The following is a 71,383-nucleotide window of genomic DNA, read 5'->3' on the forward strand; positions in this document are numbered from 1 at the left end:
ACTTCCATAAACATAGGAAATATATTGACATTGATTATCATGTTGTGCGAGAAAAACTCCAATATCATTTATTTCACTTTCAACATATCTATTCAGTAAGGCACTTGATTGAGGAATTCATAGTTAAGAAAATTATTTCTAAGCTGAAGATGTTGAATATTTATTCTTCAGCTTGAAGAGGGTCTTGTGTTTTGTAATTTTTCATTATGGACATGAGCCTTAAATTTACATATTTGCTTGTGTAAAAATAAAAGTCATCATATTGTTAATTTCGTGGTCTCTTTTGCGACTTTTCAACAACCACCTTTCTCTTCTATGTTTCATGACAAAATCCAAGTGTAAATAATACACATTATAAATGTGATGGAAGGAGGAGAGGTGTTTGGATCTAATACGGGTCATTTCTTCAACGAAGAGGTTATTTATAATATTTAGGTTTGCTTCTTGTATTTATGACAATGATGTCAAAGGTTCTTTCTAGGTAATATTAGTTTCTATAGTTTTATGTTTAGTAGTTTAACCTTTTTAATATAATCTTAAGTTATGATGTATAGGTGACTTTCTATTCATTGTTGAGTGGATCCATATTCATAATTTCATTTTTCACTCAAGAAACATATTCTAGTTCTTCTATAAATTATTAATTATAAATAATTTATCCTATATTAGTTTTATACTTTTTTTACCTTAATACTTCAATATTTTATAATTATAAATATTAAATCATGAATATATATTAAAATCAAGAATATTATTACAAAATATTCTAACTAAAAGCTAAATGGTTAGAAGAAAATGAGAAGTAAAAATGTATACAATATTTACAAAAACAAAAATATGACAAGTTTAGTTTTCATAGCTTTTAGATATTTAAATGTTTTATTTGAAATTCCTCTTTCTTCCTTTTAGATTTATTGGAAAATGGAATGTAAAACTTTGAAATTCTATTTTGTGGAAATATATAGTTTTCCAATTTAGTGGCCTCACTAATTCTAAGTCCTCTAATACAATAATGTGTAAAATATAAGGATTGGTTATACATCGCTGTTTGAAGTAGAATTTGTTTACCAGCTATTTGGTGGCATCAAAATTAAAAAACTTTTTTTCACACTGCAACTACAATTTTTAGTCAATAGTCACTGTTCTTGTTAGTTTTTTTTTTTGTTTTCCTTTCTGAGAGATTAATTTATCTATTGACTTTGGTTGGTGTTTCTTGAAAAGAATGCAAGAAAGCAAAGAAATATAAAATGTTTAGCTAAAGACAAAATCAGATTCAGAACTACCATGATTTTGAAAAGAAAAAAAACAATCACTACAAGAAAAAATGGTTTTAACGAGGATTTATCCGTAAAATAAAAACCCAAGCACCCACAATTAATATTGCAAAGAAAGCGCATCAGCGCGGATTCGAACCCAAGTCCTTCCAGAAATTAGGAAAAGGTTAACCACTGGACCAGAGAAGTTCTTTAATCATTTTTATTTTACTTATAATTATTAACATAATTTATACATATTAATATTATATTAACATTATTATTAATATTAATATTATATTAACATTATTATTAATATTAATATTATATTAACATTATTATTAATATTAATATTATATTAACATTATTATTAATATTAATATTATATTAACATTATTATTAATATTAATATTATATTAACATTATTATTAATATTAATATTATATTAACATTATTATTAATATTAATATTATATTAACATTATTATTAATATTAATATTATATTAACATTATTATTAATATTAATATTATATTAACATTATTATTAATATTATATTATATTATTATTATTATTATTAATATTATTATAATATTATTATAAATATTATTATTAATATTATTATAAATATTATTATTAATATTAGTATAAATATTATTATAAATATTATTATTATTATAAATATTATTATTAATATTATTATAAATATTATTATTAATATTATTATAAATATTATTATTAATATTATTATAAATATTATTATTAATATTATTATTAATATTATTATAATGAATAGTTTCCAGTGTCTGATTCTTCCAAATTTGATACTGCAAACGTAACCAAAAAATAAATTATGATGATGTATATATGTGATAAGTTAATGTCACTTCACAAACAACTTATTTTTACTTACTGAAATTTATAAAAACAATCTTTAAGAATTGAATAATAATTTCAATTAATGAAGTGCCTTCTAACTTCAATTAATGAATCAACCTCTAAGACCTAAGTTCAAAGCATATTTAAATATATATAGCAGTTTAGGCTAAACTCACTAAAAAATTTAATTATATCTATTTATTAAGAATTGAGAAAATATAAAATATAAAATATTTTATTGATGTTTTACAATAAACTTTTGACACTTAAAAAAATTAAAAAACTCTATTATTTTGATGAGATTTTAGAATAAATATTTAGAATTTAACGAAGGTTTTAAAATAAACCTTTGGAAATTAACGAAGGTTAAAAAAATCTTTGTTATTTTATGGAGGTTTTAAAATAAACCTTTGTAAATTAACAAAGGTTAAAAAAACCTTCGTTATTTTGTGGAGGTTTTAAAATAAACCTTTGGAAATTAACGAAGGTTAAAAAAACCTTCGTTATTTGGCGGAGGTTTTAAAATAAACCTTTGGAAATTAATAAAGGTTAAAAAAACCTCTGTTATTTTACTGAGGTTTTAGAATAAACCTTTGGAATTTAGCTAAGGTTAAAAAACCTCCGTTATTTTGTTGAGGTTTTAGAAAAAACCTCCATTAATTAAATCAATTCCTAAGGTTATATTAACCTCCACTAAATAACCTCTATTAAAACCTTTTTTTCTTGTAGTGAATATAAACTCTGTAATTTTCTTCTAAAAGCTAATTTTAATTTATTTATTTATTTTTAGAAGGACTCAAATTTTCATATTACTTCTTGCATTAACTTCTGGATCTTATATCAAGAAGAACTGATAACCAATAAATTATTTTACAACATATCACTATAATAAAATTTAATTTAAAATAATATTTCTAGAAAATCATTAAAAACTAATCATTAACTAGAAACTAAGTTTAGAGATTAAAAATAATTAATTCTTATATTGATTAAATTAGATATTATTTTAAAGATAAAAATTATTAATATTTAAAATAATTTTTGTTATTCATAAATGTTGACACACCCTTTTGGACATCTGGAGAACATAATTTCATTCACACTTTAAAACTTTAAACATTGATTCTTTGTTTGTAATCATGAATAAATTCACTCTTTTAATAATTGGATTTATTTTGGTCTTAACTATTATTTTTGCTAATTTTGTAATTTAGTCATAATAGACGATCTAATAGAAGCGACTTACTAGATGGTCTGAATGAAGCGTCTACCACTGTCAATGGATCGAATCACGTGAAAGTCCAAGTTGCTTCTTTGAATTAAAATGGGAAACGAAATCCGAGTTAAAGAATTAGAAAATAAAATCTGTAATATCTCAAAAACATAATTGGAAGCAAATCTTCTGCAGGGATATTATCTTGATTTTTAAATTAAAAATCTCCTATTAAACGCACCAAAAATAGAACAAATATCCTTCAAAGACATTGTTCAAGTAAATCTTCTGCAAATATCCACAACAACACTGAGTTTAATTATAAATCACTCCACAAATCTGAATCGGGTTTAGAAACAAAATATTTGGAAGAGAAGCGAGAAAAAATATGAAATTGATCGGGAAAAAATATATCTACTTGATAGTTTGAGATAGAGAAAGAAAAAAATTGATAATTGTAAAACAATATCCTGAGTAAAATTTTGAATTTCATTTTGTGCAAAGAAAAGAAGATTATAAAAGTGACTTCTAAGAAAGAACAAGGACGTGGAGTTTCATAACCTTATAGCAATCTTAAACCTAAATTTATTTTTCCTTGGTAATTCTTTCATTTTGCATCTTGATGGAAGGATAAACTCCTTTAGGTTGATTCTCTTGTGATTTCGCAATGAATTTTAAGGTTTTTGTTCAATAAAGTTTTATTCTTAAAATTCTTTATAGTAATTTGTGTTAGAAAGTTTGATATTTTTTATTTCTGATTTTTGTTAATGAATTGTATTTTAACCCTTGTTGAGAATTCAGTTATCTTCTTTAATTAGAATTCCTAATTAGTTTGCTTAGTTTTAATCAATCTCTTATTCACTTAGTTCAAGAGGTAAAAGATAAACATCTCATGAGTAGACGCTTGGAGACGAGTGAGATATTGAATACAACATATATGCTTGTTTTGCTGATAAAATTATGTTGAATTTGATTAACGCTTGTTTGATTAAGTTTGGCATATGTGTGAGAATTGAAAGGGTGAAAATCTTAAGATAATTACTGAAGAAATCACTGCTGAATGAACTTGAAAGTCAACATGTTTTCTTTATTTTTTTATAATCATCTATCTTAATTTTCTGCATAATAATCTCAATCCCTTTTATTTTTATTTCTAACATCTTTCTTGTAGATAAATTTTGAACATTGATTGATTGAGGTTATCTAACATTAGCTATATTATTATTTTTTTTGTGTTAAATGATCTATATTAATTACACTGTCTATGGTGAAGTCATTTTAATTTGACTAGCAAACAATAGTTATCAACCACACCAATGTAGATTTTCCCTTCCTCCCTATCTCCACCCCCTTATCATCCAATACTTTGCCACCATCAGTGTCTCTCCCCCTCCATTCAGCCTTTCTTCCATCATCACAAGATCCTGTCAAGCCCACCCTTTCCTCTCAACCTGACTTTTCTCACCCGTTTTTCAAAGCCCTTGTCGAGTGTAACTCCCTCATAAAATCCAAAATGGAATAAGCCGTGGAATCTTTGAACCGCCTAATAAAATTTGTATTCCAAAAATTGCATTCAATGTGTGACCTTATACTTTTGCCAAGGCAAAACCTTATCTTCATTGCTTCTAAGGATATTTCACCTAAACATTGTCATAGATAAGCCTCTTTGTTGCTTTTGCACTTAAGCAATACTATTGTAGAACCCTAGCTCTACAATTGAACTTTTGGGTTGAGTCAAATATCACTTTGTTGTTGTAACCCCTTTTTTTTAATTACATTTAATATTAGGGATGACAATGCAGGCTGCGAGTTATACGAGATGGGCCTAAACGGATCAGTGGACTAGATTAATGAGTCCGTCCCGTGATTTTTTTTAGCGGGCTATGTACCGGTCCGTCCCGCATTGTCATTTCTATTTAATACCTTATATTTTCTTTTTACTATTATTGTTAAGTATTTATTATAATTATATTTCTTATCTTCTAAGTCTAATATATTGTGTAAAAGCACCAATACATTAAGGGAAGAATTATTATCTTTTAAAAGTATTATAGTTGTTTTAAAATTCTTTCCTTATCTACAATTCAACTTGTGATCCCTCCAACATCTAGCCATTGTGTATTTTAGGTACAATGATAGGTTTGTGTTCACAAGTGAATTTTCACTTTTATTAAATTATGCTTAATCAAACATCATAGAAGAATTAAACCATAAGAAATCTTACATCCGATTTTTTTCTTCAGTGCTCAATATTTGCAAAGAAGAGAATTCATTTTTCCTTGATTTACAGTTCAGTACAATCTAAAAAAATTGTAGTATGGTTACAAAGTAGCCTTTGATGTTGCCCAAAGAAAGAAAGAATTGGTAATTTGGCTTATGCACAATTCCCTCTTTAATCATAACTTCTTTAACTTGCAATACTTTGATCCACTGCGACAAAAACACTTGCAGTCACAGCCTCATCTGTTTCAATCACAACACGATTCTGAGACACATTTCTGAGAACATGATTTGGGAAGCTGTTGCCATTGGCAATCAAAGAATACACAACATGCTTGATAAGGTTAGGAAAAAGCAAAAGTTTGCTAAAATCAGCTGCCCATGAGGTTCCATTCCCTTGCATAGACATCTTTGCAACTGTGGCCTTTAAATTCATACCCTTCACAACATTTCTAGCCACAAAAACTTGATCAATTTGATTAAAGGGGCTGTTTGATTGGTCCAACTTGACCATATCAACCCCATGATTTAAGCCAGAGAACATGTTATCAACAATATTGAGACCATTCACAACTCCTTTTACTGATTTTAACACAATATTGGCATCACCAAGGAAGAAACTGCTAGAGATATGGAGTTGAACGGGGTCTTCAGCAACAATATTTGTGTAATCCATGTAAGAATTCACAATCCTAGTTTGTGTCAAACCAGGAAGTTTCAAATAAATTCCGGTGCCTCCAAAGCCAGAGGCCTTGTTATAGCAATGTACTCCAGAAATGGTGTTGGCTTGACCAGTGACCATTATTCCTATGGCAGCAGAGAAAATCACAACATCTGTGATTGCATTGTCATTTCCCTGAAGGCTTATTCCAGTGCCTGAGAAGTCCCTTTCATGTTTGTCCCCCCCAGCAGTTATGTGCTGCCCAAGGAAGGAGTTTCTGATGTAGGTTTCATGGCCACCTTGGACTAAAATTCCAGTGCTGGTGAAATGTGTGATGTAACAATTGTCTATGTTGATTCTGAGTGAGTTTTTGATAGAAATGCCCCCTCCCCTGAAGTTTGAATCCAGCAATAGGTCCTTGAGAGTTATGTACTCATAACTGTAGGCATTTCTTTCTCCTGAGGTGGACATGTCTATGAGATATCCATCTGGTGGAAAATTATTTGAGGCCCTTATACTTCCCCCATGTATCTGTTAACATCCAGTTAGAAATAAAATCAAACTAAGGTATCAAATTTGAGATCTCTTGCAATAACTAAACTTCAGTTTGATTTGCTGAAGCCCTGTGTCTAAGAATTCTTTTACTGAGAAAAGAACAATATAACACATTGACAGAAAAGGAGAAAAGATTGGAAAAGGACTTTCTTCCTTTTAAATATTAAATAGTTAGTCATTCCTAAAACCATTTTTCTATATCAAGTTTGACCAAAGGCAAGCTTTAAAGAGTAGATATTTTTCATGTTCTAGATTAATGCTTTAATGAATTAGAAATCAAGATCAACATTAATACAACTTTCAATATAAATTAATAAACTTATTATACTTTATCAGTTTGTAGCTCAAATGACTAAAATAAAAACCATTTTAAACTGTTGAACTTTTCATGAAAATTATGCTTTTCTTACCATGAAGTTTCCAACACCGGGCAGTGGCAATTGCAGTGGTTTGCTAATCATGTACTTTCCCCCCTCTAGATTAATCTGAGCACCTCCAAGATCTTTGATGTCCTTCATTAAAAACCCTTCACTTGGACCTTTGGCTGCATCTGCTATGGCTGCAAGAAAAGCATCACTGCTGTCTGAACTTCCTGTTGGATCTGCACCATAAGATGTCACAAAGTACACGTGTGGTTTCTTGAGATCCTTCATCGACCAAAAAAGAACTCTATCAAACATTTGCTATTTTCCCATAGAAAATGCATAGACTAAGGCCATGAGTGCCTTTCATTAAGGGGTTTCAAACTTCAATAGTAACTTAGAAAGGAAGCAAAAGAGTATCCATTCATGACTGAATTACCTGTGATGGAAGAGGAGAAGGAGTAGGAGAGGGTGGATATGAAGGTACTGTTGAAGCAAGGGAGTCCCTAGTTAAGGAGGCCTTCAATGCCTTAAGTCCAAACATTGCTTCTTCATGAGTGACACCAGAAAGAGTCCTTAGAGGCATGTTCTCCACATAAGCATGAGTGACAAAGAAACATGTTATCTCTAGAAGAATGAACCACATGGGAGACATTGTTGCCATTGTTGTTTCTAGAGGTGAGTTTGTTTTACAGCAAATCAGGTTAGGGAGAAGCAGTTATGAAAAGGGCATTGGTTGAGAGTGGATATAAATAAGGAGGGAAGGGAAAGACCTCATATGAAGCATTGTGTGACATTTTCATAGTGGATCATAGTCATCATATACATAACACACACGTTATTTGGATATGATGTAAGTGTTAGTTTGAAGGTTTCTCTTTTTAAACTTCTTCTGTAAAATTTTATTTTTGCTTTATGGGACAAAAAGTAAGCAGTTAATTAATCTAGGGAGTTTTACAAGTTTGACATGGTGAAGAAAAGTTTGTTCTTGACAATAAATTTTGGTGCGTTAGGTATAAAGAAGTCACCAACTTCATGACATGTCTCAGTGAACGTTGGTTGAGTGAGTTATTGACAAATAGTTCATCAACGACATTCTCGTTTGACAGAAAAATGTAATAAGGTTTTTGGAATAGGAAGAGAAATAGCATTTTGATGAACAAGAATCATATAATGACATTATTCAGCAGAAGGGTCCACCATTTATGTTAAATTTATTTGATGGCGAAGTTAGTGCTAGATACCATGATATATCTTCGAGATGAAGATATATTAAGTCAACATGGATCTATATTAAGGCTCCAATTGGATATACTATGGTTATTTTTTAAATAATTAAAAAATAATTGATGAAAAATTTGTTTATATTGAATAAATATATTATTAAAAAAATTACTAAATATAAATCAATTTTAGAGATAAAAAATAAATAATTTTTATATTGATTAAATTAAATATACTAAAAAAATATTAATATCTAAATAATTTATATTATTAATAAATAATTTTTAGATTAATATTTAATTAGTTATAAAAAATTTAGTTACCAAGTTAAAATCTAAATAATTGATAGCTACAATATTTGTAGTTAGTTAGATAATAATTTAAAAAATATTTATCAATAAAAACTAATTTAAATATTAATAATTTTTATATTCTTTAAAATAATATTTAATTTAGTTAATGTAATAATTAATTATTTTTTATTTTTAAAAAAAATAATTTTTATTCAATAATTTTGTAATAGCGTAGGTATAGGAGAAACAATTTTGTTTGAATAATTAAGTAAAATCATTTTTAAAATGTTTGCATGTTCAGGAAAGTTAAATATCAAAAAACAGTAAAAACAAGTTAGGATTCTATCATAAAGTTAATAAAAATAATATTTCTGTCAAATAAATCAAATTGTAGAATTAATTTTGACCAAAAGATAAATTTTCAACAATCTGATTTGGTTTAAAGTAGAATTAAATTTAAGAATCCAAAAGTCTAAGAAAAAATGAACACCTTGTTTGATCAATGTGTTATTCTTTTGTTGATTATGGATGAAAACAAAAGACAGTAAATAGAATTGTAAATGAGTCAAAGATGCCATGTTTGATGTTGATAAGGTTGAACAGGAAATTTCAGTCTTTTAATTCTCCATGGAAAATTGTTTTCTTAAGCATGTGTTTAACATCTCAATTTAATTAGTAAAACTATAAAGAGGTTACATATTGATTGTAAATCTGAAATATAATTTATGCATTCAAATATATTTATCTACTATAAATTTTAATTATAATATAATTTGTAAATTAAAAGGTATTTTTAATTCGTTTTAAATTTGTATTATATAAAATTAAACGTTTTACCCTCTATAATTAATTGATTATATAAAATTTATTATCCTCGTTGTGCATAAAAATTAAACTCTTAAAGATCTTTCACATTTGAATTAGGTTACAAAAAATAAAAAATTTACAAAGTAAATTACATATCTAATATTTGAATTCTAAAAATAGTAATTAAATTAAAACAATCTTACGCGTGGAAATTTTCTCAATATTACTAAGGAATTTTTCATTTCAACTTTCAACCATGTTTGTTACGCTTTTTGCTGTGTTTTATGCGTCAAGTTGTTAACTATTCTATTCTAAATTTTTGTGTCATTTTATTTGTACAATTTTTTATTATTGAATTTTGAATTTTATTGTGTGATATTTATATAAACATGTTGGCTCTTTTACAAAATTAATATTATAATTTTATATCAAACCAAGTATATATACATTGTTTCTTGATTTGATTTCACTATCGGCGTATTTAATGGTCATAGAACGAAAAATGCTATAGAATTTCCTGAGTAATGCTCTTTCTGAACTTTCAAAATATTCTGAAAATCGGATTTGAACCCTGAGAATAAGGTCGTGGATGTGAGTCAAACTAAAATTAGTATAATTTTATTTTATTTCGGATAAAAACTTGTATTTAATTTATTTTGGAATTGTAGAACAAATAACATGATTTTTTAATATATTCACTATTAAATGCAAATTTAATTTTTAGAGTTAATCAAATATAAAACTTGTATATAAGTGTAGAATACATAAGAACATGAATTAAGTAATACAGCACAAGAAAAAAAATAAAACAAGAATCTTAGAAGTTTGTCATTAAATACAAGTTCAATTCATAAAATTATATAATTATGAAAAATTACTTTTAAGAAGAAGCATAAAAAAATGCATACAACATAAAGAAGGAAATTACAAGGAGAAAGAACAAGATGAATGGGGTATTTCAAATATTATAAATGATAAAATAGTAATGAGAAACATGTGAAAATGTAGAAGTCATGTTACAGGGAGGTTCAAAATAAATGTTGAACGGACTTATCACTTGATGTAAAATAAAAGATAAGATTCAAAGAAAAAGATTATTCTCTTCTTTCAAATAACTCAAAAAATTCTTTGAAAAATCTCTCTTAGTTTTCATATATTCAAAAGTTTTTTCCAAAGGAAATGGGGAGATATTTATTACTAGTTTCCTAAGTTATATGAAATGTAAATGCACCTACATTCAAATGTGAAATGTAAAACCTAATGGTCAAAAATTAATCATGGAGAAATTTGAAATTCAAAATTCAAAAATACAATGATGAAAATCAAGGGAGTTGGCTAAAACTCTTGAAGCATGTTCCTGCTTGAACACATTTTTCATGTTTCATTTACACTTGTCTTGCCTTGCTTCTCTTTTAACTTTTCTTTCTTATGACTTGCATGCTTTGGTTGAATTTTTAATGAGCTGAAAACATAAACACTACAATAAAATCATCAAACTACAACTTATTGTCTTAAGGTTTTGGACTATGGTGTTATGATCTCTTGTATAAGTTTGCTCATGTCTCCTTGAAATTTCTCCCTTAAAAAGATCACAACAATGATAAAAAAAACCTTTCAAAGATAGTTTTCATAAATCTCGCATTCCAAGATTAGTTACATATTAATAACATGTAATGTAAAAAGAATAAAATATTATACAAAATTTACACGAGGTATTTTTACAGTGGTTCATCTGATAAATCGAGACTACGTCCAATTCTTGATTAACACAATCAAGATTCACTAAAGTAGACTATTTTTGCAAGATACAAGTATTATTTTGACTCAATCATTTTTAACTAAACAAGTATTCTTTGGACACAATCCATTTCATATACAAAGTTCTTGAGTATTGTTTAGAACAAAGCTACTCTTGGCTAAACTTTAGTATTCTTTGGACCTGTCCACCCTTGGCTAAAATTGAGTATATTTTTGAATGAAACCACTTATGGCTAAAGCACCAAGTATTGTTTGAACAACAACCACTCCTAGTTAAAATCTGGGTATTATTTTGATCGCAATCACTCCTAGTTAAAACACTTTGATTGCAATGGTTGTGATCTCAAAAACATGAGTTTCACTCACTAAAAGAGATAAAGATAGAGTTCACTTTTTTAGGTTGCTAATGAACATAAACAATGTTCATTACAAAGCTTTAGTGCAGAGAAATACTTTTGCTTAGAGCTTTGTTATCATACATTGTTGTTGTTCTTAACCTTTCTTCATCTTGAAATCTTTTATAAATAGTGCCTTGAAAAAAATAGTCATTGCAAATCCTTTCTACCCATTTGTGTATGTCCATACATAAACTTAGAAATGCATTAATTACTTTAAATGCATTATTAAATGTATATCTCTTCTTCAAGTAACATTTTGATAGCTAGTTCAACTTATCAGGCCGAGGTCATTGAGCTTTTACTCAAGCTGGAGTAAAACATAGGATCTTATAATCTTTCTATAGTTGATATAGAGGTGTGTTCAAATGATTGTTGGCACGAAACAACTTTAGCACATCTTTTAAGAGATTGTTGATGTAAATATCAGTTTTACAAGATTTTTTGGTAATGTTAAAATAAAAATATTATCTACAAAATAATAAAATAAACATATAGAAATATTTCAAATTATACAACATTATTAATATTATGTTCTTATCATTTGATAAAGACTTCACTTATTATTACAAAGTGGACTTTAAGCCTAACTCAACCCCATAAAACCGGCTCATAAGGTTGAGGTTTGCACCCACTTATATACAATGAAATGCTCTAATCTCTAGTCGATGTGGGATCTCCAACACACCCACTCGTGCGTGGGACTATATATTATGGGTGGTCCGATAGCGGGTGGCACGATAGGCCCAACACAAACACTCGCTAGGATAGGCTCGAAATGGCTTTGATACCATATTACAAAGTGGACTTTAAGCCTAACTCAACCCCATAAAACCGGCTCATAAGGTTGAGGTTTGCACCCACTTATATACAATGAAATGCTCTAATCTCTAGTCGATGTGGGATCTCCAACACTTATTAGAGGAAGCAAAATCCAAAAGATGATATTGCATTGGACAAAACACTTATGTCTTATGATAACGAAACATATTCATTATTTATATTTTCTTCTAAAAGCACCTAATTAAAATTAACATTTGAAATTTACTTTTTGTAAGTGAGTATTTAATTACTTTTACAAGTAAATATGTCTTTTAATAATTAAATATTTATTTTTAAAATCTAAAAGCTTACAAATACATAATAATATTATAAAAAAATAGTTTTCGTTATTCAATACTTCAATATATTTTATATTCTTTTATGAAAGATCTTGTCGTTATTCAATACTCTGATATACTTTGTATTTTTTTTATAAAAGAATCTCAGTTATTTAAACTTAAAAGCTTAAATACATGTCTAAGATCACCAAGTGATTCCCATTCTTTTCATAAATATTAATTATTACTTATTTCATCTTTAAAAACACCACCACAAGATTAAGTTCAATATATTAATCAAGTCAATGACTTGTCAACGTATTTTAGGTTATATAAGAATACTCTTCTTTATTTATTGTTATTATTAAAGAATATGAATATTTATCCTTTATATTTTTCATAACTTAAATAATAGATTTTAAGTTAATACTTCCTTTCTCCCCTTTATAATATCATCTTAAAAAATAATTGTTTCTTTTATAAAAACCCTTTGTAATTGTATGATAAAAATAAAAAATAAAAACTAATCTTTCATGGTAGGGTAGAAACCCATATATTATATTATTTAATGGTTTTTTCTTCATTCATAATTTTTCTTTAATTTTAAGAAAAAACAATTAACTTTTCAAAACATGAAACACATTGTAAGAAGTTTTGGGGGAATGAATGTATCAACTATCAGTGTCGGCTACCAATGGAAAATTAATTAATGTAACTAAATATAAATACCAACACAATGGTTCCTGTCTTGCAGTTTTACGCGACTTGTGTGTGCTTTTTCTAAGTCTATGTTCAATTTAAATCTCACTCAAAACAATATAAGAAGCTCCCCAAAACCAAAACTATTGACTTTAACTCCCTTTTTCTATTACTTTTTTCCTCTAATAATAATTCAAATTTTGAAAAACACTTGCCAAATATTAATAGTTTGTTGGACATATATATGAATTCAGCATAATAAATATTCCATCTAGCATGAAGTAACAAATATGGACTAGTCTTCATCCCAATATGGTAAGTGCTTTGCCACAAGGCATTATTGAGAATCATAATTGCAACTTTCATTATTTCAAGGTGCAAATTGTAGATTAAGTAATTGAAATGAAAAACACTTGAATGCCAAATTATGAAAGCAGTGGCAGAATAAAAAAAAGCACTCAATTTGTGGAAGAAAAGCTCACAATAAGCGAAGATTTTATGATGGTTCCTGCGTTGCTGCGTCATCTTGAAGACAAACTCTCCACATTTGCTTATATTTGACACCAACTTGCCAATAAAACAAGAGAAGAACTATAAATAAAATGAGCCAACATGGATCGGGGAATAGTCGTTTTATTGTATAATGCTTATTTGATATTTAAAAAATTAATTGATAATAATTTTGTAATTTAAATCATTAAGATAAAACTTCTTTCTGTTTCTTAAAATTAGCTGGGAATTAAAAAAAAAGTGAATCTTTAGACGACAAAATTATTAAACTTTTAAAACGGTTAGGATTAAGTTGTAATATATTCATATGCATAGTCTCAATAACTTTCAAATAATTCAGCCTAAACAAATTATAAGTTTGTAAACAAATTATGGGTTTTCTAAAAAAGGGAAAAAAAATGCTTTCATGGGCTAAACCAAATACATTCGCAATAACATACACCATTGGAGATGGAATAAAAAGTCTACTAATATCCAAGATAATTAGTATTACATACTGTTAGGAGTTATTGTTAAATGTCAAAAGCTAAGTGTTAGCATTAGGTTATTGAGCTTTCATTGTTTCTTCACATATAAGTGTTAGCATTAGGTTATTGAGCTTTTCATGTTTAGCCACAGATACTAATTGGGTTATGTTTCGATAATTTCAATATAGTCTTACATCACTTAGGAGTCAAGGTCAAAGATAATTTATATACATCTTCCTCTCTTAACTCACCGAGAGGTCTTTTAAAGACAAAATTTTGACAGAGCTCCGAGCTCCAAAGCAGACAATACCTCGAATTTAGTGATTGACCTTAGTACACCAATATACATCGCTTAGGAGTTGAGACCAATGACAATTTATATACATCTTCCTCTCTCCTAAACCCTAAACCCTAAACCCTAAACTCAAACCTTGTGCAAGACTCTTAGAGCTTTATATTGAATGGAAAATGAAATTTCAGGCTCCTCGACTATGGAAAATACCCCACGAATTAGACCTGAATTATCTGGGTTCTCACACAATCCTCTTCTAAATAAAAAAATCCAAGCATCTTAATGTTGTTTCTTTTACATGTGAAGTTCTTTCTCGATTGAGAAACAAAAGAAGAAAGTCCACCTAAACCCTAAATTTTTTAAGATACATTGCAACAAGAAGGAGCCCACTCTTCTAGATGGGTTTCCCTGGACCAAGAAGCCTAACTTCCAGAATGTTCGGTGCTTGGAAGACATGTCTCAACATGATCAGGAGGTCTGTCACTTCCTTTCCAGCTTAAAGGTGGTCTTTGACATGGTCACTCTCATAAGCCAAGAGTTCTTCCCAAGGAGGCTAAAAGCGTACATTGGTACCTTTCATTCTTTTACTCTTAATGATGTTGACTTTATCATTGTTAAATTTTTCTTGTCTTCTTTGCAGACAACATGCTAGTCCAGATTAACAAGAAGGATCTGGCAGAAAGGGCTAAGAAGATGAGAGCAGTTGCTCAAGCACCCCCAACCTAGGATCTCAAACTCAAAGTTGTTGCCACTACAGCTCCAACCCCTATTGAAGACGACGAGGAGACCTATTCTGGACCATTCTTTAGAAGGAGAAGGAAGACAACAACTGCCCCTTCCGCGTTCTCCACCTTAGATGGGCGTGTTCCCTCTCACCATGCTCCTCCACCAAGCCCATCCCCTCCACGCGACATGGTAGTGGTGCGAGAAGACGAGGGTACGAGCGTCCAGGAAGAAGGACTATGGGACCAAAACTTGGACACTCCCTCTTTTCTCGAGAAGGCCCTCTTACCCAACAAGTCCAAGGAGAAGTTGATGGGCCTCGAGGAGGATCGCTTGGTTGGGGATACCATGAGGCAACTAGAGCAAGCACTAGCTACAAGTTGTTTGGTCGTCTCCAAGCTGAAGGAGTGGAGAGGGTCAACTGAGAAGAAGTCCCATGAGGTTGTTGAGCTCCATCATCAAATAGGAAACCTTCAAGGGGAGCTTTAGCTAAAAACGGCGAAGCTTCATGAGGAACTCCAGCAGTTAAGACGATCACAACAAGAAGCCAAGGCCCTCCTGACTGAGAAGTCCCGGGAAGCCTTAGGCCTATCTGAGGAGAAGGTAAAACTCTTGGCTGAGGTGGAGAGGCTCAAGGAAGAATTGGCGCAGAAGGATGAAGAGTTAGCTAAGGAGAAGGAAGTCTTCACCAATGACGTTGCCAACTCATATCTGGTGGGTTTTGAAGATGTCGTTTCACAAGCCTCAGGGATTTATCCCAAGGTGGAATTTTCTCAGCTTGGCCCTGGCAAGACTGTGGTAGACAGACAACTTGTGGAAAAGTAGCGCTTTTTGTATAACTTACCACCTTCTGTAGTACTTTGAATAGTTTTAACTTATTAACCCCCCTCATTTATGTACGCTAGCTATAGCCTTTCTTCTGCTGATTTAACTTTTATCTTTGACAAATTTCGACTAGTGCCATTAATTCATGCTTAGTGAAACGTAATTAGCATAAACTTAATCCCTAAGGGTAACATACCAATTCACCCTTATGCTAATCCATTTAAGCTAAAAGGACAACAAACTTAAAACTTCCATCAAGCACGAAAAATCACCATGCTTTAGAAATTTAATCTTGGGATGATCCATACTCTTGGGCTGCAAAGAACCTCTTGATTCGTGTGAGTGCTCTTCAACTGCTTGAAATGATACAAAAAAATACCACAAAGGTAATAAATCACTTACCAAATATAATAATGTTAGTTTTTTATGCAAGGAAAAAGGAAGACACCAAAAAATATAACTGGAATGATAGCTAATAAGATTTTACCTTTAGAATGACAAACTAAACCACATCCATGTATACTCAACCGACATCGAAGATGATGTCCAGATCAACCAAGTCCAACACTGGAAAAAAGAGTGAAGAGGGGAGGGAAAATAAGTGAAATTGATATGGAGTTACCAATTTTAGGTTCTCAAGCAAGTTCAACCAAGGTCTTTCACCAAAACATGTGAAAAATTATTGGGAGTTGTAATGTTTATTGGAGTCATGGACCTACATGGCCATTTCTGAACTTTTTGGCTTGCCAACTAAAAATGACAAATGAAACCGTCCTCATGGGTATTCTCCAAGCTCGTCCCAGTTTTGATGGAAAATATTGACTTGGTACAGGTATGGATATGGGTAATACCCATTTTTTTAAATTGGATATATGAGAATGTACATATATCTGTCTCATCCTTGTCCTCATACCTGACTTAATACTCATCATCGTCCTCGTTTTAAATTATTAAAACACCTTTAATTAATTAGGTAACTTATATTAACTTTTCTTTAGTCCTGAGTTTCATAACTTATTTTTAGGTCATACATTTGATATTTTTACTATTTTCTATAATCATTTGACATTTATACAATTGTTATTTGATACTTTCATTTAATATTTATACAATTATATGTTTTTTTTTATATTTCACATTAGAAAAAAAATGTGTATCATTTTAACATTAAATACTTGATAATATCATGTTTTCTTTATTGTTGTGATTTTATTTTTCATAACATATTTAATTAACATTTTGAATAGTCTCCAACGAGACGAGTATAATAAGTATATTCACTCTCTAATAAGGATTGGGATGAAATAAAAAAATTCACCCTTGTTGAGTATGTAGATGAATTCTTACTCCAATAATAAGCATGAAATAATCAAATTCGCAGCACACACCTGGTGCCATCCGTATTAACAGCTAGTTAATCAATAGTTAATTTTGAAGAGTTTTTTTTTTATGTACTTTTGTTATGTTATATTTAAAGTTCCATCAACTTTTGCTTTTATTTTAACAGAAAAATAATAGACAACTTGAATTACTTCATTATGGAGAAATTTCATATTAATTTGAAATTTCTTTATTTAGAACTAATCTTACTTATTCAAATATATTACCTAATACAACCTCAGTTAAAACGTGGACTGAAAATGTAATATCATAAAAGAAAACTTGTACTTATATGGAAAAAATAAGTACCAAAAACATTAACTTTTCAAATACTCTTTTACTAAACACAACTATTTCAATATACAGTTTTTGCACAATATACAGTTTTTGCACTTAAAAAGAGAAAACATCAGATACTAATTATTACAATTTCTCTTTAGCACAAATTCGTTTTTCCCAATTTTCTATCAGACGTTAAGTTATACTTCATTAGCATGATTTTTTAAGAGTGTTTTTTTTTAGGATGCGAAAATTAATTTAAGAGTTAGTTTTTTTAGAATTGAGAATTAAATGTGTTATTATTGTAAAATGCATAAATTGAATAAAGTACAGAAACAAATTAGAACTTTTAGAACAATATTATTATCATTAAATCTGATAATATGAAAATTGTTACAATAATTAAGGACGCAATGCTTGAAATTGGCTTACTTTGGACCTGTCTTCATTGAGAAGAGACAGAAGCAATGTACAGAGACAGTTGAAGGTAACTAAAACACATAAATGGTGTGAGCTTTAGGAGGAGTGGTTGATTCTCCTCAACGTGGCTTTGGGTCAACAATTTCAGAGAAAACAGTTCCAGACATCATTCTATCACTCTCTTTGTACTCTCCGCTACTGCTGCTAACACTCACCACACTCGTTCCACTACTCTTGTTAAAATCAGAAACCTGGCCCACACTCGTTCCACTGCTAAACAAATCCTCCATACCTTCATCTCTTCTTTCATTCACCCTTTCGCCACCCACAACGTTAGCATTTTCCCTCTGTTCTGCACTCTCTTGTAGCTGCAAGGCAAACTCCAGCATCCAAACGACGTCGTTCATCGACGGCCTCTGCGTTCCGTCGTCCAACAAGCAACTCACCCCAATTTCGCAGAACTTCTTCAAGCACTCAGCTGCGATCCTACCCTTCAATGCCGGGTCAACAATCTGTGCAATGGTACCGTTTTGGTAACAGTGTCTTGCCCATTCAGCCAGTAACACCTGTTTTTTCTCCGCCGTTCGGATCAGAGGCGGACGGGCGCAGAGTAACTCGAACAGCACCACACCGAAAGAGTACACGTCAGACTTTTCCGTCAAACGCTGTCGTTTGTAATACTCTGGGTCTAGGTATCCCATGCTGCCCTTCACCACGGTGCTGACATGAGCCTTGTCCATACCCGTTGGTCCGATTCTGGAAAGTCCGAAGTCCGACACCTTGGCCACCCACTTATCATCCAACAAGATGTTCGTGGTTTTCACGTCGCGGTGGATGATCGTGTGCTTCGCGCCAGTGTGGAGGTAGTGGAGTCCACGCGCGGCGCCGATGCAGATCTGCAACCGCTGCTTCCACGGGATGGCGGGGTTGTCCGTGTTGTAGAGATGGTCGCGTAGGGTGCCACGCGCCATGAAGTCGTACACCAGGATCATCTCGTTCATCTCGTTGCAGAATCCGATTAGGGACACGAGATGAAGATGGCGGAGCTGCGAGAGCATCTCGATCTCGTTCATGAACTCGTGCGCACCCTGCTGCGAACCCGGTTTCAGACGCTTGATGGCCACCGGAGTGGAACCGCCGTCGGTGTAGCCCTTGTACACGTGGCCGAATCCCCCGACTCCGATGATGAAGACTTCGTCGAAGTTGTTGGTGGCGGCTTTGATCTCCGCGAGGGAGAAGTGGCGGCAGAGATCGGACGGTAGAGAGGAGTTTGTGTTGGTTGACTTGGTCGTTGCGAAGGAGAGTGGACCCCACTTGGAAGTCCCGGAAGACTTTGAATTTTTGTAATCTTTTGGCTGTGTGGTTCTCTTGCGTCGGAAACACACGACAAGGAAAAAGATCAGCGAGATCAAAACGACGCCAGACACCACCCCTGCTACTATGCCAATTATCGTCGTTGCACTTCTGCTGCTCGACTTTCCTTTTTGGACGGGATTGTTGTTCTGTGGAGTCTGAACCGGGTCCGGGTTAGGTCCGGCGAGGTTGTTTGAACCGGCTTCGCTGATTTTGAAGATCTCGAGACCGTTCAGGAAGGCGTCGCTGTAATCCGTATCCACACTGCTTTCGTAAGGATGCATTTGAAGCGAGAGATTAAACTTTTTCTGAGTACCATTCATGGGAATCATTACGGCGTAGTTTCTGTGCACAGCTAGGCCTTTTCGTTTCGCACTCCATTTCATTACGTCTGCACGATCTTGAGCCAACTGGCTATTTATGTAAATGAAGAATTGTCTGTCACCGATGTCATTGATAAGAGGATCAAGCTCGCAAAAGTGGAGTCTGAGAACGTAAGTGAAGCCACAATCAACGGGGAACACCCAAGTCAGGTTGCTCATTTGGTTCAGAGTGCCGTTTGTGCCCTGGTTACGCGCTGTTCTGAACAGTTCCTTCGGTGCCACGTAATCAGGATTCACGGTTATGTTCATCTTCCCATCGATGTCAGCTGATAGATCATTATTCTGTGGATTTTCTTTAATAAAAAAAGCTTCTTCGTGAGCCCAATCCCTGAGCAAACCGGTGTCGTTTTGTGGCGGGATTTCTTGGCCCCCAGATTTGATTCTATACTCAGTCTGGAGCGCGAAGCTGGTTAGAACGTTGAATTGCGTACCATGTCCCACTAGCTTGACTCCTGTATCATCTTGTGGAGTGTAATATAAATCGGTTGGCATGGAAAGCACCTCGATTCCATTGATGAAAGCGTAGGAGTTTGAATTGGAGGGAGTGAAGGTGAGGATAAGCCCCTCACCGTCGTTGACGTTGACCACGTATTCTCGGAAGATAGTCTCAGTGGCTTGAGCGTCGGCGTTAAGAGAGGCGTTGAAAGCGTGGAGGAGAGTGAATTGGTTGGATTGAACGGTGAAAGAAGCTTGGTTCCGGGGAAAGTTAGGGTAGTCGGCAGGGTAGAAGAAGAGGCGAAGGAATTTGGGGCCTGGGGAGACGGGGAAGGAGTAGTTGAATTGGGAACGGGACAAGCGTGCAGTGGAATAGGGGATTTGATTGGTGGAAGGAGACTGTGTTGTTGCCTTCTCTGAAACGGAGCCGTCTTTGAAAGATAAGTACTTTGTGTCTTCGTCGCCGGTCCACCTTCTTTGACCGTCGGAGGACTTCCCGGTGGTGCCGCAACTGATGGTGAAAATTTCCTCCGGGGTGTAGGCGTGGAGGTGTAGGGAGAAGTGTAGAAGGAAGAAGAAGAGTGTTAAGGAGAAAGTGAATGTGGAGATGGTCATGGTTTGCATAGAGAGAAAAAAAGTGAATGAAAGTATGAAGATTTAGTAGTTATTACATTAATTGGTGAGTGAGGTAGTTGCTATGAAACACGGGAGATAGTGTTGGTAGTGGAAGACTCTTGAGACGACTGCTCTGGCGAAATAGGATTCTTGCTTTGGTCCCTCTGTCATCTCTTTTTGACTCCTTCAACTTTGATACACAAAGTTTCACGGTTTTGTTATACAACATTTTTTTTTTTGAACGAGGAAATTAAAACAAAGATTAGTCTTTGATAATTTCAGCTTTGTCTTGTCTATACAATTACCAAGCTTTTGTTCACATTCTAAAAGAATAATCCCTTACTTTCTACATTTTCTTTTGGATTTTTGCAATCAGTTTCATTTCAAAATTAAAAATATCATTGAAAATCATGAAAAAATAATTTAAAAAATGTCCAAGACGCGCTTTTATACATATTTTTAACAGGACAATTATAAATATTTTTTGTATAAATTACGTGAAAGTGAAGTTCTTATTTATTACTACCACTCCTAAATTAAATTAAAGATACATTCCAACTTCTACAATGCATTAGTCAAATTATCCCATTTTCTATTTTTTATAATTTTTTAATCTGATAAAATATTGTTTAGAAGAACAGTAACATTTTACGTTCTTTCATGCAGATGTTTTTCTACATCACTCGTGCACATGTGATTCATAATCATTCTAGACGATAGCGCATTTTGTCCATGTTCATTAATTATATCCGGTTTATTTCTGTCAAAAAAAATTTATTAGGTTGATGGTAAGTGAATCTTTTTGACAAAATTTATCACTAAAAATACTATGAGATATTATTTATACGGTGTACAATGTTTTTTTTTTAATATTAGGAATACGATGAAGAAAAAAAGTATTTTAAATATCAAAATACATTACAAGTTGAGCTAGTTACATTACAAAAATAAATTAAATACTTGTATTAGTAATTTCAACATAGAAATAAACGATTTATTTATGGAATTATCAATTGATTACATTTACATTTAGCTAAAAAATTTAGAAATTAAAATTGAGATTGCAAATAAACAAGTATGTGTGGTAACATCATCATTTTGTCTTGTAACTAATACTTATCTTGTGATGCCTAAGTGAAGGGTTGATATCTTTTGGACAGTGTTGTACTCTAGTGGTAGTGGCACTAATAAAAATCATACAATAATTGAGTGTTCTATTGAAACATGGACTTTTCCCACTTGGTGTTCTTCACAAGACTCCATGGTGGAATTCATTTTCTTCATCATGTTACTTTTCAAATATTTTTAAAACCTTAGTTTTCCACACAAAAAAATTCAGATATGAATGTTTCTAAGTCCACCATGCATGTCGAAGAAGTAACCATGACTAAATAATCTATTAAAAGGGACACTAATTGTTGACTTGACCATTGCAAATAGAAGTTAGTTTTTTTAGGCTAATTTTTTTGAAGTAGATTTGTATTGTTTTAATAAAAAGAAGTTAGGTTTTAAAACGCGGTTTTGTTTTTGTTATTCATTTTATTTAATTACTTGTTTAGTTTCTTGTTTAAATTTTACTTTTTATTTCAATATTTAAAAAATATTCACTTTATTTCAACAACATATGTTATTTGAATTTATTTTAGTGATTGTTTTATCAAAATAATATTATTTCTATATTTAATATCCCAAATAGATGCAAGGAAGGAATAATCCCCCAAATAACATTATAACTCAAACCTTAAGAAAAGAAATATGTTTTGAATTTATAAAATCTTCTAGAACCAGAGAATTAAATCTATTAAGAGAATCCTCAATATCTCCTATAAAAAGTAAGTAAAAACAGATAAATATATTAAATAAAGAAATCAGATTTAGAAGAATAGAGGAGCAACTAAAAACACCTAATCTTAAAAATCTTATTAAAAATTACGAAAAATAAAATAAAAAAGGAAATATGTAAAACAAATCTCACAGCCTTTTGGCACAGAAAAATATATACCATCTCATTACCATATAATTTTGATGCAAAACAAATACCAACAAATGCTTACAAATGAACCCACAACATTTGGAATATTGTAAAAAAAAAAAAAAAAAATATCTAAATAAAGGATTAATAAGGACCTCAAAATCACCTTGGAGTTGTGCGGAGTTTTATGTGATGAAAACCTTAAAAATAGAAAGAGGAGCACCAAAGTTAGTAATTAATTATAAAACATTAAATAAAGTATTAAAATGGATTAGATATCTATTACCAATAAAAATACCTAATGAAAGGAATACATGATGCTACATATTCTCAAATTTTGATTTAAAATCAAGATACTATAAAATCTCTATAGAGAAAAAAGATAAATATAAATATGCTTTTGTAGTACGTTTTGGACATTACGAATGGAATATAATGTCTCAAGGATTAAAAAATGCTCTTAGTGAACTTCAAAATATTATGAATAATAGATTTTTATTCTTATATGAGATTTTCTATAATATATTTAGACGATGTTTTAATATTTTCTAAAAATATTAATGAACATAAAAAAATCTCGAAGAATTTGTAAAAATAATTAAAGAAAATGGATTGGTAGTTTCAGAAAAGAAGATAAAAATATTTCAAACAAAGATTAGTTTTTTAGATATGAGATATATGAAGGAAATATGGCACCTATACGAAGATCATTAGAATTTACCAATAAATTTCCAGAAGAAATAAAAGAAAAACAACAGCTGCAGAGATTTTTAGGATGTGTAAATTATATAACAGATTTACACATATTTTTCGCGAAGGGAATGTGTGTGTTAATAAGTTGGTTAATTTATGATTTATTCATAGAGAATCATTTCATTGGTATAATAGGCTTTCATCTAGTTTGTTCTTAGAATTCTTTATAAATAGATATAGTCTACCTATGTATCGCTTTTGTTAACATATGGGGTTTTGGTCTAATCTTCCCATATTTTTTTTTGTATTTTTATTTTAATAATATTTTTTTCATGTGATGGCAGATGATTGTTGTTACTTGAGGTGTCAGCCTAACTGAAATGTCAAGTTGTTTAGTAATGCATAACATGAAAAGTTTTATATATAAAAAATATTATATAGCATATTGTATCCCAGTATTAGAATAATTTGCGCCCCTTTATATGCAATATTAAGAAAAAATCCTCCAAGCCTGGAATGATGATATGACCAAAGCCATAAAAAAATAAAAGAAATAGTTAGAAAGCTACCCTATCTAGGAATACCTGACCCCGAAGTCTTTCTTTTTTGTAGAAATAGATCCCTCTGATTTAGGATATGGGGGAATTTTAAAACAAAAGCTTTCAAGAAAATCAAATGAGTAAGTAGTCAGATATCATTCCGGTATCTGCATTCTTCTCAACAAAAATATTTTACTATTAAAAAATAAATACTTTCAATAGTATTGTGTTTACAAAATTTTCAAGACGATTTATTTAATAAAAATTTAATTTGTATTGGTTGTAAAGCAACTCCAAGTGTTTTAACTAAAGATTTTCAAAATCTGGTTTCTAAACATATTTTTGCAAGAAGGCAAGCTTTATTATCTTGTTTTGATTTTGAAATAGAACATATTAAAGGAAAAGATAATTCTGTGCCAGATTTTTTAATAAGAGAATTTTTACAGGCTTCAATATGAGTGTCAAGCCAATAGGAAAGATGATTATGGTCCCCCACTGGGATCAAATAAAGCATCTAGTTCAATAAATAAAACTCAATATGGTTCCCCACACTGGGATCAAATAAAGTCTCTTCATCAATATCATTAAGACCAGCCTCTTCATTATCTTTAAGACTAGCAACACTCACAAAACCAACCTTTACCTTAGTAGAAATTATAAAAACTCCTCCTCGATCATCGGACCCCTTAATAACTTAAAATAGATTTACTCCACTGTATTACCAAAATGTATTAATAAGCCTAAAGAACTTTACCGGTAGAACTCTTATCCCAACATACTTTCCAAAATCAATACCTTCAAATGAATATTTAGAAAAACTCAAAAGTATGCCAATACTAATATTAGAAAAAGCGTGGATAATTCCAAACCCAAGACAAATAGCTGAAAACCTATTTCCCCAAGACTTCCATTATTTGCCAATAGATGTATGCAAAACCAGAACTTTTTATGAATTTATATTGGTGGATACAGAATCCATAGAAGTATCTCATCATAAGGATGATGAAGGAAATATCCAGTTCTCCAAAATAAAAATCCTGCAAGTCCAAACCCCTCAAGAGTGGAACCAACCTCTCCATAATAAAAATCGTTTTCAAGAATATTTGATCCACAAAAATATAGTTATTATGATTATATGGATACATGGACCAACATATTATTTGTTAAACCAGAGAAGCATTCTTAGTTTATCTGGTTCAAAAGGGAATATCTTTAAAATTCCCAAGGTGGTTTATAAAATGGTTTGTCAACTTTGGATCATTACCTTCAATATTTCCAACAGAAATAAATGAAGTATAGTCATATTTTCGACAAAATTCTACATTTGTACCAGGATATAGGGTTATATATTTCATAGTCTCTCAAACTATTACTTGGATCGTAGTATGAGATTATACTTTGGTATAACCATATGAAGGAGTTGAATTCAAAATATTATCAAGACAGATAAAGATAAAATGGTGGAAAAAGTTCAATAATAAATTAGTGTGCAAGAACAAAATTCAAGAATGGATAAAACATAATTCAAGAAGCAAAGATAAATCTGCACTCAAACAAGATGCATTATTCTTAAGAGAGAAACAACAATTAATGACAGCCTTAACATCAACAACCTCAAAAGAAGAGTTTGAAAGAACTCTTCAAAAAGTTACTTCTTCAAAAGGCTCAAACAAAGCCAATACTGATGATGGATCATCACAGTCCAATCCTTATATCTACAATGAAGACATGTATTATTGAAAAGTTTATTAACCGTAATGTGCCAAGACATTTTCTGACATCAAGACAAAGTAAAAGAAATCAAAGAACAGTAGTTGGAGCATCTAGCAATAGTGGACACGACAAGAAGCAAAAGATTTTTCAACATAATAAAAAAAGCCAGAAGATTTTTCAAGATAACAATAATTTGGAATCTGAATAATAATGTAGACTTGCCTGAACAATAATGTAAATCTACTTGTCGTAAGCAATATAACATATTTATATAAAGAAGCTCTTCCAGATAAGAAGGACAAAGTGGAGTAGAAAGTTCACTAAGAAGCTTGTATGAAAGCTCTATGAAATAAACTATTTTCATCTTGAGCAACTATCTTCCATGATTTTGTAATTTAAAAAAAAAAGGTAAAGATACTTTCTACTGTAAATAAAATTCAAAATATTTATGGTTTTTAATTCATAAAATTATCCTTTCAAATTTTATGATTTTATATTTTATAAATTCTCTTAAATTTAAATTACATAAATTCTAATAATAGTTTTTTTTTAAAAAAAAGACTTACATTATAACAAAATCTTTTAAAATTTATATGATTTTTTTTATGTATTTTTTTTAAAAAGTCAATTAAAAACATCTCTTAAACAAAAGTATGTCTGAGTCCACAGTTTTTTTTTACAGTATTCATTCATTGTTGGAGTGAAGATAATTAAAAAAAAATAACTGGTGTTGATTCGTAGAAGAACGCACAGTGGTAGTAGCCATAACGCGCCGCGAAAATGGGTTCTTTGGGTCGGAGGAGCATGTCCACGGTGGCGAAAGCGGTGGCAGAAATCACAGGCACCGGCAACACCAAGATCCGCAAATCTTCTAGTGAACTCTGCACCTTCCTCGGAATCCCTCGCCACTCTCGTTCCGAAATTGCCCTCATTCTCTCCAAGTTCATCAAGCTCTACAATTTCCGGGTTCTCTCCCCTTACCTCACTCATCCATCCCCAATCTTATTTTTGCACTTGATTATATAACTGTGATTATATAACGGTGATTCCTAGTTCGTAAGGTTACATTTAGGGTATTATTGATTTGTTATGTTTGGTGTGCAGAGTCCTGGTATTAAGAAGGACAAGATTTGGGAGCAGAATTTGCAAACATTGTTGCGTGGAAGAAACACTGTTGGTTTTCCTGAGATTGCTAAGATACTGTCTTCGGAGTTCAGCCAGGGTGCCATTAATGTTAAGGACAATAACATGGATTCTTCAGTGGATAGCACAAAGGGGAAAGGTTCTCAAAAGAAAGGGAAGCCTTCTAAGAAGTAGGTCTTCCACATGCTTATCCTTTTAAGGACCCAACTTAGATTTTTGATGGTCGAAATTTTGTGTTAGCTCATGAGTAAGTTTGTGTGACAACCTGTTGAGATGGGTTTGGTTATTTTGTTGTTGTCCTTTGATATAGTTTGATTTCTCTCCCTATTCCCTTTTAGCAAATTCATGACTTACATGATATACTTGTTCTTTGGTTCAAGGAACGACAAAATCTGTTTTTATTTGTTGCTGTGTCAGATAAACAATTCAGATATTATGTCCATCAGTGAATGAAAAAAAAAAATGTTAGGTTCTCAATTTTGCAGTGTTTGATTGCTTTCTTCTAACCTCCATTCATTGTATGAACTACTGATATGAGGCATAGACAGTAATCGAAAATGTTGTAGAAGTTCTCTGGTTGTATTTTTTATAGGTATAGATGCTAGTTTTTACAAAAGATCTGATAATTTCCACTCGATTAGAAAAAAGAGTAAATAAATAGTGTATGCACTGAGTGTAAAGAGTTTTTACACCGTCATTCATTCACAGACTGCCTTGTATGATAAGTGTGTTGATTTTTACAATAACTATATTTAGATCATACTTAGGAAGATTTTTTATTGATTGGCGCATAAATTTTGTTTACTCTGACAATATGTATAAATTAGACAAAATTCTTCGTTGAGAGAGGAAACAACAAAGTTGTGGTTTCAAAGGCCTAACGATGACCATAATTGTGTTTTAGGGAACGGTTCTGAGCATTCAGCCTTAAACTTCCAGATGCTGATTAGAATGCATAGTGTTATTTCCCTTGCTTCTTATCATGTGGCATACATAAACATATATCCTTTGCATTGAGGTAGTTGAATTTATGTTGAAGAAAAAACATAGTTAGTATTCATTAATCTATTAAAATATGTCTTGTAGATCTAACCCGGTTAGGGAGAGTTGATAAACTTTCATAACATGAGTTCCATCGAAAGTCTACTATTTTAGCAGTATTCCTCAGTTGACTTCTATGAAAGTTCTTCAAGTTCTCGTGCTGTGTGTATGGGCGCTCCGTCATAATTTTGATCTAACTATTTCTATGCGGTACTAAATAAGCAACTAGTCGATAACCCACCAACACCTGGGCCATAATGCACACATCAAACCACAAGTGATTCAAGCCCATTGATTTGATAGGAGGAAAATGTGCAACTTTGCACAGCTCCCCCTATGAGCATTCACAATAGTCATTTTCATTATACTGGACACCTAAAAGCAGCTTGTAACTGTAGTAGTTGTAGCTCAAATACTTGAACCATACAATGAACGGAGCTTGTTGTATATAGTATCCCAAGCAATGAGAAACACAAGTGTTGTTTGTCACAGAAGCTAGAGTAGTTGCCTGTTTAATCTTCAAAATAGCACCAAATGCTAAGCCAAGGCTTTGAGAGACAACAAAAGTCACAGGATCAGGTTTGAGCCCTTCCATCCAATAGATTATGAAAACAAAAATGCAGTTGGAAGTGCAAGCTACAGTGGCGAGTCTCTTATTGTTCTCATCTATGGGACCATAATCAGCTATGAAATTTAAGAAATTGTATGTTGTTAGCTTGGTAATTATGGGAAGTTAAAACTATTAACTTCATCTAGTTATCTGTATTTTTGGATGAATGATTGAGCATGATCACTATTTTTAATTTGAAATTTAAGACGTTAGGAGAATTAAGAAATTTGAATGAGAAAGTAAAATATTTCATAGAATTAGTTAGAATTTTAGAAAATTGTATGCTGCTGCGAGGATTATAGCAATAACTTTATTGAATTATCCTTAACTTTAGGTAAATAATTAGACTTATTTATTATTTTTACTTGGCAACTTGACATTATAAAATTAATTAGAAATTGAAATCTCTCAGATTTTTTTTAAAAGAACAAACAGTGAATTTTTACTGTTCACTGTTACTTGGTGAAAACTGTTGTGGACATAATTGACTTGTATATGGTTTAGCATCAACTTATGATTGATAAATTAGAGTGGAAGTTTTATTATTATTTTTCAATGACATAATATTAGGATTAAATGGCCACTAAATTCATATAATATTTTGGTAACTAGTGTAACACAATTGTAATCAATCTCATCTGGTAACGCTGGCATACAATAATACCTTTAAGAGACTCAAAACATTACAAGAAACTTGTAGCTACTTGCTATGCTTTCTGGGCTGAAAATGAAAAAGAATCAAAATTCAATTGTGGTGTAGTCATGTACTAACTTTTGTGTTCTAGAAAGAAAGAATGAAAATTTCTTTACCACACAGGCATGGACATCATCACAACCACACAATAGCTTCCCATTCAGAGTGTCCACAGCTTTAAAGGATCCTCCTCCTTCACTTCTCTGCACAATGATCCCAAATTGTAACTAATAATGCATGAATGAGTCCAAGAGTTTCAGCTTCAGCAGCAACAAAATTAGTAGTAAAAAAGAAAATATGCCAAAGTGTTCTACCTTGTAATAGTCCACAGCAACATAATTAGCCCACCTGTTGCCAGCAGCATCATGACAGGTTTGCAGCATGTCAATGAGACCTCCAGAGTTATCTTCACATGTGATTGGCTTAAGTGGAAAAGTGCGAAAGTAGTTTATCAACACTAAGGACCTGCTCTTGTCATCAAGAGCAGATGATTCTTTTCTATGTAGACACCTTCCAGCTTTTCTTCCTCCATCCCCATCTGTGGAAATTAAGATCACCAAAATGGAAAACTAACAAAGGAATAAAAATGTTTGTGTGAAGAACAAGAAAAACTTAATGGTTGGTGATATCTTAATCTTACACTGATTTTCAACCATGTAATTCCACTGGTAAGCAATACCTTCACTTTGTTGTTTAGAACTTATTGAAGTGAACACTAGTAGTCTTTGATTTTTAGCAACCATATCACTCACAAGTGGCCAGTCTCCTCCCTTTTTTGTCATTCTCATCACAGGAAACCAAAACTTCATCAAACCAGCTTCGGTAAAGACTTTTTTCAATGCTTTTGGCGTTTCAACATAATCGTCCAGTATGAGTGTGACAATTTCCTTTGGGTTGGCAGATAGAAAAGCTGCAATTTCCTTCAGTGTATCAATGGCCGGTTCCTACTTGTTGAATACAAAGTTAGGGTGTATCGAACTCGTTAGTCATAAATGTTTGTTCTTTTAGAGAAAAGAGTCAGGGCCAAAAGACAACACTAGTGGGAAGATGAATTTTACATACAAAAGCTGTGAAATCATGGCAGTGGCCTCGAAATGAATGGCACAACCACACATCTCCATCAAAATCATATGTATCTAGCATTAGTCCCCGAACTCCATTCTACAGATGAAACATTGATGGAAGAAAATAGAGATCCTTAAACATCCTAGCAAGTAGTAGAAACAGAATATCATAAAAGTTAACAGAAGATAAGCCTAGTAGTAATGAATATAATACTTTTAGCTGCTGGGTTACGCTGTCTTCTTGATTAGTGATGGTAACTCGAGGAACTCCTGTGTTAGATGGTTCTCCATGAATAGCAAAAGAATTGTGCGTTGTCAAAAATGCATATTTGTTGAATGGAAGAGAATTATTCTATACCAAGACAAAACAAGCAGTTAAAAATTTGATTAAGATGAAACACCCCAAATGTCCTTTCCCCCCCCTTTTCCCTCTAAGAGAATGTGTGTGTGTGTCTATATATATATTCAGATCATTTAAAATGATGGAACTAGTTTCTACCAGAACCAGAACCATGCCAAGTGTTCTACTACTCTAAATTATGTCACTCAATGATGGCATTTCAAAAAGCTTGACACATACAACTTGGGTGGGCTGTTATCTCCATGTCTGTGTTGTGACAGTTTCTTGTGAAATAAGGCAAATACCAAGGAGAAATGGGAATCTTACTATGAGCTTGAATGGATCTGTGACAGAAGATCTAACACACCTAGAGCCTGAAAACCCAAGTGGACATGAGAAACAATAGAGCCCGGGTCCACAATCACCATTAGACGAGCACTCATCATTTAGCTGATCAAAGATTGCAAACAAATATAATACTAATTTCAAAACTGAAAAGTTAAAGACATGATTCATATAAGAGGTGGTAGGGTATACAAACCTTGCATTTTCCATTAGAGCAAGCAGCATCGACACAACAACACAAGGCAAGAATAATGACCGAAAGCAAGCAGGGAAGATAACCCATTTGTTATGTGACGAAGTTGAATTAGTGAGGTGTCCAAAAGGAAGTGATAAGGAAAAGAGAATCACAAAAGATCTAATATATGTTAAAAATGAAACGGTGGAAGGGACTCATGGCTTTCTCAATTTTCATGAACAGCCGAAGGGTAAGAGGTTATGTATTTATGTTGCATTAATTATTGAAACAAAGGCAACTCAAAATAGTATTTCACTAGCGAGAATCTGAAAGTTTTTCCAACTTTTCATAGTTATCTTCTACTTTAAAGAACAACACCAACAGTTGAAGTGCTGTTTTGGATTTTTATTTGAGTGCTAGGTCTTGGTTTTTACAATACAAGATTGTGGTTCATCAACTACTATTGATGCTGTTATATACTTAATTCCGTGGGAAAGTGTGTTATGAGGGTAGAACAAAATATATAACTTTTCCCTGTACATTTATGTTAAAAACAGAAATGCAGGAAAGATTATCTTTATAATCAAATAAACTCGTAAATAAAATGTACATGCATATTGAAACCCGCCTCAAGGTGAGGGAGTCGCTTAGTGTAACACCGAGTGATAGACTCAAAGATTAGTTTGAATTGACCCCCTCACAGATTCTAGGCTCATTACACTCCTTCACACATCTGCTCTCTCTGCAACAGAAATGCATTTTCAAGAACCATCGTCACTTCACCCATTGTTGGCCTCTCTTCAACTGAAGCCAAACATCTCTGAACAATCTCAATGAACACTTCCCAACAAGCAGGTGCTATTTTTCCAATAAGAGATGGATCAACAATCTTCTCAAAAACCCCCTTCCTTTCATCATCAAATGCCCACTTAACAAGGTACTCACAATCTCCACTTGGGGTTAAAAAACATGCTTTCTTCCTACACAAAATCTCTAACATTACCACCCCAAAAGAGTACACATCAGATTTGTCTGATAACCTTGCAGTCATAAAATACTCCGGCTCCAAGTATTCCAAACTAACCTCCAAGTTCTCCCTCAACTCAACTCTTGGTGGCTTTGGCCTTGACTCCTCTTGGGGGTGCTTCTTGCAAAGTCCAAAATCTGCCACTTTAGGCACCAAATTATGGTCCAAAAGAACATTGCTTGATTTCACAGCACGGTGCATGATAGGTATCTTGGTTTCGAAGTAAATGTAGTGCAGTCCACGAGCCACCCCGATGCAGATGTTAAGTCTTTGTATCCATGACAAGGGAACACCACCATTATTGTTGGTGCCATGCAAGCAATCGTAGAGGCTTCCATTGGAGACATAATCATACACAACAAACTTGTCATTTTTGTGCTCACAGAAACCAACCAAAGGAACAATATTTGGGTGGTGTAGTTGGCACAGAATCTTGACTTCGACCCTGAATTCTATATCGTAAGCTGGGCTTCTAGTCTTGAAGTGCTTGATGGCTACGTCTCCATGGCCTTTGAGGTGGCCTTTGTAGACCTGACATTGACCTTCTTCACTGACGATTAAACTGGGCTTGAACCCATTTGTGGCTGCTTGAAGCTCAGCAAGAGAGAAGCGGTGACAGAATTGTTCTATTGGGATACAGTTGCTTGTGGTTTTGGATTTTGTGGTGGTGAAAAATGGAAGACAGGGAAAAGGAGCCATTTTGGGGTGGAATGGAATATTGCGTGTGAAGCATATATAAGTCAATGCTAGTTACAAGATTCATGGTTCTTGCTGCTATGGATGGCTTGATTCGAACCGTGTGGTCAAATTTGTGGGCTTGACTTGAAAACTTGTGATCAGACTGTGATTGCCATCGATTGCTGCAATTTGTCATCCCCTTGTGAGAATTATCATGCACAAACAAAGTCAACTTTTGTTATTATTTCCACTACATAGAAATAGCTAGGTTTCTATATAAATTATTAGAATGGAAGTTCTATAAACTAATTTCAATTTTTTATTAGATTTATTTTATTTTATTTTATATATTGGATATGGCCTAATACTCCTCGATCCATGTATCTTGGATGTAATTGCATAGTTAAACATGATTAGTTCATCATGTCGTATTAATACAAATATTTAATCATGATATTCATGTTAATAGGATCCAACTTCAATTATAAGTAACTTGATCTCACTCAAATCAAAATATACATGTAATAATATTTATTATTTTAATTAATTAATTTAAATTTGTTAGAGATCAAAGACAATAAACACCTAAGAAGTCGATTAATATCCGCATCGAGAAGACAATAGCTCCCGATTCTTGTAAGAACCTTTTATTTTCTTCTATTACAAGAATTTAGATTTTTTTTATCCAAACATATTCTTAAACTTAATCATTATTCACCATCACTGTTGGTTTCATGGAATTATGAAAATCCAAAATGGTTCACGTTACTTTTCAAAAGTATCTTTTTATTTAGAAAATTCATTTGGGTCATTCATTTATAGAAAATGAATACAGTTGTCCTATACATATCAATGAATAATGAATTAATTGAGTCATTAACGAAAATATTTGTTGTTTTGAGAAGCACTTGCTAATAAATGTATTTGGATAATTTTCATTATTGGTTTTCGTGTGAAAAAAGTAATTACCTGTTGAATGTAAAAGGAGAATACAGATGTTATGTATGGTGGCCATGTCTTGAAGCCTAATCTATAAATAGCCGAAAGTTGAAAAGGGACGACACATTATATCAACTAAATTGTCTATTTAGAAGTTGGATGGATGTGTGGCTTGTTTTTATTGTTTTTTCCCCTATATTCTATAATATCTTGAATGAGTTGGAGCTAGTCTATGAATTAGTGGAGTGAAAGAAGTTCAAGTCTTGTCTTTAATCTTACAAATATTTTAGTATATATTAATTAGTGGAGATAAGTTATAAATTTTACCCTATACAAATAGGATGAATCCTATATGCATGATATATTTATTACTTTGTTTCAATTCCTTCTCTCTCATGTAAATAAGGATTATTTTAAAAAATCTTTGTAAAGTATATTTTAAAAAATAAATATGAAAAATTAAAGCAAACTTATTTATAAAATTTAAAATAAGATTTAAATAAATTATATTTACAAAATAGTTTTTGTATTTATTTATAGTAAAATGTATTTCATTTTTTATTTTAAAAAATTATTTAAAGATAAAATTATTTTATATTTATGCCTACACACTAATGTTCAACAAAAATGCAAAGAGTTTTTACATAGAAAACTAGGTGAAATGTAAATTTACGTCATTAACCTATATGTCGAATTGTTAATGGTCATAAATAACTTAAATAAGTCATTTTTTTACCAATGTACTCACACACGTTAAGAATTCAACATATAGGTTAATTACGTAAATTTACATTTCACCTAGTTTTCTCTATAAGAATTTTGAATTTATGAATTAATACACCAAGTGACCAAGTGTAAATATGAAACAAAACAAAAGGAACAATTCAAATTTGCGTCGGCTCAACCCAGGATCCAAAGTAGATTTTATACAAAATTGAATTGGTTTTGACTTTAAATCAAAATCTGAAAATTTCCAATAAGCATTATGTATAATAAAAATGTTAATAATATTGTTGAAGATGGATGAAGCTCGTCACTACCTAACCTTAGTGTGTTTGATGTAGATGTTAGCTAGTTTGCTTTGTAGGTTGCAATGTGTCTTAGATGATCTTGTACTTTAGGATTGTGTGTATTCAAGGTTGCCTTTTGCTACATGACATATCCTAGATGCCTAACCAAGCATAGATCAAGCACTTGAAGTGGTTAAAAGTTTTTCCAAAAGCTTTTTAAAGTTCTCTCCAAAAAATTAGGATACTGCACAAAAATAAATTTGTTTCTCTATAAAAGAATAGGTTTACTTTTGGTGTACTGAAAGGATTTTCGAAAGTTGGTTAGGGCATCAAAGGTACAACTCAATCAGTTATTTCAGTTAGCTGAGTTGGCGGTTTTCCTAAAATAAATCTGTTTAGTTTAAACTCTGTTGTTTTCATAACAGCTTTTCAACTATTTTTTGAAAAGTAGTTAGAAACTGTTTTCTATATAAAGAAAAGCTTTTCTCACATGAAAGGTGGTTGAGAAATCACGGTTTTGACAGAGATTAAACACTTTCTATGTGAGAAGAAGGATTGAAAAGAATTTTTGAAAGGTTTTCCAAAGGGATCTTCAAGTGTGCTTGTTCTAAGAAAACTTTAATCTTGGTGAAGGTGCTGGTGCAGTTCTGCAGCAATTGAACTACTAGTTTTGAGTTCTTGCATCTTCTTTTCAGGTGTTATCTTTCCTTTATTCTTGTTTGTAAAGGTGTAAGTGTTAGTCACTCCTTGATAGGGTTTCTTGGAGTGCAAGGTGTGCTGAAATAGGGTTTTTCAGCATTGGTTGTATTGTTCTTGTAGTGTTCAAGAACTGTAGTGTTTGTAAGTGATTGAAACTGGTTTTAGTGGATTCCACATTGGAGTAAGGTGAAACTGGATGTAGCTCTGTATGAGTGAACCAGTATAAAAGTTTGCTTGTACTTTTCTTCTCATCCCTGCACTCGTTTATGGTTTTTATTTAATTCTGTCAAGAACGAAATCTGTTCATTTGAAATCAAATCTGTTAAATCTGGGTTTAATAAAAAGTTGTTCTTCCTGATTTGTTAAAGTTCTCTAATCACTAACACAGTACTTGTATATGAGGTTCTCAATGATTTAAGGACAAATAGTCTTATTCATTAAATCCTGACAAAGAATCATTTCCTTTGAAACCTTGTGTTGAATGAACTTGATTGATTTCTTGGCATAATTTGTATTCTTCAAACTGGTAAAATTTAACCAATCTGATTCTGTTATACCTCTCTGTTGATTGCAATTTTAATCTGAACAAGTTCAAATTGTGTTAGACTGTTATGAAGAATCAATCTGTTTCTTTTAAAAACAATTTGTTCTTTTTCCTCTGATATACTGAAAACTGTTTGTATTTGCGAAAATTTTATATGTTCAATTCACCCCTCCCCTCTTGAACTTAGACACTAATAGACCCACCAATTATTATTGTTATCAATAATATTATTAATATTTTTATTATTATTAATTTTATTATTGTTAATAATAATATAAAAATAATAATATGAAAAATAATAATAATAATGTAATTAATAATAATAATTATTAGTGATAATAATAATATTAATAATTTGGATTTTAATTTTAGAACTTGGGTTGGATTTCAATTTGTAAACTAGTGGAGGCTTGTGATTTAGATTTTAGAACATGTTTGGAGAATGGAAAGGAAAACAAAAGATATTGTACATTTGGAATCCAAAAGCATAATTTAATTGTAGTTTAAAATATCTACAAAAATCTTGACTAAAGTAACCACATTTTATTAAGTATGGTCTATATTAAAGGCAACTTTAATTAAATTTGATTTAAAATATTCACACTTAAATGTCACATTTTTATAATTTTAGGCCACACTTTTTAATATGGTTTATTCCTTTTTAAAGATTAATGTCACAAAATCGTGGCTTAAACATCCATGATACGTAAAACATGTTCTATAGTTATTTATAACTCATTTGTAAAAATATTAGCTTTTTCACTTTTAGGTCACATTTATACCCGTGGTCACTTTTAAGCCACAATTTTATTGTTTAGTCCACACATTCTACAGGAAACGCTTAAAAAATGTGGTATATATAATCAATGTCTTTTCTATGTTTAGGTAATTGTTATATATGTATGACCTAGTTTAGTATTACCTGAAGTAAAAAAAAAGTTATAGTGATTGTTGTATGTATTAAAAGATGTTTTCCACTTAACATGTTTGATGGAGATCAAGAAGAAGAAGAGAATGAGGTTGAAGTTCAAGATGCTCAAAGACATATTAGCTCATCATCCTTTTTACCTCAAAGGATTACAAGGAGCAAAGCTAAAGAGTTAGGTAGTAGGCTTCAAATGTTTTCTCTTTTTATAGTTTCTTTTGTATAAAATTTAAAAATACACATAGTAGTGTTTAGGAAGGTGCTAAAGAGGGAAACCCAGACACCTCCTTTGTATAGCATCTATAGGCGTTAGTTTTAGGAAAAATCTAGAAGGTGCCTCTTCACTCTCCATTTAGGCGCTAGAATAGGAAGGGTTAAGAAGGCTACCTTGCAAAGCTTCTCTTGTAAGCTTCCTTTGTAATAGTGACCGGTCCTCCTCCCTATAAAAGGAAGGCTTAGGTCTTTGAAATAATAAGATTGATTTTGTGAGTAAAGAACCTCTCCCAAATTGGTGAGTGAATTGAGAGAGACTTGTGTCTTCTTCTCTTATAGTCTTATCTTGAGTGAATTCTTGGTCTCTCAAGTGGCAGCAACTACACTCATCTTGAAGCCAATCATCCTTCAAGTGGCGTGCAAATTTCCAAGAGCTCCAACCACATAAGTTTCCTTGTTCTTTCCATCTCCTTCTTCCATTTCCATTCCAAAACAAACTCTAAAACATGTCTTTGATGTTTCTTGATGTTTCAATCGGTAGAACTTGTTTGTCTTGTGTTTTTATTCGGTAGTTTCATTGTAGTTGTTGTTCTAGTGGTTTTAATTGTGTTTCCTTGAGTTTTAATTGGTTCATTTGTGTTGTTTCTTGTTTTAATCGGTTCATATGACAAAATATGAGTTTCTATGTGAGTTTGACTTGGTTACTAGAGTTTTGGTGAGTTCTTGAATGATAAGAACATTGATCCAATTCTTAAAAAGTGCCTAATCATATTCCAACTCTTGTTGAATCCATAACATGTTCATATCATATCTCTATCATGTTATTGGAATCACGTCAATGTTTGTGTCACTCACAACTCTAATTAAAGTAAAAACATATGTTAGTCTAAATATAATTATACATGTTCAATGTAATGAAAAATGTAAAATTTACCTTATCATCTTTACCATTCCTAAATTTTAAATTTCAATTTTAAACATCTAATTAGCTTTTATCTATTGTATTAAATTAATTTTAACAATTAATTTCAATATTCAAATTTTAACATTTAAACATCTAAATAGCACAGTTTCAATGTAAAAGGGTTAGCAACGATAATCCAATGGAAACATCCATGTATTGTCATGATTGAGATCCTAAAAAACAACCTATGTATCAATTTCAAAAACAAAAGGGAGGTTTAGATAACTAACCTTAATGAGGAACTTTAACTCAATCCAATCGAACAAAAACATCCACCACACCAAACTACTCACAAAGAACAAAGAAAATTAGCTCTAGGTCACCAATGGAGCCATAAACTCACTCTCCGCCATTGAAGAGAACAAAAAAAAATCATTTATGCGAAGAAGAAAGTGGGGAAGAATAACCAGTGATAATTGTCGTTTAACAATCAAATTAAAATGATTTTAGTGGAAATTGTCTAACACAATGTTAGATCATCTAACACCAAAGAGATGATAGTATAATTGTGGTCAAATGATCCAAGTCATCTTCCAACGAATCTAATAGTGAATAAAAGAAATCAGTATTCATAACCTATCTGCAAGTAGTAAAAATTAGCAATAACAATAAAGTAAAGAGGGGTTCGTGATTGTTTAGCAAGAAAATATAATATACGTTATAAGATAAATGAAAAACAGATGACTCCCAAGTTCTTTCACCAATGAATTCTTCACAAGTTATCTAAAGATTATAATCCTTCAATTCTCATACATGATTAAACTAAACCAAACATGTGTTAATCCAATTCAATTGAATCTTATCATAAAACATGTGTCTACTAATGTACCCCACTTGTATCCATCTGTCTACTTATGGGAGGAATTGCAGGGTGAGATTCAACTTCCTGCGTTATATGTTGTTGTAAGTGTTGCTCAAACTGGTGGGTCGCTCAATCCTGCTAGAGCGTAGCGATTTGTTGATGAAGGGTTAGTATATCATTGTGATGTTGTTTTCATAGGGTTTGCATCTCATTGAGTTGTTTCGTATAAATTTCATGTCCTTGTCTAATTTGAGTTGCATTCCAATGATCATCTATTGCACAACTATTTCATTATCCTTTGAGTCATAACCCACGGTCGAATAAGTGTTAATCCTATTTGTTATCTCTTTAATCAAGATTAGTGTTCTTACCCGTTGATGTGACGTAAAAAATCGTCAAGTCGCCTAGGTGGTCGCCCATTTGACAATCCAGTTTCGTGACATAACAATATATATTAATAATATATTAAATTATAAAAAAAAGAATTAAAGTAATAATATATTGAGTTATAAAATGAAAGAATATTTTCGGGGATCTTTATTTAGTTACTAGGTAGGGAGCAGTTTTTTTTTTTTGGAAAGATACCAACACTCTAATTTTATATCATATATGGTATATAATACATAATAAAATATGTAATTTTATTACTACTGTATATAAGATCTTTTTTTTATCAGCAAACTGTATATAAGATCTAATAGTTATTTTATGGAAAATGATATTTGAAAATCCATCAAGTTATATACAATGAATAAAAAAATATACACCATTCATATAATTCTATACTATTCTTCTTATGTAATGAGTTTAAAAATAAATATATATATTAAAAATTAAATTAAATAATATAAAAAAATATTAAAATAATAATATTAAGAATTGTAATGTAATTATATAAAAAATTTGGATTGTTAATATATCATAATAAAAATAAATTTAAAATTAAATAATATAAAAAATATTAATATTAAAAATTATGATTGGTTTGTATAGAAAATGTCACTTCTCAATATATCAATATTCTTATTTTATTTTGAAAAATGATACTTTCACAAGCCTTAAAATTATATACTCTTGATGGAATATGTTTAAAAGTAAATATATAAAATAAAAAATAAATTTAAAATTAAATAATATAAAAAATATTAAAATAATAATATTAAAGATTATAATATAGTTATATATAAAAAAGAATAGTTATCAATATATCCTAACCGTTTTATTTCACACGCAGCAGGCAAGGTAGTAAAAGTCGTCTTTGACTGTAAACGTTGTTTCTGGCGGCCTTCCTAGCGACTGCAACCTAAAGATGATAAGAAGTGTTGGCTCCATCACTCTCACTGCAAACCATGACCTTCAACGCTGTCATCTTCCTCCTTCTCCACCTCTTGCCACACCTCCAAGGCTACACCCCACTCGACAATTTCACCATCACTTGCGGTTCCTCTGGAACATCCTACGACGGCCAAAGGACATGGACCGGGGACACAGAATCTGTGCTCTTAACAAACGAAGACGCCACCGTTTCAGCTAAACCCACAACGCTATCTCCTTCCACCAACCATGTCCCCTACGCCACTGCTCGCCTTTCTCCTTCCCAGTTCAGTTACTCCTTCTATTTCAACACAGCGGGCCCAAAATTCCTTCGCCTCTTCTTCTTCCCTGCTTCTTACCCTTCCTTTCCTCGCACCCTCTCATCCTTCTCCGTTCACTCCAACCAATTCATTCTCCTCCAAGATTTCAACGCCTCTCTCAACGCCGACGCTGAAAACAAGGAAATCATATTCAAAGAATACATCGTCTACGTGGAGGAGGATCAGGCTCTTATCCTCATCTTCACTCCCTCGCAGTCTAACTCCTACGCTTTCATCAACGGAATCGAGGTACTTTCCATGCCAAGCGATTTATATTACACTTCAGAAAATGACACGGGCTTCACGAATGTGGGAAGTACCAACCCCTTCGTCGTTGGAAAACGCTTTGCAATGGAGACTGGGTACAGAATCAAAGTGGGAGAACAAGAAATATCGCCACAAAACGACACCGGTTTGTTCAGAAAATGGGCCGGTGACGAAGAACGTTATTTCATTAAACAAAATACCGGTGTATCAGAGACGTACGGTAAGATGAACATAACAGTGAATCCTGACTACGTGGCACCCGAGGAACTGTACAGAACAGCGCGTAACCAGGGCACAAACGGCACTCTGAACAAAATCAGCAACCTCACTTGGGTGTTCCCCGTTGACTGTGGCTTCACTTACGTTCTCAGGCTCCACTTTTGTGAGCTTGATCCTCATATCAATGACATCGGTGACAGACAATTCTTCATTTACATAAATAGCAAGTTGGCTGAGGAACATGCAGATGTAATGAAATGGAGTGAGAAACAAAAAGGTCTAGCTGTGCACAGAAACTACGCCGTTATGATTCCCAAGAATGATACTCAGAAAAAGTTTAATCTCTCGCTTCAAATGCACCCTTACCAAAGCAGTGTGGATACGACTTACAGCGACGCCTTCATAAACGGTCTCGAGATCTTTAAAATGAGCGACACAAGGTCTAACAGCCTCGCCGGACCTAACCCGGACCAGATTAAGACACCACAGCAAAAGGGAAGTAACAGAAGGCGGATGATTGGTATCACGGCGGGGATAGTATCCGGTGTCGTTTTCATCTCGCTTGTCGTTTTCTTTGTCCTGTTCTCCACCACTTCCAAGTGGACTCCGCTGTTGTTCCCAACGACCAAGTCAACCAACGATCACAATTTTTCTCTGCCATCTGATCAATGCCGTCGGTTTTCCCTGGTGGAGATCAAAGCCGCCACCAAAAACTTCGACAACACCTTCATCGTCGGCGACGGGGGATTTGGCCACGTGTACAAGGGCTTCATCGAGGACGGTTCAATCCCCGTTGCAATCAAGCGCCTTAGACAGGGTTCCCAGCAGGGGGCTTGCGAGTTCGTGAACGAGATCCAGATGCTCTCGCAGCTCCGCCACCGCCATCTGGTCTCACTCATCGGTTACTGCTGCGATAACAAAGAGATGATCATCGTTTACGACTTCATGGGACGCGGAAACCTCCGCGACCATCTCTACGGCACCGACAATCCCTCTCTCTCGTGGAAGGAGCGCTTGAAGATTTGCATTGGCGCCGCGCGCGGTCTACGCTATCTTCACAGTGGCGCGAAGCACGTGATCATTCATCGGGACGTGAAAACGACGAACATCTTGTTGGATGAGAAGTGGGTGGCGAAGGTTTCGGACTTCGGGCTATCCAAAATTGGGCCGAATGAGATGTCGAAGGCCCATGTGAGCACCGCCGTGAAAGGCAGCTTTGGATATTTGGATCCGGAGTATTTTATTCGGCAGCGGCTGACGGAGAAGTCTGACGTGTATTCTTTGGGGGTGGTGTTGTTTGAGGTACTCTGTGCTCGTTCTCCTCTGATCCATACGGAAGAAATCGAACAGGTTTCACTAGCTAAATTGGGCCAGATATTGCTACCAAAACGGGACAGTGGCGGAGATTGTGGACCCCATATTAAAGGGGAAGATCGCTCCAAAGTGTTTCGCCATGTTTTGTGAGATTGGAGTGAGTTGTTTATTACAGGAAGGGACGCAGAGACCGTCCATGAACGATGTCGTTTTGATTCTGGAGTCTGCATTGAAACTGCAAGAGAGTGCCGACGAAAGCGAAGAGGAAGTTCGTGAAGATGTGTTTGATATAGAAGAGCACCACATTAGTTCGAAGGACAATGATAAGTTGATGCTTGAGTTGTTTTCCGAGATTGTCGACCCAAAGCCACGTTGAAGTAACCCAATAATGTTCACCAAATGCTTGTTCAACAATTACATTTCAAGAACTAATTAATACAATCTAGATGCTCCAGATTTATGTGTTTAGTTTCGTGATTGTAATGTGAAAGTTTCTCTTCGCAAAGACGACACGTGCAAGGTTTCTTGCTAAATTTACCTATTCTCCCCCGAATACATGATCTACTTTTTTTTTTTATCAATTTAACTACCAATTATTTAAATTTTAAATTTGGTAGAAAAAATCTTAATTATTAGCTAATTAGATATTAATTTTAAAATTATTTATCAATAATAAAAATTAATTTAGAAATCAATAATTTTTTTAGTCTCTAAATTAGTATTTATTGAAAACAAACCTTTAATGCCTCCAAATCCATAAAGATTGCTTGAAGACTTTGCTGTTGTGTTTAGGGTTTTGTTCTAGGTTGTTTAGAATTTGCTAGATCCACTCTTAATAAAATTCACAACTGAATCAATCTGGTTTTAAAAAGAAAAAAGGTTTTCAAAGCTAAGTGAAAAACAACCTGTTGTTTTCTAACCTGTGTGAAGGGTTTTTGAACTGTCTTGGTTTTGGTTGGCTTAATCGTCAAACTTCATTGATCTGTAAATCATCATTAATCTTCATTTTTAGCCAGTATTTGCGAAAAAATTTCCTTAAACAATTCACTCCCCTCTTGTTAAGGTCATTAATTCCTACAAGGCATCAAGAGCTAGGTTCTTGAAATTTTCTCAAGTTATGTTTTTCAAATCTGTTTTAATGGCTGACAAGTTACCTTTTGAGGAGGGAGGTTCTATCAATAAACCACATTTATTCTATGGTGTGAATTATCAATTCTGGAAAGTTAGAATAAATTTTTTTATTCAATCTATAGATGAAGGAATTTGGGAAGCTATAGGGAATGGACCTTTTATTCCACAAGAAAAAAAAAAGATGATGTGTTTGTTGATAAGCCTTGATCTGAATGGACTAAGACATATATAAGAAAGCTAAGTTTGACTGGATTGCAAAGAATATAATAACTTATGCATTGAGTTGTGATGAATTTTTCAGGATATCCCAGTGTGCAACTGCAAAAAAAATGTGGGACATTCTTGAAGTCACACATGAGGGGACAAATGATGTCAAGAGGGCAAGGAAGCATGCTCTCATTCAAGAGTATGAAATGTTCACGATGCAGAAGGGAGAATCAATATCTGAAGTGCAAAAAAGATGCTCTCCCTTTATGAATCATCTTATGGGCCTTGGGAAGACCTTTGAGAAAGAGGAACTAAATATAAATATTCTCATATGTCTGGACAGAACATGACATCTAAATGTTATTGCCATATCAGAATCAAAAGATCTAACTTCAATGTTTACAACCTCTTTGTTTGGTTGCACTCTAACGCTCCGACGCACCTGCGATTTCACTCCGACGCTCAAGTCAGTGCTAGTGTTTAGTTTAGTCTCTATGATATTATAAAAAAATCTACCTTTCCCCCTTTCAGAAGTTCCTTTTGTAGGTTGACTTGGGCTTTGGCTCGTGTGGGCCAAGTAACCGATTGCTAAAGACATGCATAATGGTCTTTGGGTCGTGTGTAGTGGTTCCCTGATATTAAGAGAGTACTTTTCTGTTAAGGGTACCCATGTGTTACCCTGTGTATAAATTACTTCTTTATCAACACATTGTAATACACATCAGTTAATATCATAACCTTTCATTTTCTCTCTCTGAGTTACAATAACATGGTATCATGAGCTAGAGAGTTTTTTTTTCCGTTTTTCTTTCATGGCTTCCGATCCTTCTTCCTCCTCTTCTTCTACATCATCATCTTCGTCCACCCAGGTTATCTCCACCAAGAGTTCCTCCTCTGTCTCCCTACATCACCTTACCACTCCTATTCCGCTCAAACTGGATGACGAAAATTTTCTGTTGTGGAAACAACAGGTTCTAGCCACCGTTGATGGGTTGCTGCTCTCCTCGTTTCTTGACGGAACTAACGTTCCTCCGCGTTGTCTTTCTGCGGCCGATGGAACCCTCACCCCCAATCTTGCATTCATCTCTTACAAGCAACAAGATAATTTGCTGGTTGCGTGGCTTCTGGCGTCCATGACCACTCCGATTTTAACCCAAATGGTGGGTCTTACCTCTGCAACACAGATTTGGCAAACGCTAAACACATATTTTTCCTCTCACACTCGAGCCCAGATCAAGAAATTGAAACTCCTCTTAAAGAATCCAAAGAAAGATCGTTTTATCTCAGCATATGTTTTGGATATCAAACGCGCAGTGGATGCGCTGGCTGCCGTTGGTGCCCCAATCTCTGTTGAAGATCACATCGAAACCATTCTTGATGGTCTTCCTCCTGATTTTGATCCCTTTGTTGCTTCCATTCTGTCTAGAACTAATCCTTACAAGGTTGCAGAGATTGAAGCTCTGCTTCTGGTACAAGAAGAACGTCTTGAACGCCATCATCAACTCGATCCTCTCAGTTTTTCGGCCACTGCCGCTCTCTCAACTTGGACGCCTTCGAATCCCACCAATGACAGAGCCAATTTCAAGTTCCATAACAATCGTGGTGGTCGTGGGTTTTCTCGCTCCCAAAATTTTGCACGTGGTTCTCGCTTTTCCCGTTCTCCAGCTCGTGGTTCTTGGACCTCTTCCAAACCAACGTGTCAAGTTTGTGGCAAATATGGTCATGCGACTCTCCAGTGTTGGCAATGGTATGACCACAAACCCAATCCACCTCCTCGTGCTAATTTTTCTCAAGTTTCGATCTCAGACCCTGAACCCAGCGATGCGTCTCTTCTGGGCATTCATTCCACCACTGAGGATCCACTTTGGTACCCTGACAGTGGTGCTACACATCATGTAACGAAAGATCCCACTGTCTACACAACCAAGCAACCTTACAACGGCACTGAAACTGTTAAAATGGGTAATGGCTCAGGTTTGTTTATTGCTAATACTGGGTCTGCAATTTTTTGTTCTTCTCTCACGGATAAACCCTTATTATTGCGCAATCTATTACATGTTCCGCTGATAACCAAGAACTTACTTAGTGTTTCTCAGTTTGCTCGTGACAATCATGTGTATTTTCAATTCCATGCTAACCATTGTTGTGTTGTTGATCAGGCTACGAACAAAGTTCTTCTTCGCGGCATTCTTAAGGATGGTCTCTACACCTTTCCAACCATGCACACTCCTCATATGTCCTCTGTTTTTCATACTTCTTTTGTAGATAATAAACTCACCGCCAATATCTGGCATGAACGTTTTGGTCATTGTCATTATGGCACATTAAAACAAATTTTACAGCATTGTAATATACGTTGTTCTTCTGATATCAAATTTTGCTCTGCTTGTATGCTTGGTAAAAATAAACAGCTTCCTTTTACTTCTTCTATTACCATTTATTCTCGCCCTTTGGAACTTGTGTTTGCTGATGTTTGGGGTCCTGCTCCTATACCTGCTTCCAATGGTGCAAGGTATTACATCTCTTTCCTTGATGCTTACACCAAATATACATGGATATATGTTCTGCATACTAAATCTCAGGTTTTCTCTGTGTTTAAAAAATTCAAAAGTTTTGCTGAAAACCAAACAAATTCTAAACTTTGCTCTATTCAAACTGATAATGCCAAAGAATTTCTTTGTCTTAAACCTTTCCTTGAACATTGTGGCATTCACCATAGACTTACATGTCCCTGCACCCATGAACAAAATGGATCTGTTGAACGAAAGCACAGACATATTGTTGATATGGGCCTAACGCTTCTTGCCACTGCCTCTTTGCCACGTCGTTTTTGGGCTGAAGCCTTCATCACTTCCACCCACATTATCAATGCTCTTCCCACCCCTGTGTTGAATGGTGATAACCCTTATACTAGGTTGTTTAAACACCAACCTGATTATAATGTTTTCAAAGTGTTTGGTTGTGCTTGTTATCCAAATTTACGTCCCTATAATAATAATAAGTTTGATTTTAGATCACAGTGTTCTCTCTTTCTTGGATACAGTCCAACTAATAGAGGTTATATCTGTCTCCTTCCCACTGGTAAGACTATTGTTTCTCGTCATGTTCGTTTTGATGAAACTACTTTTCCATATAATGAAGACTCGACTAATTTTGTTATGCCTGTTGTTTCTCATAAGCACACACATGATATTTCCCCCACTTTGACTGTTGTTCATACCAATACTGATTCTATTAATGAGCATGTTGTTTCTGATAGCAATTCCACTACTGACATTGGTGCTTCTGCAACTGGTAATATTGATTTTCTTCCTTCTGTTCCTCCTCCTACTAACACTCATCCCATGACCACTCGTGCCAAGGTAGGCATCATTAAACCCAAAATTTATACTGTTGTTTCTACTATTCCTTCTCCTCCTTCTTCTGTCAAGGAAGCTATGGCTTCTCCTGTATGGTCCCAAGCAATGACTGAGTATCAAGCTCTCCTCAAGAACAAAACGTGGACTCTCACTGCTCTCCCATCCAATGCCTCTCTGGTAGGTTGTAAATGGATTTTTAAAACCAAATTGCATGCAGATGGTTCTTTTCAACGTTGCAAGGCACGCCTTGTTGCCAAAGGCTTCAATCAAACTGAGGGACTTGACTACAGTGAGACCTTCAGTCCTGTTGTCAAACCCACCACGATTCGTATTGTTCTTTCGCATGCTGTTACAAATAACTGGGCTATTCGTCAAGTGGACATTGATAATGCTTTCCTCCATGGTGATCTCAATGAACGTGTGTATATGCAGCAACCACCAGGTTTTATATCTCATGATCCCATTCTTGTATGTCAATTACACAAGGCTATCTATGGCCTCAAGCAAGCACCCAGGTCCTGGTTTTCTAAACTTAGCACAACTTTATGTGATCTTGGTTTTTGTCCTACAGTAAGTGATACCTCTGTGTTTACTAAATTCACATCGTCTTATACTATGTTTGTCCTAGTTTATGTTGATGATATAATCATCACTGCATCTTCACCTACTGAAATTACTAACCTCATTACCACTTTGCATTCTTCTTTTGCATTAAAAGATTTAGGTAGTCTTCATCATTTTTTAGGAATTCAAGTTTCTCGAACATCTACTGGTGACATGCATGTCTCTCAGGACCAGTACATACGTGAGCTGTTACAGAAAACAAATATGCTCCATGCTAAACCTCAACCCACGCCTATGACATCCTCTTCGCGTCTCCAACAAAATTCTTCTGAATCATTCAATGATCCTTCCCTGTATAGGTCAGTTGTTGGTACACTTCAATATCTTCTTATAACTAGGCCTGAACTCTCTTACTCTGTTAATCGTGTTTGTCATTTTATGCATGATCCGAAACTTCACCATTGGCAAGCTGTGAAGAGAATTCTTCGTTATTTAGTTGGCACCATTACACATGGATTGCTTCTTCGCCCCAACTCGACGACCTCTCTTATTGGCTTTGCGGATGTAGATTGGGATGCTGACGTTGACGACCGCAAATCCACAACTGGATACTGTATTTATATGGGGTCTAATCTTGTTTCCTGGTCATCTCACAAACAGAAAACAGTTTCCATAAGTAGTACGGAAGCAGAATACCGGGCAGTTGCAGCTCTCCTTGCTGAAATTGTGTGGATTCAATCTCTTCTTTCTGAGTTGCGCATCCAAGGTTCCAAACCAAAGCTGTATTCGGATAATCTTGGAGTTGTTCTGCTAAGTGCAAATCCTGTTATGCACTCTAAAACGAAACACTTTGAACTGGACCTCCACTTTGTTCGTGATCAAGTTCGTAATCAAAAAATTCAGCTTCTTCATCTTCCAGCACGCTTTCAAGTTGTTGATCCCCTTACCAAGCCTGTTTTTGGCATATTGTTTCTGCATGTATGGGATAAACTCATGATTATGGCCAATCCAACCATGAGTTTAAGGGGGGTGTTAAGGGTACCCATGTGTTACCCTGTGTATAAATTACTTCTTTATCAACACATTGTAATACACATCAGTTAATATGATAACCTTTCATTTTCTCTCTCTGAATTACAATAACATTTTCGAAGTGTCTCTGACTTATTCAATGCTGGTTGTAATAATTTACTTGCTACGTATTTATCGTATTTAGTTATTTTAATATAAAGTCTCAATCGTCCGGTGCCCGATCGGTACAAAAACTAATTTAAAATCTAATTAAATTCACGTGCCAAACTAATGATACTTTAAAGCATCCCCACACTACTAAGATTCATTATACCTAAAAGGAATACAGCACCAACGGGAAGAGGAAAATGCAAGTCGGGAAGAAGAGGAACAAGGCACCAACTGGAAGACGGAAGACGGAAAACGCGTGAGCGGGAGTGAAATATTTGCCCTAAAATTTCGATTTTTCACTCAATTGTCACGTCATCCGCCTATGCCACGTCATTCGCTTAAGTCACGTCAGCATCTTCCACATTATACTACATTGGAGTTTTTCAAAAGTGTGTTAGTTGACCGATGGTGTCAACATATCAAAATCTTATCAACTAAAAAAATTTCTATTTAGAATTTGGATGGATGTGTGGCTTGTTTTTATTGTTTTTTCACCTATATTCTATTAATATCTTGAATGAGTTGGGACAAGTCTATGAAACTAGTGGAGTGAAAGAAGTTAAAGTCTTGTCTTTAATTTTAAAAATGTTTTCTAATGTGTTCATATGTGAGGTATATATTAATTAGTGGAGATAAGTTATAAATCGTGCCCTATACTAATAGGATGAATCCTATATGCATGATATATTTATTACTTGGTTTCAATTCCTTCTCTCTCATGTAAATAAGGATTATTTTAAAATAATCTTTGTAAAGTATATTTTTAAAAAATAAACATGAAAAGTTAAAGCAAACTTCTTTATAAAATTAAAAATAAGTTTTAAATAAATTATATATAATAACTTTTTAAAAATTAGTTTTTGTATTTATTTATAGGAAAATTTATTTAGTCTTTTATTTAAAAAAATTATTTAAAGATAAAATATTTATATATATATATATATATGAGTGTACTAAATCCTAAATTCTAAACAATTCAAATTTATGTAACACATGGTCCAATCTAAATTTTAGACTTTTTTAAAAAAAAAAAATAATTGATTTTTACTTCAAATCAAAATCTAAAATTTTTCAATAAACATTATATACAATAAAAATATTAATAATAATATTATTGTTATCAATAATATTATTAATATTTTTATTATTATTAATTTTATTATTGTTAATAATAATAAAAAATAATAATATGAGTATTAATAATAATAATAATAATAATATTAATAATTTGGATATTAATTTTAGAACTTGGGTTGAATTTCAATTTGTAAACTAGTGGATTTTTGTGATTTAGACTTTGGAGCATGTTGGAGAATGGAAAGGAAAATAAAAGATATTTTACATTTGGAATCCAAAAGCATAATTTAAATGTAGTTAAAAAAATATCTTAAAAAATGTGAGCTAAAGTAATTACGTCTTATTTTCCACTTAACATGTTTGTGTCACTCTCAACTCTAATTAAAGTAAAAAATATGTTAGTCTAAATATAATTAAATATAATTATACTTGTCCAATATAATGAAAAATGTAAAAATTAGAATTCCTAAATTTTAAATTTCAATTTTAAACATCTAATTAACATTCATCTATTGTATTAAATTGAATTTAACAATTAATTTCAATATTCAAAATTTAAAATTTAAACATCTAAATAACACGATTTCAATATCAAAGGGTAAGTAATGATAATCCAATGGAGATATTCATGTATTGTCATGATTGAGATCCTAAAAAACAACCTAGGTATCAATTTCAAAAACAAAAGGGAGGTTAAGATAACTAACCTCAATGAAGAACGTTAACTCAATCCAATTGAACAAAAACGTCCACCACATCAAACCACTCACAAAGAAGGAAGAAAAATTAGTTTTGGGTCACCAATGGAGTCACAAACTCACTCTCCGCCATTGAAGAGGACACAAAAAAAAAAAAAATTGTTTATGCGAAGAAGAAAGTGGGGAAGAAGAACTAGTGATAATTGTCGTTTAACAGTCAAATTAAAAAGATTTTAGTGAAAACCGTCTAACACAGTGTTAGGTCGTCTATCACCAAAAAGATGATAGTATAATTGTGGTCAAATGACCTCAAGTAATCTCCCAGCAAATCTAATAGTGAATCAAAGCAATCAATATTCAGAACCTATTTGCAAGCAATAAAAATTAGCAATAACAATAAAGTAAAGAGGGGTTCGTGATTGTTTAGCAAGAAAATATAATAGACACTATAAGATGAATAAAAAACAAGTGACTCCCAAGTTCTTCCACCAATGAATTCTTCACAAGTTATCTAAAGATTATCATCCTTTAATTCTCATACAGGGTTAAACTAAATCAAAGATGCATTAATCCAATTCAATAAAATCTTATAAAAAAACTTGCGTCTACTAATGTGAGGAATTGCAAGGTGAGATTCAGCTTCATGCTCTATATGTTGTTGTAAGTGTTGCTTGAACCGGTGGGTCACTCGATCCTGCTAGAGCGTCATGATTTGCTGATGAAGGGTTAATATATCATTGTGATGTTGTTTTCATTGGATTTGCATCTCATTGAGATGTTAGCTTCGTATAAATTCCATGTCCTTGTCAAATTTGTGTTGCATTCCAGTGATCATGTATTGTACAACTGTTTCATTCCTTTGGAGGAAGGTGTCTATGTGTGACTTAAGGGCTTCTAGAACAAAGGGATCCTTCTCAAAAGGTGATGTTGACATAACTATCTGATTTACAAGAATTGTGACTCAGTATGAGTTATCAGAGTTTCATGGTGGACGCCAAATGTTTTCACCAGAGATGAGTTGAAATCGTTCGAAGTGGATGCTGGAATTATATGAATTGATTGACCTCTTCGTTAAAAGGTTGTTGAGCTTTCATGACAAAGAATGAGTGAGTAAAAAGTATTTAGTTGAATATTCCCTAGAAAATGAAGTTATATTAATAGGCTTTTGGACTTGATAAAATATCCAATTATCTAAGTGTCGAATAACAAGAGTTAAATTTTAAATAGTGTTCTAGTTATATTATATAAAGACATAAATAAAAATAAGTAAATGCCAATGTCTTTAACCTGAATGATTAAAATAACCTATTTATGTTATTTATGTTTCCATTCATAGAAAAATTAATAAAATTTATAAATTAATTCATATCAATAAGATATCCTCCATTTATGCATATTTATTTATGCATGAAGAAGAATCAAATATAAATAATTAACCTTACTCCATATGAAAAGATATAATACAACAATGAATGAATGCTCAGATTTTTTGAGGTCCTAATATTTCTTATGTGGAACAACAACGAAAGGCAATAATATGCTCTGCTTTTTAGTTATGGATAATCTATTTTTTTTGTGTGTACACGTATGAATCGCCATAAATCTTGAATTGATGGATATGAAGATGATTGTTGAATAATTAAAGTCCAAACTGAAAAGTAAAAAGAGAGTGAAAACTCAAAATGTTTATTTAATAATTATATTATAAATTATCTTTTGTCCATATGGATAAATTCATATTTATTTCCTTCTTAAAATAGTTGTCCATTAACTATACCAACATCCATAATGGTTTTTGAACCAGTAACCACAGTGTTTTGACAAAACCAATGCTTATATAAATGCATCCAACCACCAACCTAGATTACCAGAATGTCCTATATTTGATGTCCTCAAAGTCCAAATTAATTATTAAAAATCCAAAAACAGCACTTCAACCGTTGGTGCTGTTCTTTATAGTTCGGCGATAGGTATGAAAACTGAAAAGTTAAACCTTTCACACTCTCATTAGTCCACCACTACAACTATTGTTTTGAATTGATTGGTCTCCAATTATTAATAAAGGCAACATACCCTCTTTCCCTCTCAATTCTGCGAGTTCCTTTTTGGCATTTTTTCACTATAAATTTGACACCTTTTTAGGATTATCTTTTCCTATTCACCCATTTCAATTCCTTTCACTATTCCAACAAGTCATTGTAAACATGGGTTTTCGTTTGTTCTTGCTTTTGGTTGTTATGCTTCCGCTGTGTTATCGTGTTGATGCTGCTTGCTCTAATGGAAACTGCAAGGTTTGTGTACCCTCCCGCACCTGCTTTTGAATTATGCCTTTAACTTCTCTGTTTTCAACTCTTTATCATATTCTTTTCGAATCTTTGTTCAGCTAGATGATGAGTGCAAGTCTAATGGTGATTGTGGAGCCGGGCTCTACTGCTTCTCTTGCCCATTTGGGTATTTAGGCTCTAGGTGTGTGAGATCTTCCATCACAGATCAATTCAAGCTCATTGTAAGATCCCAATTCTTAAATGTTAAAGTTCTTAACATGGTATCAACAAGTGACAAAATTTAGAGACACATGGGGTGATTCAGATTCTGGTGGGGTTGGCCAGAAGCTGTTTCCTGTTCCATCGTTTTATATATATCTGAACATTAACTGTCTCTTCGGGGAAAAATGTAAAAAAACTTTCAGGAAGTTGTAATTTTTTTAGTTTGGATATCAAATGAGAGTGCACATTCTCTTTTGTTTGGTTCCGAATCTTTAAATTTTGATCTTAATCTGTTGTTAATTGGCTGTTTTTTTGTTTAGAATAACTCTCTACCGTTCAACAAATATTCATTTTTGACAACACACAATGCATTTGCCATTGATGGAGAACCATCACACACAGGAAAGCCTCGAACTACAATTACTAACCAAGAAGACAGTGTAACCGAGCAGCTAAAGGTATTATGTCATTCATTATTGCTATGCTTAACTTCTGTTAATTTTTCTCATGTTCTGGTCTCTTGCAAGTGTTTAAAGTCACTATTTTCTTCCATCAATGTTTCATTTGTAGAATGGAGTTAGAGCACTAATGCTAGATACATATGATTTTGATGGAAAGGTGTGGTTGTGTCATTCATTTCAAGGCCAGTGCTATGACTTCACAGCTTTTGTATGTAAAAATCGTCTTCCCACTCTTTCCTAACTTGTTTCTTTACAAACACTAATGACCAACAAGTTTCTCTGCACAAAGATCCTAACTTTATAATCAACAAGTAGGAACCAGCCATAGATACACTGAAGGAAATTGCAGCTTTTCTATCAGCCAATCCAACAGAAATTGTCACGCTCATATTGGAAGATTATGTTAAAACTCCAAAAGGATTGACAAAAGTCTTCACGGACGCTGGTTTGATGAAGTTTTGGTTTCCTGTGACTAGAATGCCAAAGAAAGGAGGAGACTGGCCTCTAGTGAGTGATATGGTTGCAAAAAATCAAAGATTATTAGTGTTCACATCTGTCAGGTCTAAAGAACAAAGTGAAGGCATTGCATACCAGTGGAATTACATGGTTGAAAATCAGTGTAAGATAACACTAGCCACTGAAGCTCCTCTATTCTTTATTGTGTAATAGGCACTGGTTAAAGTAAAGAAAAAACACGAGAAGGTTGAGTGTGGATTATGGTATACATTTATGCTTCCTTACATTGTCAATTTTCACTTTGGTGATCTTAAATTCATCAGATGGGGATGGTGGAAGAAAATCAGGAAGCTGTCCAAGTAGAGCAGAATCTTCTCCTCTTAACGACAAGAGCAAGTCCTTAGTGTTGGTAAACTATTTTCGGTCTGCTCCACTTAAGCCAATCACATGTGAAGATAACTCTGGAGGTCTCATTGACATGCTACAAACCTGTCATGGTGCTGCTGGCGACAGGTGGGCTAATTATGTTGCTGTTGACTATTACAAGGTACAACTTTGGCATTTTTCTGTTTTTACTACTAATTTTGTTGCTGAAGCATAAATTTTTTGACTCATTCATGCCAATATCCGTTATAATTTGGGGATCATTGTGCAGAGAAGTGAAGGAGGAGGATCCTTTAAAGCTGTGGATACTCTCAATGGGAAGCTTTTGTGCGGTTGTAATGATGTTCATGCCTGTGTGGTAAATAAATTCACTCTTACATTCTAGAAAGAAACATGAAGTTAGTACATAACTGTTCAACAATTGAATTATGATTCTTTTCATTTTCAGCCTGGATCTACTTCACAAGCTTGCTCAGCAAAGAAAGCATAGCAACAAGCTTCCTGAAATGTTTAGATTTAGAGTCTCTTTAACTGGAATTGCTTGTTTTCATCCCCTTATTTCTGGTTCGATACAATACAAATACTATTTTATGGAGCCAGTTTTACCAGTTTATATGTTTGATTCACAACTACTAAAGTGTAACACTAGTTACCAGAATATCTTTAAACGTGTAAGTGACATTTGTAGAATATACATGTTTTAAACAGATTGGAAAGTGTTTTAAGATTCGCATTGAGCATACAAATTTAATTGAACCACTATTTCAAGCGTTTGCTCTACTTTCCAACATCCACCTACCATGATACAAGTTCTATTATTTTGTGTTCATTCAAGTTGGTAAATGAATGTGATACATTTTCATCTTGTCTAATAATATTCCGAAAATCTGGCTTGTCACAACTTTGGTGAACTTCTTTTTCAATTAAATATTTGACAATTCTATCATATTTTTATCATAGTACACTTGAATCTTAGATCTTGGAGAAGTAGTCTAAACCATAAACCTTCATTGAGTCCAAGAACTATTCATCTAGTTTCAACTTCTATACTAGATCTAGCTACAACTTCTTGTTTTTCCATGTGACAAGATTACATCCTACAAAATGTGAAGTATCCAAAGGTTGATCTTCTATCATTAAGAGCACTTGTCCAATCTGCATCAATATAAAACATCACATTGGAGTTCTCCTTGAACAAAACTTTTTTTCCAAGAATAATGTATCTTAAAATCTGTATATTAACATCCATGTTTTTTCACCTAGATTGTGTATGAACTGACTAACCACACTGAGAGCATATGCTAAATATGGTATGGAATTTCCCTGCAAGTCTTTAACATCTCACCTTGTTAGTTGGAGTTTGATTTTCTTCAATACACAACTTCAATCCTTTCAACTGGAGAATTTGTTGGTTTGCATGTTGTCATCTCATTTTCTTTAAATAAATTCAATTCATACTTTCACTAAGAGAAAAATACATGGTTTTGATCTTGAAACCTCATTTCCAAGAAAGTATTTCAAAGGACCAAGATCCTTCATTTCAAATTCATTTGCCAAGTACTCTTTCAATGTCTTGTGTTCATCTAGATCATTCCAGTAACTATCATGTCATCAACATAAACAATAAGAATTGTAATATTTTCCTTTTTTTCTTTAAAAACTATGGCCTTGGTTGCTCTGTTTATATCCAAAAACAAGCATTGACTTGGTGAATATCTATCAAATCATACTCGTGGCATTTGCTTTAGTCTATATAATGACTACTTCGACTTGCATGGCTTCTTGTTATATGTATCCAGGATCCCACATCCTTATCGTAGCTCCATATAAACTTTTTTAGACAATTCTCCGGGTAAGAAGTTATTTTTCACATCAAACTGGTGTAAGGACCAATCAAGGTTCACAACTAGAGATAACAAAATTTGAATTGTGCTAATTTTGTCTAGGAGAACAAATGTTTCAATATAATCTATTCCATATGCTTGTATATCCTTTGCCATTAATCTAGCATTGAATCTCTCAACTACACCATCTACATTAAATTTCACAGTATACACCAATCAACATCCTATTGTATACACCAATCAACATCCTATTGTATTTTTCCAACTGGACAATCTACCAATTTCTACTTTTCATTCTCCAAATTTGGTGGCATCCTTCCACCTCGAGTAAGCTAAAGCTTCCTGCACACTACTATATTTGAGTTAGACAAATTCCAATTACAAATGTAATTACTCATAAGATATCTTACAAGTGAAGTCAAGATCGTAAGTAGGTTTGGGAATACCTCTATGACACGATATGAAAAAATTCTTCCTCATCATGTGATTATTGATCAATCAGAGTGTTGCACACTCTCATCATCTCCTAATACAACTTTGTTATCCCCTTTCTTCAGTCTCCAATCTGAATTCAATATTAACTTCTTGTGGAACAAAAATCGAAATTTCATCATAATTTTCTCCTTGAATTTCAACTCAAGAAAAAATATCTCAACACTATCTCATGAAAAACTACATCTACAATAGTAAATATTTGTTTAGTTTTTAAATTGTAGCAACCATATCTTATTTTTTTGTTGATCAAGATAGCTAAGGAACACAATAGTTTGAAAGTGACTGAAGAAGACTTACACTCAAGATGCCTAGACTATGTGCAATTGATAGCGTACCTTTGGATTGAACTACCATGAAATTGATTTCTCCAACAATTCGGACAAAGACAAACAAACAAAAATGCTAAGCTTTGGTACCAAATTGTGAAAGAATTCTGTATCATTTTTAATTCATATCATTATATACAATATAGACTTAAACCAGTTTATAAAAATATGACTATAAAATATTTATACAAACATATAATTTAATCAATGAAATATCTTCCTCTCAACAAAAATTACATAAACAAATCAACCTTATTATGGTTGTAAAAGCTCAACCTTCCTAAAACTACCTTAAAATATCTGCCTTTGTTAAAACAATCGTATTAAACTCCTCTCATCAAAATCGTTTAATCCAAGAAATGAAGAAGTGATTCAATTGGCCTAACTAGATAATGGGTTTTGGCTATTAGAGTGCGCCTCGGTAATGTCTGCACTTTCTTGTAGTTTCAGGGCATTCTTGAGCATCCAAACGACGTCGTTCATTGACGGTCTCTGCGATCCAATTTCTGACAAACAACTCAACCCAATCTGGCAAAACACTCTAAAGCAATTGGGCGCGATCTTCCCCTTCAACGTGGGATCCAATATCTGTGCAATGGTCCCATTTTGGTGACAGTATCTAACCCAATTCCCAAGCGACTCTTCTCTCGGCTCCGCCGTGCGGATCAGAGGAGGACGAGCGCACAGTACCTCAAACAACACTACTCCGAAAGAGTACACGTCAGACTTTTCCGTCAAATGTTGTCGTTTATAATACTCTGGATCTATATACCCAAAGCTACCCTTCACAGGGGTGGTGCAGACATTGGACTTGGAATCGCCCGTGGGCCCAATTCTGGAAAGCCCAAAGTCCGAAACCTTGGCTACCCATTCCTCATCCAACAAGATGTTCGTGGTTTTCACGTCGCTGTGGATGATCGTGTATGTTTGGGCGCAGCAGTGAAGATAATGCAGCGCGTGCGCTGCGTCGATACAAATCTGCAAGCGCCGCTTCCATGGCAACGGAGGCTTGTCGCTGTTGTAGAGATGCTCGCGGAGGTTGCCTCGTGCCATGAAATTATAGACCAGGATCATCTCCTTGTTGCTGTTGCAGTAACCGATAAGTGGAACGATATTGCGATGGCGGAGCTGCGAGAGCATCTCGATCTCGTTCAGAAACTCTTCACTGCCCTGCTTTGAACCCGGTTTGTGGCGCTTAATAGCCACCTCGATCTCGTTTGAACCGGGTTTGAAGAGCTTGAGAGTCACCGGGATGAAAATTCTGCGGATGAAGCCCCTGTACACGTGGCCGAATCCCCCGACGCCGACGACGGAAGCGTCGTCGAAGTTGTTGGTGGCGGCTTTGATCTCTACGAGGGAGAAGCGCAGGCAGATGAGCGTGTTCACTGGCAGTTCTTCTGCATCGGTTGACTGCTGGTGTGCATTGGTTGACAGCTTGTGTGCATTGGTTGAGAACGAGCGTGGATTGAACATGGATCTTGCCCACCTAAAGACGAAACCAACAGACGAGACCGAGACCAAGACGAATACCATCCCTGCTATGCTAATTTTGTGTTTATTCCTTCTCTTTTCGACTGATAAGACGTTCCTTCTCTTTCCGACTGCCATGCCATTCCTTCTCTCTTCGAATGCTATGCCGTTCTGCGCGTTTGGTCCGGCGAGGATGTTGGAGTCGCTGATTTTGAAGATCTCGAGGCCATTCAAGCACGGATTGCTCGAATTCAAATAAGGGTGCAATTGGAGCGAGAGATTAACCTTTTCCTGAGTATCATTTTTGGGAATCAAAACGACGAAGTTTCTCTGCACAGCGAGACCCTTAAGTTGGTTGCTCCATCTCAAAACTTCAGCGTGATCCTCAGCCAAGTCGCTCCCTATGTAAACGCAGAACACCCTGTCACCGATGTTAGTGATGTTCTGATCAAGTTCACAAAAATGGAGCCTAACCAAGTAGTAGAAACCAGAGTCAACGGGGAAGTTCCAAGTCAACTTAGGAGATCTCTTGGTGATACGCTCTGTTCTGTACAGTACCTTGGGTGCCACCGAACCATGGTGCAGGGTTATGTTCATCTCACCATTATTGTTAGGATTTTTTTCTTTGATTAAATAATGTTCGTCACCGGCGACCAGGTTTCTGAACAAACCGGTGTCCTTTGGCGGCGAAATTCCTTGAACTCCAACTTTGACTCTATACTGTGCGTGCAGAGCAGTGTCGGATGTAACGCGGTACAAGGTGTGGGTTCCGACGAGCTTGAAGCCCGCATGATGTGGTGAAGTGTAATAGAGATCGGTTGGGATAGAAAACACCTGGATTCCGTTGATGAGAGCGTGGGAGTTAGGTTGTGAGGGAGTGAAGCTGAGGTTGAGCGTCTCACCGTTGTCAACGTTGACCACGTATTCTCTGAAGATCGTTTCCGTGTCATCCTCGTCGGTGCTGAAACCGTAGAAGAGGGTGAAATGGTTGCAATGAACGGTGAAGGATGCTTGTGTAGAAGGAAAGGAAGGGTAAGAAGCGGGGTAGAAGAAGAGGCGAAGGAAATAGGAACCTGGGGTTACGGGGAAGGAGTAATTGAATTGGGAACGAGAGATGCGTGCTGTGGTGTAGGGTAGTTGAAGGGTGGAATTAGATTGTGGTGGTGTTGGGTTAGCGGAAACGGTGCTGTCTTGATGAGACAAGAACATCGAAGCTGTGTCCCCTGTCCATGTTGTTTCACCGTCGTAGGATGTTCCAGTGCTGCCGCAATTGATTGTGAAATTGTTGACTGGAGTGTAGGCTTGGAGGTTCGTAAAGAGTGTAAAGAGGTGGAGGAGGAAGAGTTTTAAGGCGGTGATACTGCTGAACCTCATTATGAACTAATCTGAGAGACTGGGTGAAGTTGTACTATGAACACTTAATTTTCTCATTCAGAACAATCTTGTAGCAGTAGAAAAGAAGCAATGAAGACACGAAGGTTCCTTGTTAACTAACCTGAAAGACTGGTGAAGTTGTCTTATGAACACTTAATTTTCTAATTCACAAAAAGCTTGTAGTAGTTGCTAAGAAGCGAAGAAGACACGAAGATTCCTTGCACTGCAAGTTTAAGTATGAACATCTAGTCTAATCATGCTCATACAGTAACATTTCAATTTTTATTAAATATCCATCTAACACTAGTTGCTATACATTTTATTTATTTATTTAAAGTGAATCACCTACTAAATTAAAAGTATTCTTGAGTTTATAGATATTGTGTGATTTTTTTTACTTTAAATATAAAATAATTTAGGATGAATCAATTAGTAAAGTAAGAATATTATTATTTTATTAGATATATTAAGCGTATAAAGAAATTGAATGATGTACATGTAGCTTTTTTCTAATCTAATATAGTGAAAATTCTTTAGGGTACACAGAGATAAACCCGTAAATGTTCTAATGTGTTTTCGTATTTAGAAATTTATTATTTAAACTAACATTTAAGGTTTAGAGTTTAGGGGTGAAAAGTGTCAATTTATCTATATTTTTTATTTTTATTATTATTACATATGTATTTATATTTGTTATTAAAAAGTTTGCATACTCAAAATCCAACATAATAGAGATAATAATGAAAAGGGTTAATTTGAATGGTTGAAAAATTATACATTTAAAATGAGAGAGGAGACAGATAATAAACCATTAAAAAAATGAACACAAATAAAAATGAGAGTTATTATGGCATGCAAATCAATGCAAACTCTCCTTATTTTGGGTAAGTAATGTAAGCAACAACTTCACACTCATTCTTTTTTTCTTTTTTTTTTTATAGTGCACACTGCTCTTAGACGTGCGTCGATTGTGACTACGTTGTTACTATTGTAGAGATCTAAGTCTTGATATTCTTCAAACTCAACATTCACGATCCCGTCGAATCTTTCCACGATAGTATGATAATCTCTATTTTAACTTGTTCGACCTTTTCTGATAGAAGAAGGGAACTTGCGTTTGAGAGTAAACATAAGAGTGGAGAGTTAAAATATTTTTGAAACATAAAATAAGAAATTAAAATGGGGCAAAATTTATGTACAACAAAAACGATTTTTAAAAGAAATCATCTTTATACATAGTTATATAAAAGATGAAGATACGTCAAAATATATACTTTTTATCTACCTTTTTTTCTATCTCTTAATACCTTGGTTTGCACTTGTTGATAATAACTAGTCAACCTTTTTTTTCAACGTTTTCCAACATAATGTATTGGGAGACTCTTTATCATAATATAAATACAGATCTATTTAAAAAAAACTCTTTGACGATGATGACGTAAATAAGATTTAAATAATAAAAATATTATTAAGAGTACTGTAAATAAAAAAATTATTATTTTCTTTAATATGGATATTTTTATAAAGATTTTATAGTATTTTTTAATAAGATAAGTATGAATAAAATTATATATGGTTAAATTTGTTTAGATATTTTGTTGAGTTAGCATGCATGTAAATTACAATTAGAAAACAAACAATCAAATTAAGGTTTTACAGAATAAGTTGACATGAGTGAAAACACACATAGCAACAAGCTTACTAAAATGTTAGACTTAGAATTTTTTAACTGGAATTGCTTGTTTTCATCCCCTTATTTCTGGTTCGATACAATACAAATATTATTTTATGGAGCCAGTTTTACCAGATTATATGTTTGATTCACAACTACAAATGTGTAACACTAGTTACCAGAATATCTTTAAATGTGTAAGTGACTTTTGTAGGAATATACATGTTTTAAACAGATTGGAAAGTGTTTTAAGATTCGCACTGAGCATAAAAATTTAATTTAACCACTATTTCACGTCTTGCTCTAATTTTTAACATCCACCTACCATGATACAAGTTCTATTTTGTGTTCATAATTGATCCCGCCTGTTGACCAGAACATTGGAGCTTTGCCTCGTCAAACTTGGATCGACGTATGCGCCGCGTTCGTCTTCGTCCTTCGCCGTGATCCACCTCAAGAACCTGCAAAAGAACAGAACGGCGCCACTGCGGCCGATCGCACTCCAACGCCCAAGTCAGTGACCGAACCACCAATTACTAAGAGTAACACTCAAGAACTCTCAAGGAACCGTGAACCAGTTCTCTCTCAGCATACTCAAGAACTCGCAAGCGTAAAGAAGACAATATGAACGTGCGTACCTCAGAAGTTCGTTGAGAAACTCTTATATACCTGGACACTTTCTCTCTCCTAGCAGTTACACACCTGGACACATGGCTTGCATCCAGCTGTACACGTGCCTTCATCTGGAGCATCCTTGACTTGGGCGCTACTTCTGACTCTCCTTTGGCTAAGTTACTTATGCATGATACTACTCAGTGCATGGTTGTCTTGGAGCGCGATCTCTACTGGATTGGCGAGTTAGGGTGCCTTCGTACACACCTTCCCTGTGGTCTCGCCGGCCGCCTTCATAATCTGCACCACCTGTTCCACCGTTTATGCCCGAGTAAGCTGTCCCCCGACCTCATCCTCTGGCCAGCTGGGAAGCATCCATCTGCCTTCATCTTCGGCGATGTCCTTGCTTTGGCGATCTCTAATCACTTGGTCGCCTAGATTCATATCTGACGACTTCATCTTCAACTTGGTGACCGCCGGTATTGGTGTGATGGAGATCGGAGCATGCCAACTTAATAACTGGCGAGTACGCGAACCCCCCGACCTCCTTCCCTTCTGCCAACCAGGTGTACCATCCAACACGCCTATATCACAGCTCGACGCCACGTCATTACTTCCGACTACCAGGGCGGTACACAAGCCCCCCAGTCTTAAGCGAAGACTTGTCCAGCGAAAAGACTAAAGGAGTTATGTCAATACCGATCTACGTGGCGCTGGCGCAGAATTCCAAGCGGTTGTACTTTCTGCTTTCCTGACGCTCCACCAAACACTCCTCTAATCGCTCGACACGTGGCTTCATCAACGGTTACCTTTAATTGTCGTTTGCGCTTCCAAAACTCATTCGAAAAACCCCTTAAACCCATTTCTCTTCTACTGTTCCATCACTTCTTCGTTTTCTCAAACGCTTCAAGTTTCTTCTGCAAAAGCTCACGACGTTCTTCAACCCCCTGAATCATCAACTTCCTTCATTGTTCTTCCAATCATAAAAAGGTACCCCCTTTACTTCTTCTGCTGATTTTTCCTGCATTTTAACCGATTCGCATCATCCATTAACTGTCTGGTGCATACGCTGTGGGCTGTTTTTTCTGTTTCTCCCTTCTCGTAACTTAGGGCTTCGTCTTCGTTACAACGAGCCTTCGTTCGTTCGTTTTTCACCCTTCTTTCACGATCAAGTTAGCCTCTTCGAACCCTGATCACCTTTTCTTTTCTTCTTCATTTGCAGCTTCCGCGATGACTCGCTCAAAGATCACCCCAAATCCTCCTCCCTCGTCACGAAACCCTTCATCTCAAGCTCACAACCCACCGCGAGCACCTGGTGCTTATTCTTCCCAGGCTGAGAGGCCTGCAACCTCCCGCCCTAACCCTGCTCAGGCTACTCCACCTGTCGCCGGAGGAGCCTTCGTTCCTTCCCCAGACTTCAAAAAATTATACCCATGGGCCACCCCGACCTTGTTGAAGGAAACCTCCTCAGTGAACTCTGCTGGGGCAATTCTTCGATTGAAGAAAGGGGAAGAGCCTCAACTGTCGTTCCACAAGGAGCATGACGACAAGATGATGGTGCTACCTTGCCCCCCCCCCCGACATGCCGGTGTGCGCTGACGACAAAGGGAACAACGACGGGTTGTTCTGCTTCGTATACACCACCCTGTTCAAGAAGGTGAAACTTAGGTTTCCCTTCACTCGTTTTGAAAGGGAGCTACTTACCGAGCTCGACATCGCCGCCGCCCAGCTCCATCCCAACAGCTGGGCGTTCGTGCGGGCGTTCCAAATCATGTGCGCACATTTGGGGCTGCCAGCGTCAGTGGACGTCTTTCTTTTCCTCTTTGAAGCTAAACACCCAGGAGATCGCCTGTGGGTGAGTCTAAACGGGATTGCTGGGAGGTCGATCTTCTCCATCTTCCAGCAATCCTACAAGGATTGGAAGGGCAAGTTCGTCCAGGTGCGCCCAAACGACAAGGACGCCTCACTGCTCGACGGTTTCCCCTTGTATTGGGTAAACAAGGGGAATAAAGAGTCCAAGGGTAGCTTCAGGAGGCCAAGGAGCCCCGACAACATGGGAGCCCTGGACAAAGATCTATGCCTCTTCTGGAAGAGCGTGGCAGATCTCAACATTACCTTCCTTACCACCGCGCTCATCTCCTTCGAATTCTTCGAAGATCAACTCGAGGCTCGCATAGGTTAGCGCTTCAGCGTTTAAGTTTTTGCCTTGCCATTCCTCTGTTAACTGTTGCTGGGCGTCCTGTGTGTTGTACACAAGACTTTGGTTTTATTTTCTGCACCCCTTATCTGCTTTCTTGCATACTGACTTATGCGTTTTTCTCTCTCTCTGAACTGACCCATGTTTCTTTGCATCATGCAGACCTCATGTTGGGCAAGGGAAAGCTGGCTGAGTTGAGGGCACTCGCCCGAGTCCATGGGTTGGCGTCGGGTTCCCAAACCGTGCCAAACTTCGTGGTGGAGATCGCCGCCGCCCAGGGGAGATCGCCCCCTAAAGGCCCAGCACCTTCGGCTGCCCAGCCCGCCCAACAGCAGCGCAAAAAGCTTATCCTCAGGAAACCAAAGAGGAAAGCCCTCCAAGTGGTCCATGAGGAAGAAGAAGAAGACGATGAGGCGATTGAAGATGGCCTCATCACCAAGAGGAAGAGGGTGGCGCCTTCTTCACCATCTGCTCCACCTCCTCCTCCAACATCAACACCACCTTCCACACCCGCTCCGCCTCCAACACTGCTTCCTCCACCAGCCCCCGCCTCGCCAGTCCAAGCGGTTCCTCCGGCATCCGCACTTCCTGTGGTTGAGGCCGCCGAAGCTAACTTCATGGAGAACCCCCCGAGCGCCTCCACGCCCTATGTATCAGCGGGAGGGGGTCCTCCTTCAAACACCTCAACCGCAAATGCTGCACCAGTCGGGGATGAGGGTGCTCACAATTCGCCTATCCTTATCACTGAATCCCCGACGTCGCCACCACGCCAAGAAGCACCCATTGAACAACCAACTCAAGAAGGTGGCGGCGAGAACCAACAACAAGCCCACCCGGTGCCTCCACAAGCAAACCTCTCTCTTGAGGTCAAGAGGGTGTGGGAGCCCTTCTCAGCAAAACTGAAGATGATGGCGGAGGATTTCCCCTCCATCATATCTAAAGCTGTGGAGAGTTCCACCAAGAAGCTCCAGGATGACATCTTCACACTCCGAGCTGAGAATCACTCTATCAGGATCGAGGCGGAGAGGTTATCCTGCAACCTAACACTCACCGAGATTGATCACTCTCGAGTGGAAGATGCCATGAGCACTGAGCTCCGGGTGGCACGCAAGGAGGCCACCGATCTACGACATAAGGTGCAACTTTTGGCTCAAGAGAAGATCGAGCTGGAGAGCAAGCTGGTACCTTATCGCGTCAAAGTGGCTGACCTGGAGGAGTTGATCAAAGCAGACGCCGCCAAGGTAAAGAACCTTGAGAAAAGGTCAGCCGATCGGGAGGTCTTCTTGGGGAAGGTGGAGAAGGAGAGAGACGACACCGTGGCCAAGCTCGCTGAAGCCAACGAAGAGAACGGGAAGATCGCCGCAGAGCTGGCCCAGGTGCAGGCAGAATCCAAGAAGGTTACTGAAGACCTTCTTCAAGCTCGGGAAGCAGTTGAAGAACTTAAGAAACAAGCTGAAGAGCTGAAGCAACAGAACGAGGGGCTAAAGAAACAGATCGAAGAACTTGAGCTGAGCTCTGCCCAGATTCTTGCTGCTGGATTCGAGGCTGCCCGAGAACAGTTCGCCTGCATGTACCCCGATTTGGATCTTACCATGGTGTCTCTCAACAACGAGGTGGTGGATGGGAAGGTTGTTCCTTCTGAAGATTGATTGGCTTCCCTCCATCCATTATTCCTTTGTCTCTCTCTTATACTTGTAATAAACTCTCTCTTTATTTGTACATGTGTCTCGAACTGATTATACCTTATGATAAAGTCTTTGTACTTCTTCTTATAACTTCTCTGTCTGCTTTGTCTCTTCTTGCACAATTCACTTCAACGAAATTAACTTAGTAACTTCGTAGGCGTAATTATATACTACCTGCTACGAACCATCAGCTTTCGAACAATAACACTCTAACAACTTGTAACTTCAGGGTAATGAACCTTAGCGTAAAATCGCTCTTCAAATAACGAACTTCAACTCAACTAATGGCTTAAGACTCCGCTCATCTAATCTGCCTTATCAAAACGGGTCTTGACTTCCTCGTTACTGCTTGAATTTCTCCTGGTCGCCAATGACTCTTGGCAATATCAACTTCCTCCTGGCTTCACAACTTGGCCACTGTTCCTTTATCTGGTGGTAGAGGCGCCTTTCGGATCCTTCTCTACCTCCCTGAGCTTCAGAACAAAAGACCGGGTGGCTAGGCGTTCTCTTCGAACCTACCCTAGCCACCCTCCAAACTTCTTCTACCCTTCACACCATACCTGAACTCGTTCAAGACGAGAAGGATTTTCTCTTGCCTGAACTCGCTCATCGGCGAGAAGGTCTTTAACTCGCCTGAACTCGCTCATCAGCGAGAAGGTCTTTTATCTCGCCTGAACTCGCTCATCGGCGAGAAGGTCTTTATCTCGTGCCTCTACATTGCCCTAGGGGGTACATCTTCTCTCCTCCAGAAACACTGAGGACTTTTGTTGGTGCCTCTACATTGCCCCAGGGGTTACATCTCCTCTCCCCCAGAAACACTGAGGACCTTTTGCTCTTCCTCGCCTGCATTCGCTCGACGGCGAGGAGGTCTTTATCTCGCCTCAGGACGCGCGAGGGCGTTGAGGTCTTTTAACTGGTGCCTCCGACCGCCGAAAGACGATGAGGACTTTAACTTTAACTGATGCCGCCAATCGCCGAAAGACGATGGGGACTTAGAAACTTTCTAGAAAGCATGCAATATATCTTTAACTTGCCTCAAATCACATATAAGTGACAAGGTCTTTCTTCAAAACTTTCGGAAAACAACAAGCATGCAATCTAAAACAACTTTAAGCTTCGAAAACTCTTCTTTATTGGGTGGCCTCATTAAAAACCCTCCTTAGGGAAAAAAGAGTGCCCCCTTCAAACTGTTTTAACAGAAACATTGTAATATAACTTCGTGTTTTTCTGTACTTACAAAGTTCTTAACTGTAATATAACTTGAGGTGCGTGGCGTTCCAAGTGCGAGGAATCGCCCTTCCTTCCAATGTTTCTAAACAGTAGGCACCGTTCCCGAGCGCCTCGGTTATTCTGAACGGTCCCGTCCACTTAGGCGACAGCTTATTCTCCATCTCGTACTGGTGGGCTTTCCTCATCACCAGGTCGCCCTCTCTGAACTGTCTTGGCATCACCTTCGAGTTATATCTTCATTCAATCCTTCTCTTCACCGCCTCAACTTTCAATCTCGCCTCTTCCCTGACCTCATCCAGTAGGTCCAGGTTCAACCTTCTCTCCTCATTCGAGTCTTCCTCCACGAAGTTCTGGAATCTCGGCGAGCTCTCCTGGATCTCTACTGGAATCATTGCGTCGCACCCAAAGACCAAGCTGAACGGGGTCTCATGGATGCCAGACTGCTCGATGGTGTGGTACGCCCAAACTATACGGGGTACCTCTTCAGCCCAACTTCCTTTGGCTTTCTCTAGCCTTCTCTTCAAACCTCTTAGCAACACCCGATTGGCTGACTCTACTTGGCCATTCGTCTGAGGGTGCTCGACGGATGCAAACACTTGTTGAATTCCCACCCCTTCGCACAGCTTCTTCAACAGGTGACTTGCAAACTGAGTCTCATTGTCCGACACCAGGCGCTTGGGCACACCAAACCGGCACACAATGTTCTTCCACACGAAACCCTCAATCTTGTGTGTGGTGATCTGGGCCACTGGTTCTGCTTCGATCCACTTGGTGAAATATTCAATCGCCACTACCAAGTACTTCATCTGCCTGATCGCCAGGGGAAACGGTCCCAGGATGTCGATTCCCCATGTATGAAACGGCCAAGGGCTGTAAATCGATTTCAACTCCTCGGGAGGCGCCTTGTGCTAATCGGCGTGCTGTTGGCATTGTTTGCAGCACTGCGCATACCTCTTGCAATCTTCTCTCATTGTTGGCCAGTAGTAACCTGCACGGAGAGTCCTTGCGGCCAGAGCTCGACCCCCGACGTGGCTTCCGCATATCCCTTCATGGAACTCTGCCATAATTCTTGTACATTTTTCCCCGTGCACACATTCCAGGAGTGGGTGAGTGAACCCAAACCTGTACAGCTCGCCATCAATCATTGTGAACTTGCTAGAATTCTTCTTTACCTTTCTAGCCTCCGTCGGATCCAGCGGGAGAAGGCCATCCGCCAGGCATCGCTTGTACTGTGTTACCCAGGTGTCTGGCTCATGCGTAGCGCAGACCTGCGTCATGTTCACCCTCTCCCCCCGACATGCTCTTATTCTTGGCGACCTCAAAGTCTCTTGAATCAGGGACCTATGACTTCTCGCCGCTTTCTCCGTCGACTTGCTTATCTGAAGAACCAGGTGATCTGCCACAAATGCTCTCGGCGTCTTCAGAGTTTCTTGAATCACCGTCCTCTGCCTACCCCCCTTGCCTGAACTGGCGAGCTTAGCTAGCAAGTCAGCTCGGGCATTCTGCTCTCTGGGCACATGCACCACTTCAAAGGAGGCAAAGGAACTCTTCAATTCCTGTACATACTCGAGGTAAGCCGCCATTTGTGGATCTTTAGCCTGGAACTTTCCTGTTACTTGCCCCGTGACCAACAGCGAGTCACTCTTAGCCATCAGCACCCTGGCTCCCATCTCCTTAGCCAGCAAGATACCGGCGATCAGCGCCTCATATTCTGCTTGATTATTGCTGGCCTTGAAGGCAAACCTCAAGCATTGTTCGATCTGCACGCCATTGGGTCCCTCCAAGATGACTCCAGCACCGCTACCCTGCTGGTTCGACGATCCGTCCACTGAAAGCACCCAACGAAAATCATCCCCCTCAACTCGTGCTGCTTCAGACGAGAGCTCGACCACAAAATCTGCGAAGATCTGCCCCTTGATCGGGCCTCGGGGCTCATACTTAATATCAAACTCCGGCAGCTCCACTGCCCACTTCACCATCCTCCCAGCAACGTCAGGCTTCTTCAAGACCTTCTGGATGGGCAAGTCGGTCATCACCAGTATCGTGAAGCTATGGAAATAGTGGCGTAACCTCCTCGCCGAAAAGACTACTGCCAGTGCAGCCTTCTCCAGGGCCTGATACCTCATTTCGGGGCCCTGCAGCACCTTACTAACAAAGTAAATGGGTTTTTGAGCCTGATCTTGGTCGTGGGCGAGCACCGAACTCACCGCCCTCTCAGTTACAGCAAAATACAACCTGAGAGGGGTCCCCACCAGCGGTTTACACAAAACCGATGGGCTCGCCAAATACTCCTTCAGCTTGACGAAGACTTCTTCACACTCCTTCGTCCAGGCAAACTTGTTATTCCGCCTTAAGCACTGAAAATACGGATGACCCTTCTCTCCACTAGCGGACACGAAACGAGACAGGGCGGCCATCCGACCTGTAAGCTGTTGCACTTCCTTCACTGTAGCCGGGCTCCTCATCGCCAAAATGGCAGCGCACTTATCAGGGTTGGCTTCTATTCCTCTTTCAGTTAGGAGAAATCCCAGGAACTTCCCAGCCTCCACGCCAAAGATGCACTTCTCGGGATTCAGCTTCAACTTAAACTTGGCGATCGTAGTGAATAACTCCTCCAAATCCGCAACGTGCTTGCTCTTCTCCGGCGAGGTCACGACCATGTCATCCACGTACGCTTGCACATTCCTTCCCAGCATGGGTGCAAGTACTCGATCCATCAGCCTCTGGTACGTGGCCCCCGCGTTCTTCAGCCCAAACGGCATCATCTTGTAGCAGTAGCACGATCTCTCGGTCATGAAGGCAGTCTTCTCTTCATCCATGGGATGCATCTTGATCTGGTTATACCCCGAGAAGGCATCCAGGAAACTTAACAACTTACACCCTGCAGCACTGTCCACCAGGGCGTCTATGCTTGGTAAAGGATATGAGTCCTTCGGGCAAGCCTTAATCAGATCAGTGAAATCGACGCACATGCGCCATTTCCCATTACTCTTTTTCACCAGCACGACATTGGCCAGCCAATCAGGGTACTGCACCTCCCTGATATGGCCTGCAGCGAGGAGTTTCTGTGTTTCGTCTCTGATCGCCTGCCTCCTCTCCTCGTTGAACTTCCTTCTCCTCTGTCGTACTGGTCTTACCTGACTGTCCATCGCCAAATGATGGCACAAGAAGTCGGGGTCGATCCCGGGCATGTCCGAAGCGGACCATGCAAACGCATCCAGATGCCGCTCTATCACCTTAGCGATCTGGTCTTGGAGCTCAACCTCCAGAGATCTTCCCAGCTTGAAGATCTTTCCTCCGATCTCTCTTTTGAGCCACTGCTCGACGGGTTTTGGTCTGGTTTCTCTGGCGATCACCGCCCTGGCGATTCCCAACTCCCTCGCTTCCTCAGGACGATTCCGCGCCTCTTCTTCCTCCAGACCGGCGTTCCCCTCCCCTAGCTCAGCATCCACCATTACCACGTCATTCCCGGCGGTCTCTTCTATTACCGTCGATCTGGGCTTCACACCAGGAGGCGGGGTGGTTGTCACATAACTCACCGACCTCTTGTTCTTCAGGCTATTCTCATAGCACTTCTTCGCTTCTTTCTGGTCGGATTTGATGGTGATCACCACCCTTTCCATAGACGGCAGCTTCACCTTCATGTGTCGGGTCGACGGTATAGCACCTATTCTGTTGAGCGTGGGTCTTCCCAGCAGAATGTTGTATGCTGAAGGGGCGTTCACGACAAGGTACTTGATTTTCTCTGTTCTCGAACCAGCCTCATCTGTAAACGTGGTCCTCAATTCAATGTACCCCCTGACCTCCACC

The 71,383-nt window shown here is 35.7% G+C and overlaps 7 protein-coding genes and 1 pseudogene across 8 annotated transcripts; 3 read left to right on the forward strand and 5 right to left on the reverse strand.

Annotated features, from left to right (window-relative positions):
• Nucleotides 1-5,486: 5,486 nt before the first annotated feature.
• On the reverse strand, nt 5,487-8,086 carry LOC137836993 (polygalacturonase QRT3-like). The gene is made up of 3 exons (XM_068645805.1): nt 7,581-8,086; nt 7,190-7,426; nt 5,487-6,755 (listed from the first exon to the last, which is right to left on the reverse strand). Exons 1-3 carry the CDS (start codon nt 7,803-7,805, stop codon nt 5,751-5,753), a joined length of 1,467 nt encoding a protein of 488 aa, XP_068501906.1. The 5' UTR covers nt 7,806-8,086; the 3' UTR covers nt 5,487-5,750.
• A 10,147-nt stretch (nt 8,087-18,233) lies between these two features.
• Nucleotides 18,234-21,442, reverse strand: LOC137837005 (receptor-like protein kinase FERONIA). Its single transcript, XM_068645816.1, has one exon. It carries the CDS (start codon nt 21,106-21,108, stop codon nt 18,433-18,435), a length of 2,676 nt encoding a protein of 891 aa, XP_068501917.1. The 5' UTR covers nt 21,109-21,442; the 3' UTR covers nt 18,234-18,432.
• Nucleotides 21,443-26,680: 5,238 nt separating this feature from the next.
• LOC137837010 (uncharacterized) lies at nt 26,681-27,636 on the forward strand. Its single transcript, XM_068645820.1, has 2 exons — nt 26,681-26,982; nt 27,121-27,636. The coding sequence occupies exons 1-2, from the start codon at nt 26,797-26,799 to the stop codon at nt 27,331-27,333; spliced, it is 399 nt and encodes a 132-aa protein (XP_068501921.1). The 5' UTR covers nt 26,681-26,796; the 3' UTR covers nt 27,334-27,636.
• A 1,761-nt stretch (nt 27,637-29,397) lies between these two features.
• Nucleotides 29,398-31,826, reverse strand: LOC137837008 (PI-PLC X domain-containing protein At5g67130-like). 2 transcript variants are annotated; one of them, XM_068645818.1, is made up of 7 exons: nt 31,450-31,826; nt 31,236-31,358; nt 30,783-30,920; nt 30,567-30,665; nt 30,145-30,448; nt 29,819-30,042; nt 29,398-29,707 (listed from the first exon to the last, which is right to left on the reverse strand). In XM_068645818.1, the coding sequence occupies exons 1-7, from the start codon at nt 31,534-31,536 to the stop codon at nt 29,549-29,551; spliced, it is 1,134 nt and encodes a 377-aa protein (XP_068501919.1). In that variant the 5' UTR covers nt 31,537-31,826; the 3' UTR covers nt 29,398-29,548. The 2 variants fall into 2 exon arrangements, with proteins under 2 accessions (XP_068501919.1, XP_068501918.1); XM_068645817.1 differs by having other exon boundaries at nt 31,236-31,826.
• A 119-nt stretch (nt 31,827-31,945) lies between these two features.
• LOC137837009 (probable receptor-like protein kinase At5g59700) lies at nt 31,946-33,367 on the reverse strand. The gene has a single exon (XM_068645819.1). It carries the CDS (start codon nt 33,152-33,154, stop codon nt 32,144-32,146), a length of 1,011 nt encoding a protein of 336 aa, XP_068501920.1. The 5' UTR covers nt 33,155-33,367; the 3' UTR covers nt 31,946-32,143.
• A 7,087-nt stretch (nt 33,368-40,454) lies between these two features.
• On the forward strand, nt 40,455-43,131 carry LOC137837006 (receptor-like protein kinase FERONIA; annotated as a pseudogene).
• Nucleotides 43,132-52,662: 9,531 nt separating this feature from the next.
• Nucleotides 52,663-55,397, forward strand: LOC137836997 (PI-PLC X domain-containing protein At5g67130-like). The gene is made up of 8 exons (XM_068645808.1): nt 52,663-53,172; nt 53,265-53,387; nt 53,688-53,825; nt 53,938-54,036; nt 54,144-54,447; nt 54,608-54,831; nt 54,940-55,026; nt 55,117-55,397. The coding sequence occupies exons 1-8, from the start codon at nt 53,086-53,088 to the stop codon at nt 55,156-55,158; spliced, it is 1,104 nt and encodes a 367-aa protein (XP_068501909.1). The 5' UTR covers nt 52,663-53,085; the 3' UTR covers nt 55,159-55,397.
• A 2,132-nt stretch (nt 55,398-57,529) lies between these two features.
• On the reverse strand, nt 57,530-60,546 carry LOC137836994 (receptor-like protein kinase FERONIA). Its single transcript, XM_068645806.1, has one exon. The coding sequence runs from the start codon at nt 60,175-60,177 to the stop codon at nt 57,715-57,717; it is 2,463 nt and encodes an 820-aa protein (XP_068501907.1). The 5' UTR covers nt 60,178-60,546; the 3' UTR covers nt 57,530-57,714.
• Nucleotides 60,547-71,383: the final 10,837 nt, after the last annotated feature.

Source organism: Phaseolus vulgaris, chromosome 4 (assembly GCF_000499845.2).
Source record: "Phaseolus vulgaris cultivar G19833 chromosome 4, P. vulgaris v2.0, whole genome shotgun sequence".
Classification (NCBI taxonomy): domain Eukaryota; kingdom Viridiplantae; phylum Streptophyta; class Magnoliopsida; order Fabales; family Fabaceae; genus Phaseolus; species Phaseolus vulgaris.

Bases quoted from the DNA above. Each gene is read 5' to 3' on its own strand.
- LOC137837010 (XM_068645820.1), top strand. From the start codon at position 26,797: ATGGGTTCTTTGGGTCGGAGGAGCATGTCCACGGTGGCGAAAGCGGTG. The intron at 26,983-27,120 runs GTTCTCTCCCCT...TTTGGTGTGCAG, and splicing joins TCAAGCTCTACAATTTCCGG to AGTCCTGGTATTAAGAAGGA.
- LOC137837008 (XM_068645817.1), bottom strand. From the start codon at position 31,478: ATGCTGCTTGCTCTAATGGAAAATGCAAGGTTTGTATACCCTACCACC. The intron at 30,666-30,782 runs GTATTATATTCA...TTTCATCTGTAG, and splicing joins GCGTAACCCAGCAGCTAAAA to AATGGAGTTCGGGGACTAAT. The intron at 30,043-30,144 runs GTAAGATTAAGA...TAATTTCCACAG, and splicing joins TTACATGGTTGAAAATCAGT to ATGGGGATGGAGGAAGAAAA.
- LOC137837005 (XM_068645816.1), bottom strand. From the start codon at position 21,108: ATGCAAACCATGACCATCTCCACATTCACTTTCTCCTTAACACTCTTC.
- LOC137836993 (XM_068645805.1), bottom strand. From the start codon at position 7,805: ATGGCAACAATGTCTCCCATGTGGTTCATTCTTCTAGAGATAACATGT. The intron at 7,427-7,580 runs GTAATTCAGTCA...TGGTCGATGAAG, and splicing joins CTTCTCCTCTTCCATCACAG to GATCTCAAGAAACCACACGT. The intron at 6,756-7,189 runs GTAAGAAAAGCA...GGATGTTAACAG, and splicing joins CCGGTGTTGGAAACTTCATG to ATACATGGGGGAAGTATAAG.
- LOC137836994 (XM_068645806.1), bottom strand. From the start codon at position 60,177: ATGAGGTTCAGCAGTATCACCGCCTTAAAACTCTTCCTCCTCCACCTC.
- LOC137837009 (XM_068645819.1), bottom strand. From the start codon at position 33,154: ATGGCTCCTTTTCCCTGTCTTCCATTTTTCACCACCACAAAATCCAAA.
- LOC137836997 (XM_068645808.1), top strand. From the start codon at position 53,086: ATGGGTTTTCGTTTGTTCTTGCTTTTGGTTGTTATGCTTCCGCTGTGT. The intron at 53,173-53,264 runs GTTTGTGTACCC...ATCTTTGTTCAG, and splicing joins GCTCTAATGGAAACTGCAAG to CTAGATGATGAGTGCAAGTC. The intron at 54,448-54,607 runs GTAAGATAACAC...TAAATTCATCAG, and splicing joins TTACATGGTTGAAAATCAGT to ATGGGGATGGTGGAAGAAAA.